This window comes from Ictidomys tridecemlineatus, chromosome 2, assembly GCF_052094955.1.
Source record: "Ictidomys tridecemlineatus isolate mIctTri1 chromosome 2, mIctTri1.hap1, whole genome shotgun sequence".
Classification (NCBI taxonomy): domain Eukaryota; kingdom Metazoa; phylum Chordata; class Mammalia; order Rodentia; family Sciuridae; genus Ictidomys; species Ictidomys tridecemlineatus.
The window spans coordinates 178,449,136-178,511,292 of NC_135478.1; the positions used below are offsets into that span (position 1 = coordinate 178,449,136).

Consider the following 62,157-nt stretch of genomic DNA (forward strand, 5'->3'; position numbering starts at 1 on the left):
TCCTCAGAGAGAGACCAGGACCAAAGGAGGGCACTGTGAGGGATATCTTTGGTCCAGGATTGGGGGGGGTGTCTGTGAGGATCTAGCACCCGTTGCAGGAGCCCAGGCTAGAGAGAAGTTGGGGAAGGTGAGGGTCTGGGCAATGCCAAAATACCAATTACAAGGGGAACAGAGGGGAGGCACAGGAGGGGAAGCAAGGGGCCTGAAATTAAGGGACAGAGATAGGTCCTTGAGAAGGGTGGCCGGGGACTCCAGCAAGTGCCAGGTCCAAGAATAGAGAGCCAAGTGCCAGGACCTGGTCCTGGGTTGCATGAAAATAGACAAGGCTGAGGAGGGGAGAAAGGGGAGCAGGTGGCGCTAGGAGAGGAGGGCTCAAGGCCCAGATTCACTGCTGAGTGTCAGGATTGAGGAGCAGGGCCCAGGCTGAGAGAGGCCAAAGTGCCCAGGCAAAGGGCACGGCTACCTTTTCCCAAGGGAGCCTGCAGGACCAAATGCCCAGGTCCAGTTCCCTAGCTCTGATGAGCATCCTGGGAAAGGGATCTGGAAAAGGGACCCAGCAGGAACAGGGACAACAAGAGGGCCAAAAGAGGGCACAGTGTGAAGGGCCAGAGGAAGGGTGTTGGTGGGGTGCAGACAGGACCCAGAAAGGAGCCCAGGCTAGGGACCTAGAGGAAGGCCAAGACCAGGGGAGAGCAGAGAAGGGCGCGACCAGGCCGTGGGGGGGGGGGCAGCACTAGAGTTCTGAGGTGCAGGGAAGCCAAGAGGAGTGGGGAAGCGGCCCCATCAAGGGGCCTGCAGTCCAAGCCCAGGGAAACATGGAGCAAGCAGAGCCCCCAGAGGATCAAGAGAGGAGCATGGCCAGGGAATGAAGAGCCAAGGGCCAGTGTTGGGGCAGAGGGCTCAGGGCAGTAGACAGGGCTGGGGAGGGAAGGCAGGGGATCCAGTAGAGGGAAGGCAGGATCGAGGCCCAGCGCCACTGCCGGTGTCAGGGTTCCGGATGAAGGACCAAGGGCCCAGGGAGAGCAAGGGCCCCAGGTGAGGACCAGGGCTCTGTTTCCCATAAGGTGCCCTGTCCCAGATGAGAAACAAGGGTCAGGGACCAGGCCAAGGGGGCCTGGCAAGGGACAAGGGCCAGGAGTAGTGCGATGGGAGGGCACTGCTGGGGGTCGCGGTGGTGCTGAGAGGGGCAAGAGCCAAGACCCACTCAAGGAGCCCAGGCAAGGGACCTACCCGACCAAAAGATATTAGGGACCCAATGAGCAGGAGGCCCAAGCTCCAGGATAAAGCTCTAGGGGAAGGAGGGAAGGCACTAGGATGTGGAGACAAAGAGCAGCGCAAGAGGCACCAAGAGGAGGGAGCCAGGAGGCCAAAGCAAGGGGCCCCCAGGTCAGACCTGACATGAAGAGACACCATGCAATGCCATGCAACACTAGGAACGTGGTCAAGGCTCAGGCCGGCAGCCAGGCCCAGGAACTACAAGGAGAAGGGTCAGGGATAGGGAGGGCTGGGATGGGTTAGGGGCAGCATGCAAGGAGAGAGGGCAGGGGATCGCCCAGGGCAAGGTCGGCGCATGTCCACTGCCAGGTGTCAAGGTTGGGCAGCAAAGGAAGCCCAGGCGAAGGGCAGGGAGCTTTCAAGGCGCAGAGGCCAGCTAATGGCACTCCGCTCCCCCAGGTGAGTAGAATCAGAGAGAGAGACTGGAACCAAAGGTGGGCAAAAGGAGGGCACTGTGAGGGGATAATTTTGGTCTGGGATTGAGGGGATGTCGGTGGGGAGCCAGGACCCATTGGAGGAGCCCAGGCTAGAGAGAATCACGGGGAGGAGAGGGTCCAGGCAGTGCCAGGATGCCACAGTACAAGGGGAACCAAGGAGAGGCACAGGAGGGGGCCCTAGCAAGGGGCCTGAAATCAAGGGACAGAGACAGGGTCCTTGAGAAGGCCGGCCTGGGGCTCCAATAAGGAGCCAGGCCCAAGAATAGAGAACCAAGTGCCAGGACCCAGTCGTGGGTCCCACGAAAACAGACAGGGCTGGGGAGGGGAAGGAGGGGAGGGCTCAAGGCCGAGGTTCACTGATGGGTATCAGGATTGAGGAGAAGGGACCAGGCTTAGGGAGGCCAAAGGACCCAGGCAAGGGATCAGGGCTAACTTTTCCCAAAGGGAGCCTGCAGAGCCAAACGCCCTGGGCCAGTCCCCTGGCTCTGGTGAGCATCCTGGGAAAGGGATCTGGAAAAGGGGTCCAGCATGGTCAGAGAAGACCAGAGGGCCGAAGGAGGGCACGGCATGAAGGGCCGGAGGAAGGGTGTTGGTGGGCCGGGACCCCAGAAAGAAGGCCAGGCTAAGGACCTAGAGGAGGGCCCAGGCCAGTGGAGAGCAGGGAAGGATGGGGCCTGGCAGGCAGGCAGCACTAGGGTTCTGAGGTGTAGGGAAGCCAAGGAGAGCCGGGAAGCCGCCCAAGCAAGGTGTCCGCAGTCCAAGCCCACGGAAGCAAAGAGCAAGAAGGGCCACCAGAGGCTCAAACGCAGAGCCAGGCCAGGGAATCGAGAGCCAAGGGCCAGCGTTGGGGCAGGGGCTCAGGACAGTGGACAGGGCTGGGGAGGGAAGGCAGAGGATCCAGTAGGGGGGAGGCAGGCTAGAGGCCCAGCACCACTGCCAGGTGTCAGGGTTCCAGGTGCAGAACCAAGGGCCCAGAGAGAGCAAGAGGATCAGGCGAGAGGCAGGGCTGTTTCTCACAGGGAGCCTTCAGGGCGCAGAGGCCAGCCAATTCCGCTCCTCTGCCCCAGTTATGTAGATATTCAGAGAGAGACCTGGACCAAAGGAGGGCCAAAGGAGGGCACTGTGAGGGATACCTTTGGTCCGGAATTGGAGTTGGGGGTCAGTGGGGAACCAGGACCCATTCGAGGAGCCCATGCTAGGGAGAAGCAGGGGGAGGGGATGGTCCAGGCAGTGCAGGATACCACAGTACAAGAAAAACAGAGGGGAAGCAGAGGAGGGGACCCAAGTTAGGGGCCTGAAATCAAGGGACAGGTACAGGGTCATCGAAAAGGGCAGCCGGGGGCTCCAGCAGGAAGCCAGGCCCAAGAATGGAGAGCCAAGTGCCAGAACTGGGTCCTCAGTCCCCTGAAAACAGACAGGGCTGGGGAGGGGAGAGAGGGGAGTAAGGGAAGCGGGTTGCACAGGGAGAGGAGGCCTCAGGGCCCAGGTTTACTGATGGGTGTCAGAACTGAGGAGATGGGACCCAGCTGACAGAGGCCAAAAGGTCCTGGCAAGGGGCAGGGCTATTTTTTCCCAAAGGGAGCCCACAGGGCCAACCGCCCAGGTTCAGTTTTCTCCCAGGTGAGCATCCTGGGAAAGGGATCCGGAAAGGGGCCTGGTAGGGACGACAGGAGGGCCAAAGAAGGGCACAGCCTGAAGGGCCAGAGGAAGGTTGTTGGTCAGGTGAGGGCCAGGACCTCAGCTAGGAGCCCAGGTTAGGGACCTAGAGCAGGGCTCATGCCAGGGGAGAGCAGGGAAGGGTGGGGCCGGGAAGGCGGGGCTGCACTAGGGTATTACAGGACAGGGATGCCAAGGGGAACAGGGAAGCAGCCCCAGCAAAGGGCTCGCTGTCAAAGCCTAGGGACTCATGGACCAAGAAGGGCCACCCAAGTCTCCAGCCAGGAGCCAGGCCAGGGAATGGAGAGCTAAGGGCCAGGGCTAGGGCAGGGAGCTCAGGAAAATGGACAAGGCTGGGGATGGAAAGCAGGGGATAGAACAGGGGCCCAGGGCCACTGTCAGGTGTCAGGGTTCCCGGTACAGGACCAATGCCGCAGTCCGGCTGCAGAAGAATAACCCGGGGGGGGGGGGGGGGGTGACGAATAACTTCTGTACTTTGATACAGCAGGAATAGGAGCCGTTTATTGTAGGACAACAGAGCTATTTATACATTTTGCACAGCTTATCTTAATTAGCATAAACTAGATACATCAGTCAACCAATAAGGAATCTCCACACTTAATGGCTCGCTTTTGTTACTTCTCAAACCACTCCCTCTGGCATTTTGCCAGGCACCATCCAGACTTGTTTACAAACTCTAACATTCCCCTGGCAAAATACCAGGTGTTATTTTGACTTGTTTACAGACCTTAACAGACCAAGGGCCCAGGGGAGAGCAAGGGGCCCAGGCTAGGGGCAGGAATCTGTTTCTCATAATGCAGCCTGGCACTGATGAGAATCCAGAACCAGGGAACAGGCAAAGGGGACCTTGTGAGAAAAGGGGGCCAAGAGGAGGGTGACAGGAGGACACGGCTGGGGGTCGCCGTGGATGCAGAGAGGGGCGAGAGCCAGGACCCAAGCCTAGAGCCCAGGCAAAGGACCCACCCGACCATCCAAGGATGAGGGACTCGAGGAGTAGGAGACTCTCAAGAGCCAAGGGAAAGTGCAAGGGGAAGGGGAGAAAGGGGCTGTACAAGGTCCAGGAGACAGAGGGAGACACAAGGGACATGGAGGGGAGCGCGCAAGGGGTCCCATGCAAGGGACCCCTAGGTCAAACCCAATACGAATTGATTCCATGCTCTGCCACTTGACAGGAGGAACACAGACAGGGGCTCAGGCAAGTGATCAGGCCCAGGGACTGGAGCGCGAAGGGCCTGGGTTAGGGAGGGCTGGGTTGGGGTAGGGGCAGTATGCAAGGCAAGAGGGCAGGGGAGGGAAGGGAGGAGATTGCTCAGGGCTAGATCAGCGCAAGTCCCATGTCCACTGCCAGGTATCAAGATTCAGGAGGCAAAGTGGAACCAGATAAGGGGCAGGTCTGTGTTTCCCATAGGGAGCATTCAGGGCACAGAGGCCAGCCAATTACACTCCTCTGACCCAGATGAGTAGATCCTCAGGGACCTAAACCAAAGGAGGGTCAAAAGAGGGCACTGTGAGGGGATACCTGGCATGCAGGATGGGGTCAGTGGGGAACCAGGACCCATTCAAGGAGACCAGGCTTGGGAGAAGCAGGGGCAGTGGAGGATCCAGTCAGTGTGAGGATACCACAGCACAAGGGGAACAGAGGGGAGGCACAGGAGGGGGCCAGAAAAAGAGGCCTGAGATCAAGAGACAGGGACAGGGTCCTCAAGAAGGGCGGCCAGGGGCTCAAGCAAGGAGCCAGGACAAGGAATGGAGAGCCAAGTGCAAGGGCCAGGCGCCATGCATGTAAAACAACAGGTCTCAGGAGGAGAGGGAGGGGAGAAAGGGGATCAGGTGGCACAGGGGGTGGAAGGCTCAAGGCCTAGGTCCACTGCCAGGTATCCGGCAGGGTTCAGGAGTGGGACTCAGGCTGAGGGCAGCCAAAGATCCCAGGCAAGGGGCAGGGCTATGTTTTCCCAAAGGGAGTACACAGGGCCAAGAGGCCAGGTTTAGTCTTCTGGTCCCAAGTGAGCATCCTGGGAAGGGGATCCAGAGAGAGGCCTGGCAGGGATGACAGGAGGGCCAAAGAAGGGCACAGCCTGAAGGGCCTAAGGACGGGTGTGGGTGGAGTGGGGGCCAGAACCTCAGCAAGAAGCCCAGGTTAGGGACCTAGAGGAGGGCCCATGCCAGGGGAGAGCAGGGAAGGGCAGGGCCGGGAAAGTGGGGCTACACTAGTGTATTGCAGGACAGGGAAGCCAAGGAGAACATGGAAGCGGCCCCAGCAAAGGACCCACGGAGCAAGAAGGGACTCACGGAGCAAGAAAGGCCACTCAAGCAAGGAGCCAGGCCAGAGAATGAAGAGCCAAGGGCCAGGGATGAAGCAGGGGGCTCGGGAAAGTGGACAAGGCTGGGAAGGGAAGGCAGGGGATCTGGCAGGGGAAAGCCTCCTCCAGGACCAGAGCCACTGCCAGGTGTCAGGGTTCCGGGAACAGGACCAAGGGACCAGGCAGAACAAGGGGCCCAGGCTAAGGGCAGGGATCTGTTTTCAATAAGGCGGCCTGGCACGGAGGAGAATCCAGAACCAGGGACTGTGCAAATGCAGCCTAGAGCGAGGGTGACAGGAGGGCATGGCTGGTTGTTGTGGTGTTTGTGGAGATGGGTGAGAGCCAAGACCCAAGCCAGCCCAGGCAAGCAACTGACACGACTGACCGAGGTTGAGGGACCCAAGGAGCAGGAGACCCCAGAGCTCTAGGAGAAAGCTCAAGGGAAAGGGGAGAAAGGGGCTGCATGAGGATCAGGAGACTGATGGAGGTGCAAGGGGCACCAAGGGGAGCATGCTAGGGGACCCAAGCAAGGGGCCCCCATGTCAGACCCAACACACAGTGATGCCACGCCATGCCATGTGACACAAGGATAGCAGTCAGGTGCTCAGATGAGCTGCCAGGCTCTGGGATTGCAGTGCAAAGGCTCAGGGTTAGGGAGGGCTAGGTTGGGATAGGGAAAAGGGGTCAGGAGGAGGCCAACAAGATGGCATGGCACGGGGTCGCAGTGGGCGCGGAGAGGGTCAAGATCCAGGATCTAAGCAAGGAGACCAGGCTAAGGACCTACCTGACCTGGGACAATGAGGGACCCAAGAAACAGGGAGACCATGTGAGGGGAAAGCAGGGAAGGGGAAGAAGAGGTGGTGCAAGGACCAAGAGACAGTAGAAATGCAGCGCAAGGGGCATGGAGGGGAGCCCTGTAGGGGGCCCAAGCAAGGGGCCTCAGGTTCGACCCAACACTGAGGGATGCCATGGGATGCCATGCAACACTATGAATGCCATCACGGGCCCAGGTGAGGAGCCAGGCCTGGGAACTGGAGCACAAAGGGAGGGCTGGGTTGGGGTAGGGGCAGCATGCAAGACGAGACGGCAGAAGAGGAAAGGAAGGGGATCAAGCAGGCCAAGGTCGGCCCAAGGCCCAGGTCCAGTGCCAGGTGTCAGGGTTCGGGCAGTGAAGGGGGCTCTGGAGAGGGGCAGGGCTGCGTTTCCCATAAGGAGTCTTCAGGGCGCAGAGGCCAGCCAATTCCACTCCTCTGCCTCAGGTGAGTAGATCCTTAGAAAGGGACCTGGACCAAAGGAGGGCCAAAGGAAGGCACTGTGTGGGGATACCTTGTGTCTGGAAGTGGGGGCGGGGGTAGCTAGGTGGGTGGGGAGCCAGGACCCATTGGAGCAGCCCAGGCTAGGGAGAAGCAGGGGGAGTGGAGGGTCTGGCAGTGCCAGGATACCACTGCACAAGGGAAACAGAGGGGAGGCACAAGAGGGGACTCGACCAAGGGACCTGAAATCAAGAAACAGAGACGGGGACAGGGTCCTCAAGAAGGGCAGTCAGGTGCTCTAGGAAGTAGCCAGACCCAGGAATAGAAAGCTACATGCCAGGGCCCTGGTAGGGCCTGGAGAGAAGAGGGAGGGGAGTGAGGGAAGTGGGTGGCACAGGGGGAGGAAGGCTCAAGGCCCAGAAACACTGTAGGGTGTCAGGTTTGGGGAGCAGGGCCCGGGCTGAGGGAGAACAAAGGGCCCAGGCAAGGGGCAGGGCTACGTTTTCCCCTAGGGAGCCCGCAGGGCCGGGGCCAGGTTCACTCCCCTGGCCCTAGTGGGCATCCTGGGAAAGGGATCAGGAAAGGGGGCCTGGTAGGGATAGTGATGAAAGGAGGGCCAAAGGAGGGCACAGCATGAGGGGCCAGAAGCCGGGTACTGGTTGGGTAGGGAAAAGGAACCCAGCAAGGAGCCCAGGCTAGGGACCTAGAGGAGGGCCCACACCAGGGGAGACCAGGGGCGGGCAAGGCCAGGTAGGAAGTCAGCAGTAGTGGGATGCAGTGCACACAAACTAAGGGGAGCAGGAATGCGGCCCAAGCAAGGGGCCCACAGCCAATGCCCAGGGAAGCGCTGGTCAACAAGGGCCACCAGAGGCTCAAGGAAGGATTCAGGCCAAGAAATGGAGAGCCAAGAGGTGGGGCTGGAGCAGAGGGCTCAGGACAGTGGACAGGGCCGAAGAGGGAAGACAGGGGATCCAGTAGGGAGCAGGCAGGCTCGAGGCCCAGGGCCACTGCCAGGTGTCAGGGATCTGAGTGCCCGACCAAAGGCCCGGGGAGAGCAGGGACCCAGGCGAGTGTCAGGGCTCTATTTCCCATGAGGCGCTCTGGCCCATATGAGAATCCTAGACCAGGGACCTGGCAAAGGTGGCTAGGCAAGTAACGGGGACAAGGGGGAGGGGACAGGAGGGCTCAGCGCAGGGTCGCTGTGGGTGCAGAGAGGGGCGAAAGCCAGGACCCAAGCAAGGAGTCCAGGCAAGGGACAGACCTGACTTAGGAAGATGAGGGACCCAAGTTGGAGGGAGACCACACAAGGGGAAAACTGGGAATGAGAGGAAGGGGCAGCACTAGGACAATGAGACTGTGGGTGGGCAGTGAAAGGGGCACATAGGGGAGCACAATAGGGGGCCCAAGCAAGGGACTCCCAGGTCCTACCAGACACAGAACAATGCCACACAATGCCACGCGACATCACGCAACAGGATGAATGCAGCGAAAGGCCCAGGTGAGGAGTCAGGCCCGGAGTTTGGAGCACAATAGGTCAGGGTACGGGAGGGCTGGGTGGGGTAGGAGCAGCATGCAAGGTGGGAGGGCAGTGGAGGAAATGGAGGGGGTTGCACAGCCCAAGGTAAGTGCAAGGCCAATGTACACTACCAGTCGTCAGATTTCGGGCAGCGAAGGGGGCCCAGACGAGCGGAGGGCTGTGTTTCCCATAGGGAGCCTTCAGGGCGAAGAGGCCAGCCAATTCCAGTCCTCTGCCCCATGTGAGTAGTTCCTCAGAGAGGGACTAGTACCAAAGAAGGGCCAAAAGAAGGCTCAGTGTAAGGATACCCTGTGGCCAGAAACAGGGGCATGGGTGGCTGGGTGAGTGGGGAGCCAGGACCCATTGGAGGATCCCAGGCTAGGGAGAAGCAAAGGGAGAGGAGGGTCGGGCAGTGCCAGGATACCACTGCACAAGGGAAACAGAGGGGAGGCACAGGAGGGTGCACAAGCAAGGGACCTGAAATCAAGGGACAGGGACAGAAACAGTGTTCCTGAGAAGGGTAGCCAGGGACTCAATCAAGGAGCCAGGCCCAGGAATGGAGAGCCAAATGCCTGGGCCCCAGCAGGGCTAGGGAGGAGAGGGAAGGAAGAGAGGGGATGGGGTGGCACAGGGGGAGGTAGGCTCAAGGCCCAGGTCTACAGCAGGATGTCAGGTTTGGGAAGCAGGGCCTGGACTGAGGGAGGCCAAAGGGCCCAGGCAAGGGGCAGGGCTACATTTCCCAAAGGGAGCCAGGAGGGCCAAGAAGCCAGGTCCACTCCATTGGCATGAGTGAGCATCCTGGCAAAGGGATCAGGAAAGGGGGTCTGTCAGGGAGAAGGAAGAAAGGAGCATCAAAGGAGGGCCCAGCGGGAAGTGCTGGAGGATGGGTACTGCTGGAGAGGGCCAGGACCCCAGCAAGCAGCCCAGGCTAGGGACCTAGAGAAGTGCCCAGGCCAGGTGAGAGCAGGGAAGTGCAGGATGGGGCAGGCGGGTAGCACTAGTGAACTGCATACAGAGAAACCAAGGGAAGTAGGGAAGTGACCCAAGCAAGGGACCCGTAATTAATGCACAGGGACACTCTGTGCACCAAGAGCCACCAGGGGCTCAAGCAAGGAGCCAGGCCAGGGATTCGAGAGCCAAGGGATAGGGCTGGGGCATGGGGCTCAGGCCAGTGAACAAGGATGGGGAGGGAAGGAAGGGGATCTGGCAGGGGTAAGGCGGCTTGAGGCCCAGGGCCAATGCCAGGTATCAGGGTTCTGGGTGCAGGACCAAAGGGCCAGGGAGAGCAAGGGGCCCAGGCAAGGGGCAGGGCTATTTCCCATTAGGCCCTCTAGCCCAGATAAGTATCCTGAGCCAGGGACCTGGCAAAGGAGGCCTGGCAAGGATTGGGGGCCGAGTAGAGAGGATAAGAGGGCTTGGAGCAGGGTCACTGAAGGTGCAGAAAGGAGCAACAACAGGGACTCAAGCAAGGAACCCAGCCAAGGGACTGACCTGACCTAGGAAGATGAGTTACCGAAGGAGCTAGGAGACCGTGAGAAGGGAAAGTGGGGAAGGGGAGGAAGGGGTGGTGCCAGGACTAAGAGACAGCGGGTGGGGGGCACAAAGGGCACTGAGGGGACCATGGTATGTGGCCCAACAAGGGGTTCCCCAGGTCGACCCGACAAGGAGCAATACAATGCTATGCCAGGTGACGCCACAGGAGACCTCACAATGTGACGAATGCGGTCAGGGGCCCAGGCAAGGATCCAGGCCTGGGACTGGAGCTCAAAGAGTCAGGGTTAGTGAGGGCTGGGTTGGGGTAGGGGCAGCATGCAGGACTAGACGGCAGGGGATGGAAGGTAGGGGATCGTGCAGGCACAGGGAAAGATCAGCCCTAGGCCCAAGTCCACTGACAGCCATCAAGTTCCGGCAGTGAAGCGGGCCCAGGCGTGGGGCAGAGTTGTGTTTCCCATAGGGAGCCTTCAGTTCGCAGAAGCCAGCTAATTCCACTCCTCTGCACCAGGTGAGTAGATCCTCAGAGAGAGACCAGACCAAAGGAGGGCCAAAGGAGGGGATCCCTTGCTTCCAGAATTGGAGGGTGGTTAGGGGGAGCCAGGATCCATTTGAGGAGCACAGGCTAGGGAGAAGCAGGGGGAGGGGAGGGTCCAGGCAGTGCCAGGATACCATAGTACAAGGGAACTGAGAGGAGGCACAGAACGGGGCTCAAAAATGGTGCCTGAAATCAAGGGACAGGGACAGGGTCCTCAAGAAGGATGGCCGGGGGTTCCAGCAAGGAACCAGGCCCTGGAATGGAGAGCCAAGTGCATTGGCCCTGGCCAGGGTTGCATGAAAAGGGATAGGGATGGGAAGGGGAGGAAGGGGAGAAAGGGGAGACAGTGGCACAGGGATTGGAGGGCTTAAGGCCCAGATCCACCGCTGGGTGTCAGGATTGGGGAGCAGTGCCCAGGCTGAGGGAGATCAAAGGGTCCAGACAAGCGGCAGGGCCACATTTTCCCAAAGGGAGCCAACAGGGCCAAAAGGCCAGGTTCAGTCCCCTAACCCTGGTGATAATCCAGGGAAAGGGATCAGGAAAATGGGCCCGGCAGGGACAGGGATGACAGGAGGGCTGAAGAAAAGCAGAGCACGAAGGGCCCAAGGAACCATGTTGGTGGTGTGGGGGCCAGGACCCCAGCAAGGAGCCCAGGCTAGGGACCTAGAGGAGGGCCCCGGCCAGGGGAGAGCTGGGAAGGGTGGGGCCAGGCAGCAGGGTGGCACTAGCGTTCTGCAGTGCAGAGAAGCCAAGGGGAGCAGGAAGCGGCCCAAGCGAGGTGCCCACAGTCCAAGCCCAGGAACGCACAGAGCAAGAAGGGCCACCAGAGGCTCAAGCGAGAAGCCAGGCCAGGGAATGGAGAGCCAAGGGCCAGGGCTGTTCTAGGCGGTTTAGGACAGTGGACAGGGCTGAGGAGGGAAGGCAGGGGATCCAGCTGGGGGGAGGCAGGCTCGAGTGCCAGCACCACTGCCAGGTGTCAAAGTTCTGGGTGCAGGACCAAGAACCTAGAGAGAGCAAGGGGCCCAGGTGAAAGACAGGACTCTGTTTCCCATAAGGCGCTCTGGCTCAGATGAGAAGCAAGGGCCAGGGGCAGGGCCAAGGTGACCTGGAAAGGGACAAGAGCCAAGAGGTTGGAGAAGGAAGGGCATGGCACGTGATTGTGGTGTGTGAGGAGAAGGGCAAGAGCCAGGACCCAAGCAAGGAGCCCAGGCCAGGGACCCACCTGACCAAAAGAGTATTAGGAAACCAAGGAGCAGGAATCCTGCCCTCCAGGGGAAGGAGAGGAAGGGGCGGGCGGTGCTAGGATGAGAAGACAGAGGGCGGTGTAAAGGGCAAGGAGGGGATCACGTTAGGGGGCCCAAGCAAGGGGCCCCCAGGTCAGACCCAACACAAAGAGACACCACTTGAAGACATGCAACACCAGGAACGTGGTCAGGGGCTAAGGTGAGCGGCCAGGCCCAGGGTCTGCAGCGCGAAGGGTCAGGGTTAGGAGTGCTAGCTGGTGTGGGGGCAGCATGCAAGGTTAGAGGGCAGGGGATAGAAGGGTGGGGATCGGGCAGGGCAAGGTTAGCGCTAGGCCCATGTCCACTGCCAGGTGTCAAGGTTCAGGTGGCAAAGGGGGCCCAGGCGAGGGGCAGAGCTGTGTTTCCCATAGGGAGCCCTCAGGGTGCAAAGGCCTGCCAATTCCACTCCTCTGCCCCAGGTGAGTAGATCCTCAGAGAAGGACCTGGACTAAAGGAGGGCCAAAGGAGGGAACTGTGAGGCGATACTTTGTGTCTGGAATTGGGAGGTGGGTCTGTGGGGAGCCAGGACCCATTCGAGGAACCCAGGCTAGGGAAAAGCATGGGGAGGGAGTGTTGGGGCAGTAACAGGATACCACAGTACTGTCGTAGGGTCAAAGGAGGCAAGGCACCGAACATAGCAGGAAACAGTTTTATTTGGCTGCAGCCAGGCTCAGAGTGCACAGCTTTTGCTGTAATTAGTCAATCCCCTGGACCCCGAGTTCAGGCAGTTTCAGGATTTTATACCCAGCATGTAAGGGGAGGGGCTCAGAAGTTCACAGTCTACAGAAGTTCACATAAAAGCAGCTTTTTCTTTCACTGTTTTGGGCAAGTTAACTCTTCAAGGACAACACCTGAGAAGGGGAGAGCTTTCCTCTCTCTCCCAGTTGTTACCATGGAGTCCAGTTGGTAACTTATCTTAAAAATGTAGACATCTCTGTGAAGCCCAATTCAAGGACAGGGGCCTGTTTGCACATTTCTACAAACTACTATACTGGCTATGTTTGTGAAAAACTAATAAGTGGGTGTCCAGAACCTAGAGAGCTGATATCTTCTTGGCCAGTGGCCAAGTAAAACAGGGCGACACAAAAATAGGAAGTTTATCTACATTGAACTCTTTTGCAGAGACTCTTTTGCTGACAGTCCTAAAATCAGCCATGGTGAAGATTTCTGGAGAAGCCCAGATAAGACTTTTCTGTGGTGAAAGGGGTGCTTCTTCAGTACAAAGGGAACAGAGGGGAGGCACAAGAGGGGGCCCAATAAAGGGGCTTGAAATCAAGGGAAAGAAACAGGGTCCTATAGAAGGGTGGTCTCAAGCAAGGAGCCAGACATAGGAATGGAGAGCCAAGTGCCAAGGCTTGGGCCGGGGTCCCATGAAAACGGACAGGGCTAGGAAGGGCAGGGAGGAGAGAAAGGGGAGTGGTGGCACAAGGAGAGGAGGGCTCAAGGCCCTGGTACACTGCTGGGTGTCAGGGTTGGGGAGCAGGTCCTAGGATGAGGGAGGCCAAAGAGCCCAGGCAAGGGGCAAGGCTTCATTTTCCCAAAGGGAGCCCACAGGGACAAAAGGCCAGGTCCAGTACCCTGGCCCTCATGAGCATCCTGAGAAAGGGATCATGGAAAGGGGGGCAGCAGGGACAAGTATGACAGGAGGTTTAAGGAAAGGGCCAGAGGACAGTGTTGGTGGGGTGGGGGCCAGGACCCCAGCAATGAACCCAGGCTAGTGACCTAGAGGAGGGCCCAAGCCAGGGGAGAGCAGGAAAGGCCGAGACTGGGCAGGCGGGCAGCAGTAATGTTCTGTGGTGCAGGGAAGCCAAGGGGAGCAGGGAAGCAGCCCAAGTGAAGGCCCAAAGTCCAAGTCCAGGGATGCACGGAGGAAAAAGGACCACCAGAGGCTCAAGCAAGGAGCCAGGACAGGGAATGGAGAACCAAGGGCTAGGGCTAAGGGAGGGGCTCAGGACAGAGGACAAGACTTGAAAGGGAAGGCAAGGGATCCGGTAGGGGTGAGGCAGGCTCAAGGCCCAGGGCCACTGCTAGGTGTCAGGGTTCTGGGTGCAGGACCATAGGCCCAGGGAGAACAAAGGACTAAGACAATGGGCAGGGCTCTGTTTCACATAAGGAGACCTGACCAGATGAGAATCCATGGCCAGGGAACAGGCAAAAGGTGCCTGGCAAGGGACGGGGGCCAGGAGGATGGTGACAAGAGGGCACAGCGGGGGCTGCAGTGAATGCAGAGAGGGGCGAGAGCCAAAACCCAAGCCAGAAGCCCAGGAAAGGACCGACCCGACCAACTGAAGATGAGGGACCCAAGGAGCAGGAGACCCACAAGAGCCAGGGGACAGTGCTAGGGCAAGGAGAGGAAGGCCTGCACTAGGACCAAAAGACAGATGGAGGTGCAAGGTACACCGAGGGGAGCACACTAGGGGGCCCAAGCAGGGGCCCCCAGGTCAGATCCCACACAAAGAGATGCCATGCTAAGCCACGCAACACGAGTAATGCTGTCAGGGACTCAGGCAAGCAGCCAGGCCCGGGGATTGGAGCACAAAGGGTCAGGGTTAGGGAGGGCTGGCTTGGGGTAGGGCCAGCATTCAAGGTGAGAGGGCAGGGAGAGGGAAGGGAGGAGATTGCTCAGGGCTAGTTCCAAGCAAGTCTGATGTCCACTGCCAGGCATCAATGTTTGGGTGGCGAAGGGGATCCAAGTGAGGGGCAGGGCTGTTTCCCATAGGGAGCCTTCAGGGCACGGAGGCCAGCCAATTCCACTCCTCTGCCCCAGGTGAGTAGATCCTCACAGAGGGACTGGGACCAAAGGAGGGCACTGTGTAAGGAAATCCTGCATCAGGAAGTGGGGGCTGGGGTGGCTGGTGGTTGGGGAGCCAGGAACAATTGGAGGAGCCCAGGTTAGGGAGAAGCAGAAGTAGCAGAGGGTCCAGGCAGTGCCAGGGTACCACAGCAAAGGGGAAGAGGGGAAAGGCATTGGAGGAGGCAAGAACAAGGGGCCTGAAATCAGAGACAGGGTCCTCAAGAAGAGTGGCCAGGGGCTCAAGCAAGAAGCCAGGCCCAGGAATGGAGAGCCATGTGCCAGGGCCTAGGCAGACCTGGAAGAGGAGAAAGAGGAGAGAGGGGAGCAGGTGACCCAGAAGGAGGAAGGATCAAGGCCCAGGTCCACTGCACAGTGTCAGGATTGGGAAGCAGGGACCAGGCTGAGGGAGGCCAAAGGGCCAATGTATGGGGCAGGGCCACATGTTCCCATTGGAAGCCCACAGGGCCAAACCCCCAGGTCCAGTCCCCTGGCCCTGGTGAGCATCCTGGGAAAGGGATCTGGAAAAGGGGACCAGCAAGGACAGGGACAACAGGAGGTCTGAAGGAGGGCACAGCATGAAGGGCCAGAGGAAGGGAGTTGGTGGGGTGGGGGACAGGACCTCAGAAAGAAGCATAGGATAGGGACCTAAAGGGGGGCCCAGGCCAGGGGAGATAATGGAAAAGCGGGGCCATGTAAGCAGGCAACACTAGGGTTCTGAGGTACAGAGAAGCCAAAAGGAGCAGAGAAGTGGCCTAAGGGAGGGGCTGGCAGTCCAAGCCCAGGGATGCACAGAGGAAGATGGCCACCTGAAGCTCAAGCGAGGAGCCAGGCCAGGAAATGGAGAGCCAAGGGCCAGCACTGAGGCAGGGGGCTTAGGACACTGGACAGGACTGAGGAGGGAAGGCAGAGGTCCAGCAGGGGGGCAGCAGGCTTGAGGCCCGGCGCCACTGCCAGGTGTCAGGATTCCAGGTGCAGGACCAAGGGCTCAGGGAGAGCAAGGGGCCCAGGTGAAGGGCAGAGCTCTGTTTCCCATAAGGCACCCTGGTCAAGATGAGAATCAAAGGCCAGGGACAAACACAAAAGGGCCTGGCAAAGGACGGGGGCAAGGAGGATGGTGACGGGAGGGCATGGCGCAGGGTCATAGTGGATGCAGAGAGAGGCAAGATCCAGGACCCAAGCAAGAAGCCAGCCAAGGGATGGCCCTGACCAAAAGAGGATTAGGGACCCAATAAGCAGGAGGCCTGGGCTCCAGAGTAAAGCTCTAGGGGAAGGGGAGGAAGGAGAGGCACTAGGATGAGGAAATAGAGGATGGTGCAAAAGGCACAGAGGAAATTGCGATAGGGAGCCAAAGCAAGGGGCCCCCAGGTCAGACCCAACACTAAGAGACACCACACGACACAAAGAATGCGGTCAGGGGCTCAGGCGATAGCCAGGCCCAGGGACTGGAGTGCAAAGGGTCAGGGTTAGGGAGGGCTGGGTTGGAGTGGGGGCATCATGCAAGGTCAAAGAACAGTGGAGGGATGGAAGGTGATAACTCTAGGGCAAGTTGGCAATAGGCCCACTTCCACTGCCAGGAGTCAATGTTCAGGTACAAAGAGGGCCCAGGCTAGGGCTAGGGCTGTGTTTTTCATAGGGAGCATTCAGGGCACAGAGGCCAGCCAATTTCACTCCTCTGCCCCAGCTGAGTAGTTCCTCAGAGAGAGACCAGGACCAAAGGAGGACACTGTGAGGGAATACTTTTGGCCCAGGGGAGCCAGGACTCATTTGAGGAGCCCAGGCAAGGGAGAAGCAGGAAGAGTCAAGGGTCCAGGCAGTGCCAGGATATCACAGTTTAAGGGGAACAGAGGGGAGGACAGGAAAGCTTCCAAAGAAGGTGCTTGGAAACAAGGGACAGGGACAAGGTCCTCGAGAAGGGCAGCTGGGGGCTCCAGAAAGGAGCCAGGCCTAGGAATGGAGAGCCTAGTGCCAGGGCCCGGGCCTGGGTGCCATTAAAACAACCAGGGTTGGGGTGGTAATGAATGAGAGAAAGGGGAATGGGTAGCACAGGGAGAGGAGGGCTCAAGGCCCAGGTTCATTGCTTGGGTGTCAGAGTTGGAGAGTAGGGCCTGGGCTGAGAAATGCCAAAGGGCCCAGGTATGGGGCAGGGCTACATTTTCCCAAAGGAAGCCCAAAGTGCCAAACCCCCAGGTCCAGTTCCCCTGGCCCTGGTGAGCATCCTGGAAAAGGGATCTGGAAATGGGACCAGCAGGGACAGGGACGACAGGAGGGCACAGCGTGAAGGGCCAGAGGAAGGGTGTTGGTGGGGTGGGGGTCAAGAACCCAGAAAGGAGCCCAGGATAGGGAACTAAAGGAGGGACCAGGCCAGAGGAGAGCAGGGAAGAACAGGGATGTGCAGACGGGTAGCACTAATGTTCTGAGGTGCTGGAAAGCCTAGGGGAGTGGGAAGAGGCTCAAGGGAAGGGCCCACAGTCCAAGCCCAGGGACGCATGGAGCAAGAAGGGCCACCAGAGGCTCAAGTGAGGATCCAGGCCAGGGAATGGAGAGCCAAGGGCCAATGTCAGAGCAGGGGACTCAGGACACTGGACAGGGCTGAGGAGAGAAGGCAAGGATCCAGCAGGGGAGAGGCAGGCTCGAGGCCCAGCACCACTGCCAGGTGTCAGGATTCCAGGTGCAGGACCAAGGGTTCAGGGAGAGAAAGGGGCCCATAAGGCGCCTTGGTCCAGATGAGAATTAAGGGCCAGGGACCAGGATAAGGGGGTCTGGCCACTACCAGGCAAGCAACGGGGGCTAAGAGGATGGCTATGGGAGGGCATGGCGCAGGGTCGCATTAGGTGCAGAGAGAGGCAAAAGTCAAGACCCAAGCAAAGAGCCAGATAATGAATGGACCAGACCAAAATAGGATTAGGGACCCAATGAGCAGAGGTTCACAGTCCAGGGGAAAGCACTAGGGCAAGGAGAGGAAGGGGCAGTGGTAGGATGAGGAGACAGAGGGTAGTGTAAAAGGCAACGAGCAAAGTGCGCTAGGGGACCAAAGCAAGGGGTCCCCACATCAGACCCAACACAAAAGACACCACTGAAGCCTCGCAGCACAAGAAACGCAGACAGGGGCTCAGGTGGCAACCAGGCCGGGGGACTGGAGCTCGAAGGGTCAGGGTTAAGGAGGGCTGGATTTGGGTAGAGGTAGCATGCAAGGCCCGAGAACAGGGGAGGAAAGGGAGGGGATGGCCCTAGGGCAAGGTCAGCACTAGACCCATGTCCACTGCCAGGTATAAAGGTTTGGGCCCAAAGAGAACCTAGGCGAGGGCTAGGGCTGTGTTTTTCATAGGGAATCTTCAGGGCACAGAGCAAGCCAATTCCAGTGCTCTGCCCCAGGTGAGTAGTTCCTCAGAGAGGGACCTCGACCAAATAAGGGCACTGTGAAGGGATATCTTTGGTCCAGGAGTGGGGCAGGGGGGGGGGTCCCTGTGGAGCCAGGACCCATTTGAGGAGCCCAGGCAGGAAAGAAGCAGGAGGAGCAGAGGGTCCGGGCAGTGCCAGGATACCACAGCACAAGGGGAACAGAGGGGAGGCACAGGAGGGGGCCGGAAAAAGGGGCCTGAAATCAAGAGACAGAGATAGGGTCCTCCAGAAATGTGGCCAGGGGCCCACGCAAGAAGCTAGGCCCAGGAATGGAGAACCAAGTGCTGGTGTTTGGGCCATGGTACATAAAAACAGACAGGGCTGGGGACGGGGGCAGGGAGGTGAGAAGGGGGAGTGGGTGGCGCAAAAGGAGGAAGTCTCGAGAACCAGGTCCACTGCCGGGTGTCAGGGTCCAGGAGCAGGGCCAGGGCTGAGGGAGGCCAAAGGGCCCAGGCAAGGGTCATGGCTACATTTTCTTCAAGGGAGCCGGCAGGGCCAAGAGGCCAGGTCCAGTCTGCTGGCCCGGGTGAGAATCCTGAGAAGGGTATCAGGAAAAGGGTCCTGGCAGGGAAAGGGATGATAGGAGGGCCTAAGAAGGGAATAGCCTGAAGGGCAGGAAAAAACAGGTGTGGGTGGGGTGGGGGCCAGGACTAGCAAGGAGCCCAGGTTAGGGACCTAAAGGAGGGCCCATGCCAGGGGAGAGCAGGGAAGGGCAGGACCAGTAAGACAGGGCTGCACTAGGGTACCGCAGTACAGGGAAACCAAGGGGAGCAGGTAAGAAACCTCAATGAGGGGCCCACTGTCAAAGCCCAGGGACTCACATGGAGCAAGTAGGGCCACCAGAGGCCCAAGTGAGGAGCCAGGCCAGGGAATGGAGAGCCAAGGCCAGGGCCGGGGCAGGGGGCTCAGGAAAAGTGGACAAGGCTAGGGAGGGAAGGCAAGGGATGCAGCAAGGGGAAGCTAGGCCCCAGGCTCAGGGCTACTACCAGGTGTCAGGGTTCTGGGTGCAGGACCAAGGGCCCAGGGAAAGCAAGGGTCCCAGGAGAGGGGCAAGGCTCTGTTTCCCCTAAAGGGCCCTAGCCCAGATGATAATCCAGAACCAGGGACTGAGCAAATGGGGCCTGGAAAGAGAAGAGACCAGGAGGAGGGTGACGGGAGGGCACGGCTGGGGGTCACAGAGAGGGGCGAGAGCCAGGACCGAAGCCAGGAGCCCAGGCAAGGGACAGACCCAAATGACCAAGGATGAGGGACCCACAGAGCAAGAGACCTGCAAGCGCCAGGGGAAAGTTCAAGGAGAAAGAGAGGAAGGGGCTGGGGTCATAGCTCAGAGGTAGAGCACTCACCTCGTACGAGCGGGACCCTGGGTTCAATCCTCAGCACCACATAAATATAAATAAGTGAAATAAAGGCAATGGGCACCTCAGGAACTCACTTGGGTACTCACTCATACATACCTGGGCGACTACAGGCCACCCTTAACCAATGTGGCATTGATGTCGTTGGATAAGCGTTTGCATGTTCTGCCGTGCTATCATATGGTTCTGCCGTTCTGTCATATGGTTTAGATGGTCCTTCAGGATAAGATGCTCAGATACCCATAGCAGTGTCCAGCTCCATGATGAAATCTTGTGTAGCTTTCCATCCTGCCCTGTTTCAGTTTTTCCATCCCTGGGTTGTGCTCCCTGGTATCACACTCTAAAATCAACCTGCATATAGGTCTTTGTCTCATGCTCTGCCTTCGGGAAATCTAGACTAAGACAATCTTTGCAACTATGATACAAGTACTCTTATTATCCCAATTTCACAGGGAAGGAACTTGAGACTGAGAAAAGTTCAAAAACTTGCCATACAGTGGGAAATAGCTAAACCACTGAAATGTAGGAAATGCTCTAGGAGTGACAGAATGAATTTTCCAGGGATCTGGCATTGAATCGGGCTCTGTGGTTTATTTGCAGAGTGACTTTGAGTTGTTCACCCAGTAACTCTCAGATGGATTGTGTGTAAAATGGAGACAAAGGCTCCTCATATCTTGCATGGTCAGGGAACAGATTAGAGAAAGAAAAGAAAGAAATTAATAAGTCTTCATATGTACAACAGGCACTATGCTAGATGCATTAATTTTTAAACCTTCATAAACATAAACAGAGTTGGTTGTTGTTAGAGCTCAGTGTGGCAGCTAAGAGAAATTAGCTGCTGAAAATCAATTGACTTGTTGGAGGTCACACAGCAGTGAGAAACAGATCTACAATGTAGATCCCCTAGCAGTCCCATGGGGGTCTATGATCTTGGCTCCCCCTACCCACTCCCAGACTCCCCAAGGACTTGCTTTATAAAAGGCAGCCAACCAGTGAAGGTAAACTACTTTCCTTAAGTCTGGTAGGAAGACAGCTGTCATTTCCTTGTTCCTTTTCCGGCTGGCTGGCCCTGGCTTTTCTTTCTTCTATGACCCCAGTTCCAGGTCGTGGAGGGCAGATTGAGTCATAGCCTCCCTTTCCCTGGCTGCAAACTGCTCAGGGGAAGAGCCACTGACCTCTCTTTACTGAAGCTTTCCAGAGGAGAGGACTGGGGAGACCTCAGTCCCTGCCTGGCTGGGGAGGGGGTGGGTGGCCTCTGATTCCTGGTCTTCAAGACACAGAGGGAGACTGTTTTGGCAAGATCCAGAGCTCCGCCTCTAATGTCCTTCTTTGCCTGTGAGCTTGGGGCCCCACTCCCTGACCCTCTGCTTCCCAGCTGCTTGAGGAGTTTTCCAGCCTTGGGCCCACGTGGACAGCTTTCCTCACTTCCTCCCTTTGGCCTCCTCCCTCCCGCTACCCAGGCTCACTCCACAGGCCAGGCCTGAGCTCAGCAGCAGTGAAGGGAGGCTGGGACCCAGTAAGGGGAGGCCTCAACATTTGGGGCCAAGACTGGGAGTGATGGGGGGATAGAGGTGATGAGTGCATTCCAGGAAAGAAATTCATGAGTGGAGAGTGGAGTCGTTTGGGTGCCCTTGATTTCTGAGACTGGGTATAGCACCTATTATTATTTGTTACTTATTGACTACTTACCATGTGCCAACCATTACTTAAATATTCATATTCTCTCCCTCCCTCTCCCTCTCTCACACACACATACACACACTCTGTGGGATGAAACAGCAGGACCTCAAACAGGCTAGACAAGTAATCTACCGCAGAGCTACATATCCAGCCCTTTTTAACTCTCATTATTTTTATTTTGAGAAAGGATCTGCCTAAGTTGCTCAGACTGGCCTCAAAATTTCGATCATCCTGCCTCAGCCTCCCTAGTAGATGGAACTACAGGCTTGCATCACCTCTCCTGGCCCTCCTTAGTTCTCTATCTACATAATCTCCCTTTATCCTCCCTGCAAGTCTCGAAAGCAGATATTGTGACCTGCAGCTTACAAACAGGGAAACTGAGGCCCTGAGAGAAATTAGGGATCTGTGGAAAGCCACATGGAGTACAGGGACTTTGAACCCAGGTCTCAAGCTGCTTTTCCCATAAACTCCTGAGATGTGGCAAAGCTAAACTGAGAAACCCTGAAGGTTTCCACTGGCAGGGAGACAGGCAGCCCCAGCCCCAGCAGCAGTGACTTTGTGTTTATGTTCAGGGTCTCCTTCTGGATCACATACAGGAGACATTCCCCACCCCCACACCCGCCCCACTGGGGACTTCGTCTGCTCTCTGGGTCAGGACCCTGTTGGGGCCCCTGGGCGAGGTGCCCATCGGGGAAGCAGGCGCCACGGGGCTGAATGATGGAAGCCAGGGGCCCTCCCTGAACAAAGACTGGGTGGGAGGCGGTCTGTCTCCCCACCCCGCCTTCCCCAGCGCCTGCTGAGCCGAGACGGTAGACAGCAAGGCAAGCCGAGCTGGGCGGGAGGAGCGAGCATGGCCATGGCAGGGGCCGCGCTCCTGCCCCTGGTCCTGCAGCTCGGGAGCCTGGCGCTGACTGGAGGCAGCGTCGCCACGGGAGGTGAGTTGGGAGCCAAGGACCTGGGGACCACAGTGTGCCCCCGCCTCTTGCTCCGTCCAGCCTCCAGGACGCTCTGGGGCCCGGGCTGCTCCTCCCTGCTCAGCTGGGCTGCGCGCCCCTCGGGCCAGCCTGGGTCCTTTCTGTCCTCCCTGTCTGTGGGGCGATCGGGGCTGGGGAGACCGCGACTAAGGCAGAAGTCCGGGAATGGGAAAGGGCCTCCGGCTATCTGGGCAGAGGGGTTCTTGCAGGCAGCGGTGGGGTGGGAGAGAGGCAGCCCTGAATCTGCCTGAGTCTGAAGTTAATTATTTGTCATGAGGAAGCAGAGTGGGGGGGTGGGGGAAGGAGTTCGGCCATGGGAGTTGACTCTGAGTCTGGCCCTCTGCCAGGGGTCAGGCAGGAATGGAGGGCTTTCTGCAGGGACTGAACAGGGGGAGGCTTAGAGGGGAGCAACCAGGTTTGTGTCACTCTTGGGAGCCCTTTCAGCAGGTGTCTCCAGGTGAGGGATTGGCCCTGTCTTCACCTGGGGTCGCCAGAGGAGCCCTTGGGCCTTCCTGACCCCCTTTTTGTGCCTGCTTAAGCAGGACTGGAGGAGTGACCTGGGATGCAGAGCCATAGCGGTAGGGTGATAAGCCGGGTAAACTCAGGCTTGGGTGGAAGGTTTCATATGCTAAGACCACATAGTGGGCAGCCTAGTGTGAATGGGAAGGAAGTTGGGTCTTGGGGTCATGCCAAGACAAAGTGCCATTCCCAGTGACAAGATGACCTGCACAAGAGATGGAAATGAGAACATGAGAGTGCTGGTGAAGTAAATCTGGGGGCTTAGAATCTCTGATAGGGGTAGGTAGCAGGGCAGGCTGGAAAGATGGGTGGAGCTGGTGAGAGGTCACATTTGAGCTTTTGGCTGGGAGACTTCAGCTTGTAATTCAGAAGGTCACCTGAGAGAGAGGAGCAGCTAGCTGGAAGCTAGGGAGACTTTTTAGCCTCTCAGTAGAGACAGAGGGAAAAGGAGAGGAGGGGCAAGCTTTAGGGGGATTTGGGTGGGGTACAAAAGAGAGATGCTGAGCTCCATATTTCTGACTTAGGTATCTGGATTGGTGGGATGGCATTAACCAAGCCAAGAGGCAAGTTTAGTCTGGAACTAGAATCCCCTTCTGGCTTGGTAGTGGCTGTAGGGGGACATTATTTCCTTGCCTCATAGGCCCAGTGAGAAACCCTTTCAGCCACCAGAAACTAGCCTCACTAGCGAGCTGAGCTGTGAAAGTTCACTCCCCTCCCTCAGGCTCTTCCTCTCTCACCTCCTCCTGGGACCCTCCACTGCCCACCCCCTTCCCCCCTAGATGTCTATGGGAAGCAACCCCTGGAGTCAGCATGTTGCCCCCTGCCTCCTTCTTACTTCCCTGACTCAAGAGAGAGATCAAGGTGAGATTGTGCCAGCAGCCTTCCCACCCCAGGCCTGAATTTAGAGACGCACCCCACTGCTCTGGCATAGCATCATCTAAACCCAGGGAGGTCTGTCTTCACTGGGCCTGGAATATTAGAGGCTAGTGGAGACCCTGCTGGCACTTCCCCAAAATTCTTCAGGAAATGCAGCCAGGCCCTGCTTTCTGGCCTTGCTTCCTGTGGGATCACCAGACCCTCTGCCACAGGCCTGTGAAACAGTAGTCAGGCAGGGGTGGGGGGACAACTGCCCCTCCCTAAGCACCTTTCCTGCAGTGGTGCCTTTTTTTTTTTTTTTTGACAGGTGTAGACAGGGGAGGGTGGGACTGCTCTCATGAAAAGACTCCTACTAGATCATGGCTACTTACAGAAGCCCCCTTGCAGGAGTCTAGCATCCCCAATTCTGCACTTGAGTCTGCATTGGCCCTGGACTTTCCAGCAAGACATGTCAGGTCCCTGGATCTTCTTTGACCCAAGAAATGATAGATGATCCTGACATTCCCACCCCATGACAAAGTCATCAGAGATTCAGGGCAGGCTGCAGGGAGGCCCAGGTCTGGATTGCTCTGTGTCCCTAGTAGATCAGTATCCCTGGGTGTCACACCTAATTAGGAGGCAGAGTTGGTCTGGACCACTTTTGTTCCTCCACCTTCTCCCATGTCCCCACCCCAGTTTTCACTACCACACCCCCATAGTCTCCGTCCCCTTCCTTAGATGATGGATAGAGTGTAGTTCAGGAGGTGACCCTCCTCCCCTGCATGACTCAGAGGACAGAACTCAGGAAACCTTGCCAGCCCTTGCCTGTAGGCCCACAGTTCATTCTTGTGTCCTTCAGGTGAGGTTGTCCCCAGGGAACCCTTTGGGCTTGCTGACATCCATGATTACAGGCAGCAGGCACACACCCATTCCCTGGCTCTTGCTGGACAGCCCTTGGAGGAGCGGTTGGGGCAGCTAGAGGCTGAGGTGCTGGAGCTCAGAGAGCAGGTATGATGGGCAGGGCCCTGCGAATTGGGTAGTATGGCTTTTACATAGTCAGGGGAGGAGGGTGGGCTTGGGTGTGAGTGGCCTGGGGTCCCTAAAACAGAGTTTAAGTTTAAATGCCCATGGAGTGGTTCTTATCGGAATAGTTCTTAACATCTGTTTTTTTCATGAAGAACCTGCAGGTTCTTTATTTTGTTCATCCAGATTTTCAGTCTCTCATGTGTTTGGCAAATATGAAAGAATCCCTCCTACATATAATGCATCACCAGGGAAGCTTCTGGATGGGTAAAGAAGTCTTTAACTATTGGGTGGAGGACAGATCCCCATTTTGTCCAAGGAGGGACTTGGGAGCTCTGTGTTTCCTGAGAACTATTTGAGCTAAATGCTGATTGAGGGGGACCTCTGCTCTGGAATTGTCAATTTTCCTTCTCATCCTGCCTCAGTTTCTGTACCCACAAATCCATGAGAAATGGGGGAAGTTGAGCCAATGCCTACTACCCCTTCCCTTCTCTTCTCCCAGAACAGGGACCTGCAGGAAAGGGTGAAGCGGCTAGAATCCTGTGAGTGCCACCTGGCCTCTTCCCAGTGCTGGGGACTGGGACGCATCTGGCCTGAAGGGGCTCGTTGGGAGCCTGATGCCTGTACGGCCTGCATCTGCCAGGATGGGGCTGCACGCTGTGGTCCCCAGCCCAACCTGCCCCATTGTCATGGTTAGTGCCACCCCATCCACCTACTGGTGCTGCCTCAGGACCTGGAGATGGTGTTGAGTACCTAAGTGGTGGCACTGTCCCCTCCTCAGGCTGCAAGCACAATGGTCAGACCTACAGCCATGGGGAGACCTTCTCCCCAGACACCTGCTCCATCTGCCACTGCCAGGTGAGTTCCTGTGACATAACTAGTTGTCCCAAACCTGACCCTCTCACTTGTCTATCTCACTTCAGCTACCTGTTGACAAAGTGGTAGCTGAATGTTGGGTGACAGGTTCTGCCTGCCCCTCCCCCAGACTTTGCTGAGTGGTTCTGCTTTCTGGAATTCAATTCTCACACACTATTTTTTTTTGTACCAGGGATTGAACCCAGTGAGGCTTAGCCACTGAGCCACATCCCCAGCCCTTTTTGTATTTTATTTAGAGACAGGGTCTCACTGAGCTGCTTAGGGCCTCACAAATTGCTCATGCTGGCTTTGAACTTGAGATACTCTTGCCTCTTAGCCTCCCAAGCCACTAAGATTATAGGCATGTGTCACATGCCAATCCTTATGCTCTTGATGGTGCCCCGAAATCCTTTGATTTGGGCCTGTCCAACAGTGGCATGGGGGATAGCGGATAGTGGTGGGCTGAGGCTGTCTTCCTTCCTCACTCTATCCTCTGTGTGACCCTCATCGTCCCCACCCTTCCACTTGCCTGGTCTTCTATCTCAGACCTTCCCTGCCTGCCTGTTCTTTCTCTCCCAGCTTCAGAAGCCATCGTCTTTCGGCCTTTTCTTCCTCACTCCTCCACTGTGAAAGCACTTAGCAGGCACATTGGTACACACCTTTTAATCCCAGCCACTCAGGAGGCCAAGATGGGTGGATTGCATTCAGGGTCAGCCTGAGCAACTTAGTGAGACCCTGACTTAAAATAAAAAATAAAGGGCTAGGGATGTATCTCAGAGGTAGAGTGCCCCTAGGTCAAATTCCCAGTATTGTAAAGAGAGGAAGGGAGGGGGAGAAAGGTCCAGGGGGGAGGTTGGGCAAAGGTTCTTTATACCCTTCCTAGGATATTCACTCCTGGGAAGTTGCAGGCACTTGTAAGAGAGGGATCTCAGGGGTCAAGGATGATGGTGGTGGGCTGAAGCATGTCTTTTCTGCCTTTGAGCTGAGTAAAACCTGTATTGTCCAAGCCAACTCGTCCTCTTGCTCCCTGACAAGCCTAGCCTGGGGAGAGTTTGGGGTTCTGGAGGCCCCGCAGCCACTCTAGTCTGCTTCCCACAGGAAGGAACCATAACCTGTACCCAGAGACCATGCCCAAGAGGACCTTGCCCTGAGCCAGGAGCATGCTGTGCACACTGTGAACCAGGTCAGCCTGCTGCCAGGCTCAGTTGTCCCTCCTGCACATGTTCTAGGGACCCAGAGCTGTAGTCTGCCATCTCGGCGTGAGTAAGCTAGCTCCCTCTCTCAGTGCTAGAGAAGTAAATGATCAGTGCTCAAGTCATCAGACACTGACCCTGGCCCGGGACAGAGCCAGAAACCATAAGGGAGACAGGCACTGGACCTTTTTCCAGCTCCTTAGGGAGCTTCTAATCTAGTTGAGAAGATAAAAATGTATATTTAATTTTACACAAGATCTAAGATCCAATGAATAGATGAGAGGTAGTGTAGAAGGTAGAATATGGTTTGCCAGAGGAAGGGACACAGACCAGCCAGTCAGGGTGGCTTTATAGACAAAAGGTTGCCTGAGCTGATCTTCAAGAGAAAGTGGGATTTCACCAGAAGGAGGAGTAATTGAGGGCCCTTTGTGCACAAGAACTGGGTGGGGAGAGGTCTAAGGCACACATCAGTCAGTGAAGGCTCATGGGAACAGGCTGCTAAAAGCCTTAGAGTCTGGACATTGGTGAGTGTGGGAGTGGGCAATGGGGAGCCATTGAAGCCCCAAAAGTCAGAGTGTGGCATGTTCAAAGAGGTGTCTGGGGAATATTCATTTGGTATGGGCTGGATGAAGAGAGATGGGGCAGGGGCAGATCTGTTAGGGCTGTTGTGTAGGCATGGAATCAGGTATGGCAGAAGGCTATGGAGAGGGTCATGTTTATAAAGGATGGGCAGGAACTGATGACTGGTTGGCTTCTAGGGATTAACAGAGATTGAACTTGGGAAACTAGGAGAGCAGTGGTCTAGTGACAATAGGAGAGATGGAAGGAAGAGGAGGCAGTAGCTCTACAGGGGTTGACACCGGTTCCTAGTAGAGAGTGGGGACAGGTTGTCAGACTCAGCAAATAAAAAATATAGGATGCCTTGTTAAATCTGATCCACTTTGTGTGTGTGTGTGTGTGTGTGTGTGTTCACTGCTCAATTTGAATTTAAAATAGCATCTAATTTTTTAGTATAAGTATATCCCATGCAATATTTAAGACATTCTTATACTAAAAATTTATGTGTTATTTATCTGAAACTCAAATGTTACTGAGTGTCCTCTATTTTATCTAGCAACCTTATCTGGAGACAAGTCTCAGCTGGCATTGAGAAAGGAAGGGCAAGGCTCAGACCAGTGAGGGCTGGAAATGCAGCCTGAGAATTTTGTCCAGAGCCAAGGACTAAAGCCTTGGGAGTTGATGGATCTCAAAGAAAAGGGACACTGGTGTAGCTCAGTAGCATAGCACTTGCCTGGCACGCACAAGGCCCTGGGTTCCATCCCCAGCACCTTAAGAATAAAATTGTACAACTCAAAGAAAAGGATACATACACACATCTTTCAGGGCATGTGATGCCTCAGGGCCACTGTTAACCTACATGATGCTTTTGATGAAAGAAAAAAAAAAGGCACTGCTTTCAAGACACACTTCCCATCTGCTGTGAAATAGAAGAAATATACTGATTATGTTAGAGGCAGACCCTTGACTCCTATCTGCTGAAAAGGTGCAATGAATATCAAAGTCTCTGAAGTCTGGGCCTTGAATGGTGCTCCCTTGGTATGGTGCTCAGTCCTCTGGATCTCTTACTTGTGGGCCTGGGCCTGGTTTTTCAGGCTGCCCTGAGGGCCGCAGGGCTGGGGAAACATGGCAACCAGAGCCCTGTGTCACCTGCACCTGCCAGGTAAGAGAATCAGCACCTGGCCCCAGCCACCACCCACATACCTGCTGCTTAGCACAAGCCAGGCCTGGCCATGTCATGCCAATCTGGGGCCAGATAGGGCTGCTACCTCTACCCAGGCAATGGGTCCTGAAGCCTGCTAGACCTGCAAGGTCAGCAGAGTAACCCAGCTTGGGCAGTGGAGAGGGAGGAGGGAGGGAGGGCTTAGTGTTTGCCCACAGGCAGGGACCGTGCGGTGCCAGGGGTCTTCATGCTCTGAGCTCAACTGCCTGGAGAGCTACACTCCACCTGGAGAGTGCTGCCCTGTCTGCCGGCCAGGTGACTTCCTGCCCTGCCTGCTCCACCCCCTCAGCCCCAGCGGTCCAGTACCTTCCTGGGGTCATGCCTTCCCTTGGGGGGATGTCTACCCTCCCTGCTCTCTAGTGACCCATCTATCATCCTGGCAACCCTCCTTAGGCTGTGAGTATGAGGGACAGCTGTATGAGGAGGGGGCCAGCTTCCTGCCCAGCTCCAATCCCTGTCTCCAGTGTTCCTGCCAGGTGAGTCCCCTGCCACCTCTGCAAGGTCTGCTCTTTTTTGGACAACCCTGCCCCACCTTGGACCATGTCAAACACTCTGTCAGTCCCTCACATGCCTTTTGAGAGCTGGTGCCAGCAAAGTTTTCCCTCCATCCCTGCCCAACACTTGCCTACCACACCTGCTCTGGAGTTACAGCCATTGGTGTGTTTCAGAGGAGCCTGGTTCGTTGTGTGCCCCTGAAGTGCCCACCCAGCCCCTGCCCTGAGCCAGTCTTGAGGCCTGGACACTGCTGCCCAGCCTGCCAAGGTGAGAACCCCTGACCCTTTCCTCACGGAGTCCCCAGTGGGGCTATTACACCATTTCTTCTGTGGTTTGACCAGTGAGGGAGCATCGCCAGTCTAAGCCTGCTCTGGAGCAACAATGCCTGAGCTCAAATCCTGATATTGTCACACAGTGGTTGTGGGACTCTAAGTCCCTCTGTGCCTCAGTTTCCCCATTTGTAAGATGTACGTGATGATATTCTATATCTCATAGTGTTGCGTAATAAATGATCATGATTTTCTACTTTGGGAACCCCAACACAGAAGTCAAGGGGTCAGTCCCCTGGGATGACCACTAGAGGGTAAACCTGAGTTATATGGCAATATTGTAAAATAATGTCATAAAAGCAGAAATAAAAGCTGGGGCCAGTACCCAGGAAACTCAGGGGAAGGAGAACTAATCCAGCTGGACACAGGAAGGAAAGGCCACTTAAGGCAACACTTAAGGATAAAGAGCAGTTAGCTGGGTGATAGGCTGAGAAGGCAGAGGACATTCCAGGAAGAGGGGACAGTGTGAGTGAAGACTTGGCCCTGACACTCGGGGTTGGGGGGATGTTAGTGGGACTGTGCACGTAGGCACAAATGACCAAGGTTAAAGAGAGGGGTGAGCTGAGTAGGTAGGTGTGGCTGTGTTGCCCAAGGGAGGCAGGGGAATGGTAGGCTAGAGAGGAGGCCTCACCCTGCCTGGGGTCTAGGCCGAGGCATGGCCTGGTCTGGCCAAGGCATGTGAGCAGAGGAGGGAGAGAAGGCTGACGCCAGGTACTAGGCCAGCTCCCACCAGGCCTCTCTGTCCCCAGCCCCAGGCTGCACAGAAGGTGGCTCTCAGAGGGACCATGGCCAAGAATGGACTGCACCTGGGGACCCCTGCCGGATCTGCCAATGCCTGGTGAGTCCCAAGACTATACCTGAGCTGTCCCTCACTCCACCCTGCCCTCACAACTACAGTCCACTGAACAGATCCTCTGGGCAGTGGGAGGGGACAGTGATGGAGAAGACTGAATCCTGGGTGCTGTGAGCCCAGGGCCTAGCATGCACACATATGTGCCCAGCTGTAAGCACAGGTGTCTGGCAGGGTTTGTGATCTGTCCTAACTCAAGGAGCTCAGGGGTAGAAGGAGGGGAGAGAGGTGACAGGATATGACAGGCAGAAACTCCCTGAGGGAGAAGCACAGTTTGACTTTGGCACCCAGTTCCATAGCCACTGCTGCATGTGTCCCCTGAGCCCTTGAAATGTGACTGGTCAGAATTGAGATGAGGTAAGTGTGCAAGGCACATCAATTCCAAAGATGTATTAGGATAAAACAAAATGTAAAATAGCTTGTGAACATGTTTTGTGTTGAAATAATATTTTGAATATATTGGATAAATTGAATATATTATTAAAATTTATTTTCTCTATTTATTTTTTTTTATTTTTTTAAAAGTTGGCTCTGAGAGAATTTAACATGACCTACATGACTTGCATTACATTGCTCTAGGGCAGCACAGATCTAGAACAACTTCATGGAAGGGATGGTATTTGCCTAGACATTACAGGATGAGTCGGATTTGAGGAGGGGAAAGTGGAATAGGGAAGCTAGGGACCCGTAGGCACTAATGTCAGGCAGGTACACAGAGGAGGGTTGTCTCATGGGGGCTGGAGCCAGGGCCAGAGTTTCCTATGGCCTGCTAAAGAGTAGGACTCCATTGTGAAGGCCACTGGAAACATGTCCTCCCCCTCCCTGTTCACATGGGCCCTTGCCATCTGTAAGAAGAGTCACTGACTGCCCATACCCTGGTGGGGTTGAAAGTAAAGAGCCCAGGGATGAAGAGTGAATTGAAGGGATAGTGTCTGTTGCAAATAGACCCCAAGAATGTAGCAGCAGCTTCCAGCCATGGACACCACACCAACCCTTCTCTCATTTCATCCCACCATAAGTATGTCTATTTTTTCCAGGTAGGTATAATAAGTCACAGAGTGCTTAAGTAATACGCTAGGTTATACTATATTAATTTCCTGGGGCTGCCATAACAAAGAACCCCAACTGAGTGGCCCAAGCAATAGAAATTTATTCTCCCACGGTTCTGGAGGCCAGAAATCCAAGATCAAGGTGTAAGCAGGGTTGGTCCTTTCAGTGGGCTATGAAGGAGGATCTGCTCCATGCCCGTCTCCTAGCTTCTGGTGGTAGCTGGCAGTCCTTGGCTGTAGAATCTCCACCCTCATCTTCTCATGGCATTCTCCCGTGTGTGTCTGGGTCTAAACTACCTGCCCCCTCCCTTTTTTTAAACATTTGGAGATTTCTTTTTTTTTTTACTTTTTATTTTAGTTATTGATGGGCCTTTATTATTTATTTACTTATTTACATGTGGTGCTGAGAATCGAACCCAGTGCCTCACACATGCTAAGCAAGCACGCTACCCTCTCCCTTTTTATAAGGACACCACTCATAGTGGATGAGGGTCCCACTTACCACTATTCTCTCATCTTTGTTGTTTTTTTCTTTTGGGGGCTGGGGGAACTGGGGATTGAATTCCAGGGCATTCTACCATTGAATTTGCAATCCTCTTGCCTCAGCCTCCTTCCTGGGATTACAGATGTGTGCAGCTATACTGGCTAACCTCTTCTTAACTAATTATATCTATAACCCTATTTCCAAATAAGATCACATTCTGAGGTACTTGCATTTGGGGGACAGTTCAACCCATAACAACCTCCAATGGGCAAATGGCTGGAACTCCAATGCTGTTTCTGCCATGTGGCTGAGCCCTGACAGCTCTCCCCTGCTCATCCTGTCCTCTACCAGGAGGGCCACATCCAGTGCCGCCAGCGAGAATGTGCCAGCCTGTGCCCATACCCTGCCCGGCCCCTCCCAGGCACCTGCTGCCCAGTGTGTGATGGTGAGTTGGTGGGTGGATCAGGGTGCTGATCCCAGAGGGGCTCAGAAAGCTGATGGCTGGCCCAGCTCCAGTCTCCCGTGAAGGCCAGGAGTGAGGCTGGGAGGGGACCCTGAGCAGTCTGGGCACCTCTTCTCTGCAGGCTGTTTCCTAAATGGGCGGGAGCACCGCAGCGGGGAGCCAGTGGGCTCCGGGGACCCCTGCTTGCAGTGCCGCTGTGCTGTGAGTGTGGCTTCCTAGCAGGGAGGGCCTGGCTTCCTGGCCTGCCTGCTGCCTGCTGACCAGACCCTATTGGCAGAATGGGAGTGTCCAGTGTGAGCCTCTGCCCTGCCCGCCCGTGCCCTGCAGACACCCAGGCAGGATCCCTGGGCAGTGCTGTCCAGTCTGTGACAGTGAGTAGGGCCTGGGGTGACCATGGGAGGGGAAGGCACTGGCTGCAGAGAAGTTCCTAGGTGGGTGGACTTCACTTCCCTTGTACCCACTCAGGAGAGTCCCCACCTCACCTTCTCATGGCAAAGTGATGCTGTGGTATGAAGAGGGTGCTGGCAGGGTCTCCAGGAAGACATGGCTGTGTGTTCTTTGTCAGAGGGGAGAATGGATGTTTTGGGGTAGCATGAGGTTTCTCTGTCAGCTGCCAGCCCTGTCCTCTTAGCCTCCTGTCCTCCTGTCCAGGCTGTGAGTACCAGGGACACCAGTATCAGAGTCAGGAGACTTTCAGTCTCCAAGAGAGTGGCCGCTGCATTCGCTGCTCTTGCCAGGTGGGCAATCCTATCTCCTGCCCAGGTCTGTCTCACTCCTTGAGGGCCTCTTACCTGGCCTTCCTTCTAGGCTGGTGAGGTCTCCTGTGAGGAGCAGGAGTGCCCAGTCGCTCCCTGTGGCCCGCCTACCTCTGGCCCCCAGCTCTGCCCAGGTGTGTGTCGGGGCCGCAGGGGAGGGGGTTGGCAACTGCCAAAGGTGCTGCTTCCAGGGGAATGGAGAGGGACCTTGCTTCTTTGCAGTAAAGGGAGAGGGTCCACTAATCATTCCAGAGTGTGCAGAGCCTAATTGGGGGGGGGGGCGGTGATGAGCCAGAGTCTCTGAGGGTTGGTGAGGACAGGATAGGTGGGAGGTCTTCCAGTTGCCATGGTGACAGCCCCCCTTGCTGTAGCCTGTGTGCTTGATGGAGAAGAGTTTGCTGAGGGGGTCCAGTGGGAGCCCGATGGTCAGCCCTGCACTTCCTGCTCCTGCCAAGATGGGATGCCTGTGTGCAGGGCTGTGCTCTGCCCCCCAACCCCTTGCCAGCACCCCACCCAGCCTCCTGGTGAGTATTCTTGCCCAGATCTTGGCTTTCTTCCCTTGCTTTGCCCAACCCACCCTGACCAGCCTGCCCTGCCAGGTGCCTGCTGCCCCAGCTGTGAGAGCTGCACCTACCATGGCCAAGTGTATGCCAATGGGCTGAACTTCACGGATGCCGACAGCCCTTGCCACACCTGCCGCTGTGAGGTACCTGCTGAGGCTTGTGCTGCCCTGCTGAGCCCCTCCTGGGGCCTGCCCCCATGGCCCTCTCCCCTGCTCCCAGGATGGGACTGTGAGGTGCTCTTTGGTCTACTGTCCTCCCATGACCTGTGCCAGGCCTCAGAGTGGACCCAGCCAGTGCTGCCCCAAGTGTCCAGGTATGTGCTTTTTGCTCATGGTCCCATAAGCCTGATGGATGTCTTTCTAAACTATTTTTGGTTCCTCACAGCTAAGAATTCTCTGGAACTTATAGGGTGTGGGTGGGTGGAGAGTAGGGATTTATTAACCCTTTGTACACTTCCTCTTCCAATGCCCACCTTTCAGATACTCACATATGCACCTGAATAACAGGGTCCTGCAACAAGTGTTTGCATCTGCCATGTAGGAAACCGGGTGCTGGGGTGCAGTGGGACATTATCTCTACATGCATGGAGAATTCTGTGCTAGGGTGCGTGTCACAAACCAGGCACATGTGTGTAAGCTCTTCACCCCTTCACCCTCAGAGACAAAACTGCCTGCAGGTACAAGCTCAAATGCACACACACACACACACACACACACACACACACACACTAGCATACGCTTGGAGCAATATACTTGCATGCACAGGTGCACACGGCCCTCCTTGGGGGCAACTCCCAAGCTGGTACTTTCCCAGTGGCTCTGGACTCCATGGGCAGAGGGGCTTTCTTCTGTACCTAGTGCTGTCAGCCTTTGCTCTGTTCCTGTCCCCACTGTATACTTCCCAGACTGCATCCTGGAGAAACAGGTGTTTGTGGATGGTGAGAGCTTCTCCCACCCTGGAGACCCCTGCCAGGAGTGTCAGTGTCAGGAAGGCCATGCCCTCTGTCAGCCTCGGGCCTGCCCCAAGGCCCTCTGTGCCCACCCGCTGCCTGGTACCTGCTGCCAGAACAACTGCAGTGGTGAGGTCAATGGGATTCGGAGGGGGTGCTTCTGGTACAGCTCTGCCCCACCCTACAGGCATTTAGGCCTGGGCACAGCAGAGCCTCCCCCAGACCTATAGCTGCCCCTTCCCTAGGCTGTGCCTATGGTGGGAAAGAGTACCCCAACGGAGCAGATTTCCCTCACCCATCTGACCCCTGCCGTTTGTGTCACTGCCTGGTGAGTGCGACAGAAAAGAGGAGCTCAACAGAGTGGAGGTGGGACTTGGGGAAGTCAGGAGGGGTCCAAGAGATGGGGTGGAAAGGGGTGGGGGTCTCCCTGGCCTCCTCCCACTCACCGGGCTGGCATCTATCCATCCGCAGGGGGGCAACGTGCAGTGCCTGGCCCGCCGCTGCCCGCCGCTGCCCTGTCCAGAGCCGGTCCTGCCACAGGGAGACTGCTGCCCGCAGTGCCCGGGTAGGAACCGCACTCTTTGGCCGCTGCTCCCCAGGAGCCCTTGGCGCCCCCTCCCTGGACGCTCTTCTTGCAATTTCTCTCCCCGCAGCTTCTCCCGCGGGCTGCATGTGGCCTGGGTTCACTGTCCCCGCCCGCCACCAGGAACACTTCTCCCCGCCCGGCGACCCCTGCCGTCGCTGCCTCTGCCTCGATGGCTCGGTGTCCTGCCAGCGTCTGCCCTGCCTGCCCGCACTCTGCGCCCATCCACGCCAGGGACCCTGCTGCCCCTCTTGCGATGGTACCGCCTGGGCGTCTCCTCCGGACTGGTCAGCGGCCTCATCTCCTGGCCACTGCCTGCACCGGCCACGCCAGCGCCCTTTGCTTGGCGCCCCCTGCTCAGCCCCGGATGCTCTGCCACCTGGATCTCTCTCCACCACCCGGCCTCCCACACTGGGGTTCTCAGTAATGTAGGACTGGGGGTGTAGCTCAGCGGCAGAGCACTTGGCTATGATGCAGGAGGCCCAGTGTTCCATCCCCATCACACACACACACACACACACACACTCTCTCTCTCTCTCTCTCTCTCTCTCTCTCTCTCTCACACACCCCGCACACAGTAAGGACCATTGTCCTTCATCAGGGACTGGGAGCTAGCCGCCCACCGCCCCTCAGCCCAGCCCTCGCCCTTCTCCCTAGGCTGCCTGTACCAGGGGAAGGAGTTCGCCAGCGGGGAGCGCTTCCCATCACCCAGCGTTGCTTGCCACACGTGCCTCTGCTGGGAGGGCAGCGTCAGTTGTGAGCCCAGGGTTTGTGCCCCAGCACAGTGCCCCTTCCCGGCCAGGGACGGCTGCTGTCCTGCCTGTGATGGTGAGAGGCAGGGGATAGGGACTGAGGGGAGCCAGGGGAGGACTGGAGAGCTGGGTCAGCGTTCTTGGGAAGACCTAGAATACTTTTTACAGAAAGAAAAAGGCTCTGAGCCAGGTGCGGTGGTGCAGGACTGTAGCCCAGCTACTCTAGGCAGGAGGATCGCTTGAACCCCTGAGTTGAGACCATCCTAGGCAATAGAGTGAGACCTTGTATAGGGAGATGGGGGAGAAGAGGGAGCCTCAGAGACTGAACGTCCTAGACTAAAGTCTGTATTTGCTCTTGTCTTTGATACCGCGTGTCTGTGTGATCTTGGACAAGTTAAATAATTGTCCTGGGCCTAATTTTTTTTCTTTCCCTTTTTTTTTGGGGGGGGGTGAGATTGAACTCAGGGGCACTCAACCACTGAGCCACATCCCCAGACCTTTTTTTGTATTTTATTTAGAGACAGGGTCTCACTGAGTTGCATAGTACCTCACCATTGCTGAGGCTTTGAACTTGAGATCCTCCTGCCTCAGCCTCTCAAGTTGCTGGGATTATAGGCCTAAGCCACCATGCCCAGCCTCTTTCTTTCTTTTTAAAAAATATTTTTAGTTGTAGATGGACACAATACCTTTACTTTATTTATTTATTTTTATGTACTGCTCAGGATTGAACCCAATGCCTCACAAGTGCTGTACCACTGAGCCACAATTCCACCCCCCAAGCCTAATTTTTAACTCCTATAAAAAAGAGTCGAACCAGACCCAGTTCCCAAGTCTTTGTACTAGCTTAGAATTTTTTGCTATACACCTCCTACCAACTGTAGTTTATTTAATACTTTTCTTCAAATGAACTCACTTATTATTTTAAATTTATTTAGAAAGGAGTTATATCATACAGTACATGAATACAATTAAAATATAATATTGTTAGCTTCTAGTTAGATACTTTTTCCTGTCAAGACTAGAGCCTGAGATTCAGGCTCACTCAGGGATTAAACCCAGTGGTGCTTAACCACTGAGCCACATCACCAGCCGTTTTATTTTGAGACAGGGTCTTGCTAAGTTACTTAGGGCCTCACTAAGTTGCTGAGGCTGGCTTTGAACTTGTGATACTCCTGCTTCAGGTTCCAATGCTGCTGGAATTGTAAGCATGAGCCACCATGCCTAGCTTACCCTCTCCTTTTAAAAAGGGCTGTGAGTCAGCATCAGAGAGGAGCCCAGCACAGGCTGACCGCACCATGGGGCCCCATTACCATCCTTGAGTAACAAGAGGGCTTGAAACAGCATTGGAAAGGGGATACCCTGGGCCTCCACCACCTAACCCACTTGGGCTACTCCCAGCTCTATGCCGGTGGCCTGCTGAGTGTTTATCTCAGGAACAGATCCTCCTGGGCTTCCTTCTATAGATGGACAGGGGACTTTCTTACAGGCTGTCTAGTCCAAACCCACTTGTCCCCTTGTGGTTCCTTTGCCTCCTGGCCTGGACTGGTCCCCTGCCTTCCTCCTAGGGACCAGGTCTTTGAGGACTTGGCCCCTGCTAGACCCAAGATCAAAACCAAGTAACTGGCTTTCCTCTCATCCCTTTCTTCCCATACCCACCCCTCTCTCTCTCCTCTCTGGAAGGCTGTGAGTACCTGGGGGAGTCCTACCTGAGTCTCCAGGAATTCTCAGATCCCCGAGAGCCCTGCAACCTGTGCACCTGCCTGGGAGGATTTGTGACCTGCAGCCGCCAGCCCTGTGAGCCTCTGGGTTGCAGCCACCCACTCACCCCACCTGGGCGCTGCTGCCCAACATGTCAGGGTAGGTCTGCACCTGCCCTTCCATACCTCCTGCTAGGGCTCCCCAGGGCCCTGGTTGCCAGAAGTCTAGAGCTTTGCCACCCAGCTGAGCCCCATCAGCCTTCCCTCACACACACACACACACACACACACACACACACACACACACACACACACACACAGGAGCATGCAAATCTTGCCATCTGCAGCCTAGCTGATGGCTGTCCTCCACATCCCTTACTTTCTTCCTCTCCTAACCTCACTGATCTCTCCCTAAGCTTTGAGGGAGGCCCCCAGGCGTGGCTGTGTGTGTGTGTGTGTGTGTGTGTGTGTGTGTGTGTGTGTGTGTGTGCATGTGACAGCAGAGGACTCCGTTGATGGCGGCCTTCCCATTGCGTTCCCCACTCTGCCAGGATGCTTCTACCATGGGGTCACTGCTGCCCTTGGAGAAACCCTTCCTGATCCACTTGATCCCACCTGCTCCCTCTGCACCTGCCAGGTGAGGCAGTGCCTCTGGGGACTTGGTAACCTTTATCTCTTATCCTCTTTGGAAGGGGTTATCTCCACCCAGGCCACAAGTAGTTCCCTCTGCCTGCAGTGTCTTGGGGACACAGTTGGGCTTAGGTTTCCTGGGCCAGGGAGGGGGTTGGGGCCTGGCAGGTTTAGTAGGAGCACCTGCCAAAGGGCAGCACAGCCTAGTCTGAAGATGCGATGGAGTGACTTGGGGGTCAGAAGTGGTAACATGGCCTCTCTTTCCCAGGAAGGTTCCATGCATTGCAAGAAGAAGCCATGTTCCTCGGTTCTCTGCACGCACCCCTCTCCAGGACCCTGCTTCTGCCCTGTTTGCCATAGTGAGTCCATTTCCATGTGTTGGGGCCCCCTCTTCCTTCCCTCCATGTCTGCAGGCCTGGGGTTGGGCAGGGCAGGGTGGCACAGGCCCCACCCAGGAAGTGTGTCCCCCACAGGCTGCCTCTCTCAAGGCCGAGAGTACCAGGATGGTGAGGAGTTTGAGGGGCCCTTAGGCAGCTGTGAACAGTGTCGCTGTCAGGTACAGCAGGGATTTGGGAAGGTGCTGGGCGAGGCTGGGCCACCGCGCCTCCAGGTCTTGCGGCAAATCTCTGATTCTGCATCTCCTGTAGGCTGGCCAGGTCAGCTGTGTGCGGCTGCGGTGCCCACCCCTGCCCTGCCTGTTACAGGTCACAGAGCCAGGGAGCTGCTGCCCTCGCTGCAGAGGTATGCCTGGCCCTCAGGACTGCCCCATGTTTCAGCCCCTCACCCTGTATCCCTCCATCTGCCCCCCACTCTTCCCTCAGCTCTTCTGCTGCCTTCCCACCTCCCTGTCCACCCTCTGTCCCTTTCTTGCCTCTGCCCTTGACTATCATCTAGTCCACCTTAGCTCTTCCTCCCTCTCCCTGACCAGACCACTCTTCCAGGTGCTCATTAGATTTCCCTGAAGCTGCCCCTCTTCCTAACCACACCCCATTCATAATAATAATCATGATAATTGACATTTTTCTGAACTAAGGCTCTGAACTAAGTACTTTACTTAGTGCCAGGCTCTGAGCGAAGCACTTTACTACTATTATCTCATTTAATCAGAATCTTCCCAGATAAGTGCTGCCATTACATCTATTTTACAGACAAGAAAACAGAGGTACAGGGCTGGGGATATAGCTCAGTTGGTAGAGTGCTTGCCTCACATGCACAAGGCCCTGGGTTCAATCCCCAGAAAGAAAGAAAATAGAAGTATACAGAGCTAACACAACTTGCCTGTGGTCACTGGGGTGAGTAGGTAGCAGAGTTGAAATGTGCATCCTAGCTAGGAACATGAGCCTTTCTTAGCTTGCCTGCTGCCACTCACCCAGACACCACTCAGCATGGTGTAGTTCACACAAAGCCAGCACAGCAGCCCCACTTTCCCCCAGAGGACAGGATGGCAGGACAGGTGCAATCCCATTTAACACAGGGGAGACCGAGGCCTGGAGATACCTGAGGCACATGATCATTGACAGAGCTGTTCATTCATTCCTCGTGCATACATTATCCACCTGCTGTATGCCAGTGCTGCCCATGCTAGACAGTGCCTGCTGCTTGCAGCTTGTTCTAGCAAGCAGACACAGAGCAGGATTAGAACCTAGGTGCTCTGACCCCTCCACACAGATCGGAATTCTGCCCCAGCACATCTCCCTGCCACATCCCTGTAGACCCCTTCCTAGTGCCCACATGTCCTGGGGACCACAGGGGTGGTGGACAAGGGCAGATGATCAGATCTCAGACTCAAAGCTTATTCCTGTCCACCTGGGACTGCAGGCTGCCTCGCTCACGGGGAGGAGCACCCTGAAGGCAGTAGCTGGGTGCCCCCTGACAGCCCCTGCTCCTCCTGCATGTGTCACGAGGGTATCGTCACTTGTGCCAGTGTCCAGTGTGTCAGCTCCTGTGCCCAGCCCCACCAGGGGCCCACTGACTGCTGCCCTCGTTGCTCTGGTACTGGGACCTGGAACAGGGAGGGATCACGGTGGTCATACCTCCCTGTGTGCTGGACTGGGCATCAGAGGGGGTGGCTCCAGGAGAAGTGTTCCCTACTTACATTCACCCCAGTTCCTGGTGAGGGGGACCTGGAGGGAGGATAACCCCATCCTGGCATGATGCCAGCCTGAAAACTCCCTGCTCTCTCTTACCCCACCCCCAAGACTGTGTGCATGACGGTCGGAAGTATGAGCCTGGGGAGAGCTTCCAGCCAGGGGCTGACCCCTGCGAATTGTGCATCTGTGAGGTAGGACGGGTGGAGCTGAGGGCTGGGGGCATCCTGGGGAGGCCCAGCCAAGCCGGACATTGCATGGAGCAGGCACCATGGGAGTCCAAGTCAAGAGTGTGACCCTGAGGCCAGGAGCTGAGGCAGGGTTTGGGCCAGTAGGACTAGAAGTTTGGATCAAGACACAGGGCACAGGGCCCGAGTGTGGAGTGAGCAGTGCACAAGCGCTCCTGGACAGACTGTGGGGTGGGGGGGTAGAGGGCGTGGCAGGGCCAACTGGTGTGCAAATGCATCCAAAGGTAATGGTGAGCCATGGAAGGTGAATGATGTCATAGATCAGGAGAGAGGGGGAGGATGGCATGAGAGGACAGAAGGTCAAAAGTCACATGAGGGTTCAGGCCCAAGTGACTGAAAGGGGAAGTGACATCACCTCTGGGAATTAGGACACTGGTGGGGGGCTAGTTTAGGGAGACACTCTCTTCAGAGTTGGGCCACCCACAGCCTGGAGAATGGCACAGCAAGCAGATGGGGTACCCGGAAACCAGGGAAGGGGATGGCTCTTGGCTTTCATGGCCTGGGACCCACTTCCGGCTCATTCATTCTTGTTGTAGTCACAGTCTGAGGGGCCTCCCAGCCTTCACTGTCGCCGGCGGCAGTGTCCCAGCCTGCTGGACTGCCCACCTAGCCAGCTTCTGCCCCCTGATGCCCAGCACTGCTGCCCCACCTGTGCCCGTGAGTCCCGGGAGACGGAAGTAGATGAGGGAAGTGCAGCCACCCCAGGTTGATGCTGGAACAGCTAGCCAGCCCTCCTCCCCTGCCCCTTCCCACCCTTTCCTGGCTCCAGGGGACTGTTCTGTAAGCCTTGCACTGGCGAATGTGGTCTGCACAGCCCCAAGGGGAGAGAGGGAAGCTGGCTGTGGCCCCTTGCAGCTCTCAAGTGGAGTGCAATTAGTACAGCTTCTTGCCCAGCAGGTGGCGCTGCAGGGTGGCAGTTGAACTAGTTGTTGACTCCTTGCAGGTTGTGAGGTGAGGACCAGCAGGGCATTGAATGGTCAGTCTCAGGGGTGGAGGGAGCTATTCTGTTTTCTGTTCTGTCTGTCCCTCCCACATTTTCTTTCTTTTTGGAATAATGACTTTAAAGATTGGGAAGAAGAATAAAGAAATGTTATTCATTCAAATACAAAAAGATAGTCAAATTAGTCTGGTGCAGTGGCACATACCTATAATCCCAGCAACTCAGGAGGCTGAGACAGGAGGATCACAAGTTTGAGGGCAACCTCAGAAAATTAGTGAGACCCTCAGCAATTTAGTTAGATCCTGTCTCAAAATAAAAAGTAAAAGGGGCTGGGGATGTAGTTTGGCAGAGAGCACTCCTGGATTTAATCCCCAGTACCACCCCCAAAAGAAAGACAGTCAAATTATTTTTTGGATTTATTTCCTGGATTTAATCCTTGCAGTTTACCTGACACAGCCATTACATATTTGTTATGAAAGTAATATTTTTTCAGCATCTGGTAGTATACCAGCTTTGAAATGATAACCTAGCTTTGCAAGGCAGGCTAATGTGATCCCACATATGTAAGATGTGCTTTATAGGATGAGGACCACATTCTCCTCCCTTTTTTATAATTTCTTATTGTGGCAAAATACATATAATGTATAATTTACTATCTTAACTATATTTAAGTGTATAGTTCAGTGATGTTAAAAATATTCATAATTATGCACCTATCACCACCATCCATCAGGGAGAACTATTCTTAAAATACTTGCTAGAGTGAGAAGTGGATAATACTTCCGGAGATTAGAAGAAGGATCATTTGTTAAGCACCTAATGCATGCCGCACACTGCACATAGGGCTTCTAATGAACACTATTTCATTTAATTTTCACAATTACCTTTTTACAGATGAAGAAACTGAGGTCTTGAGAGGTTGATTAATTTGCCTGAAAATGGCACCGGAATTGAGTGCTGGAGACAAGATTAGAACCTGGGAAGTCTGGCTCTTTATGGTTGTTATTCTGTTTGAGCCAAATTATATCAAAGGAAGTAACAGAGAGCAGGTCCAGAAGTCTGGCTGTTCCTAGTGGCCTCAGGCTGAAGGAGTCATACTATCAGTTTTCAGGGTTCCCATCTTGATACCTGGCAAAATTCCTTTAGAAAGACCAAACTTTTCTTTGCTGAGCTAAAGGGAAGCACATTTATCCTCCCTGGAGTCAAAAATGCTAGTAAATACACCTTGGGCCCAAGAACTCTGGAGACAGCTAGGGTGGCAGTCCCTGCCCCCGACCCTTTCATCCCCCACACTGGGTCTTGTCTTCACAGAGGCGCTGAGTAACTGCACAGAGGGCCTGCTGGGCTCTGAGCTGGCCCCACTAGACCCCTGCTACACCTGCCAGTGCCAGGTGAGTCCTCCTGCCCTAGGGGCTCTGAATCCCATCCTCCTCTGTGGTCTGTGGGCTCACCTGAACTTTGCTCATTTGTCCTGAATGTCACATCTCACCCACATCCTACTCGTAACTATGTCCTGCCAACACTGCTGTGCTCTACCCACTGTGTTCACATGACAATGAACAGGACCTGACATGGCTCTGCACTCACCGGGCCTGTCCTCAGCTCAGCTGTCCCCTGTTGGAGCACCATATTCCCCCAGGGAGCTGCTGCCCTGTGTGCCAGGGTAAGTGACCAACCTGGCAGCTGCTGTGAGAAAGGATCCCAGGAGAGACATGGGAGGTGGTGACATTCAGGAGGTGGCTTGGGGTCTGCACTCAGTTTTCATTCTGTTGTAGAAATGTAGAGCCTATATGTTGGGGTGGAGAAGAGACCCATGAGGCAGAGGGAGGTGGGGGATGAAGTCTGGATTCTCAAGTCCTGGCCTGAGGCTTTTCCAAGATCTCAGGAACCTCAGGCCACTAACAGGACACTGCACTGTGGATCTAGCAGCTGTGTCCAGGAAAAGGTTCCAGGCTCTGGCCCTTTGGGCCTCTGGCCCTAATGACATCCAGCTTTCTGTATATTGATTGAGGAAATCAGCACCACCAAGGTGTTGGTGGAATCGGGTGGGCACTTCGCTACCCAGATGCTCAGAGCGAGCTCCAGGGAGGGAGGGCACAGCTGGATGGCTCCCATTCATTTCTCCTTAGAATGTGTGGTAGAGGCCAGTGGCCGGAGAGTGGCCGATGGAGAGAGCTGGCGGGACCCCAGCAACGCCTGCATTGCTTGCACCTGCCAAGTAACCTGGGAGAAGATGTGGTGGGGGAGGGGTGGACCATATAGATAGACCCAGAGAAGAGCACAGGGCATCCATCAGCAAATATGGGGTCTTTGAGGGGCTGAGGCATCTCTGTGCTGGGGTAAGGAGTTGGGGGCTGGATTTTATTACCTGCTTGGATCACAGTATGGGTGTTCCTGTGGGGTAGGGGTAGGCAGCCAGAAGGGGCTGCTGCCTAGGAGGCCCCCAGAAATGTGAGGCCAGGGACTCCAGGTCTTGCAGAAAATGCCTACAGCAAGGATGTTGTCTGCAGCGGGGTCATGTGGAATGCCACCTTGAGGAGTGCCAGGCCCTTTCCTGTCCCCATGGCTGGCTGAAAGTGCCCAAGCCTGGCAGCTGCTGTGAGCAATGCCAAGGTGAGGGGCCAGAACGATGGGGAGGGGGAAGAGAGACCTGGCGCATATATGGGGGAGGTGCCAACCCATCGTGTCTCTTGTCCCTTCAGCTCCCACCCAGTCGTGTGTCCACCAGGGCCGTCAGGTGGCTGTCGGGGAGCACTGGGCAGTGGACACCTGCACCAGCTGCTCTTGCGTGGCTGGCACTGTGCGCTGCCAGAGCCAGCGCTGTCCACCGCTTTCTTGTGGCCAGGTGAGTGCTGAGGTTGAAGCAGTGGAGGCAAGGTTGCACCTGGCACTGCCATCCCAGGGCGACAGGGGTGGAGACTAGGAGGCTGAGTTTCCGCCGAGTCTGGGAGCCGACGGGTAGGAGGGAAGGTGCTGTTCCTAAAGTAGCCACCAGGTGGTGCCCTGAGTCTGCTCGCAGTGAGCCCGGGAGCAGGCATGAGAGGCTGGGAGATGGGGTGGCTCCCAGAGCGTGGGCTGGAGCTCCCCGGGTCTGAAGGTGTCTGGGGCTGAGGCCAGGACGAGGCCCCTGCCCTGAGTCCTGGCAGTTGCTGCCCTCGCTGCCTACCCCGGCCCGCTTCCTGCATGGCCTTCGGAGACCCCCACTACCGCACCTTCGACGGCCGCCTGCTGCACTTCCAGGGCAGCTGCAGCTATGTGCTGGCCAAAGACTGCCATGGCGGGGACTTCAGGTGCGCACCTCCTCTCCCTTCCCTTTACCCCTACACACGACCTAGCTGAATCTTGTCACACTGACCTTTTTTCCCCATAGTGTGCATGTGACCAACAATGACCGGGGCCGCAGAGGTGTGGCCTGGACCCAAGAGGTGGCAGTGCTGTTGGGAGACATGGTTGTGCAGCTGCTGCACGGCAAGACAGTCATGGTGAGCAGAAGACCCAGGGAAAGCTGGTCCTGTGCGGTGCACCTCTCTATTCCACTTTGGCCTTTTCTACAGGTGGATGGCAGCCCAGTGGCCCTGCCCTTCCTGCAGGAGCCTCTGCTGTATGTGGAGCTGTGGGGACGCTCTGTGATCCTGCACACCCAGCCTGGGCTCAAGGTGTGGCAAAAGGGAGAAAGCTGGTTGGGGCTGTGCTTCCAAACCCAGGGCTGGGGAGTCTTGGGCCTGTTAAAGTTTCTGTATCTGTAGAGGGAGTGGGAGTGCCCTTACATCCTGGACCTAATGAGATAGTGGAGGTGGGAGAGTTCTGCTGGATTCCCAGGAAAGAAATCCGGCACAGAGACCTCTGGGGCAGCCAGAGGAGTTCAGCGCCTAGTTTTAATCTTGGCTCAGCCACTCCTACACTGGAGCTCTTGAGCTACTACCAACCTTCTCTGGACCTCAGTTTTCTCAAGTGTGAGAATGGGGTTCCTAGGGGTCGGGAGGATGTCAACCAAAGTCTCCTAGGAGATATCTGAGGTTCCTCCTGATTCCTATGTGGAAGAGAAACTTGTTCCCTGCCCCTGGCCAGAAGCACAGCTTATAAATTCTTAAAATCAAGCTGTGTGCACTTCTGATCCAGACTCAATTGTGCTCTGTCTTGTGTAAGGCCCGAGTGCCCAGGAGACTGCGAATCTCTGGAAGTGGGCTGCATTCCACTTTGGGCCCAGTTTAGGGATACAGATGGAAGCCATGGCAGCACTTCCTGTCGTGTTTGCCCTGGGATGCACCACATGTGCCAACTTGGCCCAGGCCAAGGCGACATCCTCTCCATGGGGAGTCTGTACTTGTTTATCTTCCTCTGCTATTGCACAGGGTGTGCCACCTCAGTGCATGGGACCATGATGAACCTGGGCTTTTGGGGGTCCTTCTCCTTCCCCATTTCCCAGTCCCGGGCCTCTCTGCACAGGTACTGTGGGATGGGCAGTCCCAGGTGGAGGTGAGCGTGCCAGGCTCCTACCGGGGCCAGACTTGTGGACTTTGTGGGAACTTCAATGGCTTTGCCCAGGATGATCTACAGGGCCCTGACGGGCTGCTCCTGCCTACAGAAGCTGCATTTGGGAACAGCTGGCAGGTGAGTGGCACAGGAGCCAGAACCTGTGAAAGGCTGACCTTAAAAAAGTTGCTCACTTACCGTGGGCCTTGGTTTTTCATCTGTAATATGAGGTCAAGGAGAAGGTAAACAGTGCTTCCTTTGCTTTTATTGGAGTTTTTGAGGTTAAAACAAATGACTGTCTGGGAAGAGCTTCAAAGGCCCCACATGCAAAGATCAAGGCTCACCTCAAGGTTGCTCTCCCCACCTAGGTTCCAGAGGGGCCAAGTCCTGGCCGGCCTTGTTCTGCAGGCCAGGAAGTGGATCCATGCCGGGCAGCAGGTTATCGTGCCAGGCGTGAGGCCAATGCCCGGTGTGGGCTGCTGAGATCCTCCCCATTCCATCGCTGCCATGCTGTGGTGCCACCGGAGCCCTTCTTTGCTGCCTGTGTGTATGACCTATGTGCTTGTGGCCCTGGCTCCTCAGCTGACACCTGCCTCTGTGATGTCTTGGAAGCCTATGCCAGCCACTGTCGCCAGGCAGGGGTGACACCTGCCTGGCGGGGCCCTACACTCTGTGGTGAGGGGGTGATGCCCAGCATTGGGGGAGGGGACAGTGCAAAGAAGGGTAGCCCAAAGCTCAGCCCAGATGGGGTCGATATTTAGAGGCCAGCAAGGAGGGGGTATACAACTGAAGCAGTGTTGGGGATCCCTGTGACCCCGCTTTCCACTCTGCCTGCAGTGATGGGCTGCCCCCTGGACCGTGGATTTGTGTTTGATGAGTGTGGCCCACCCTGTCCCCGCACCTGCTTCAACCAGCATGTTCCCCTTGGAGACCTGGAAGCCCACTGTGTGAGGCCCTGTGTTCCTGGCTGCCAGTGTCCTGCAGGCCTGGTGGAGCATGAAGCCCACTGTATCCCTCCTGAGGCCTGCCCTCCAGTCCTGCTCACCGGGGACCAGCCACCCAGCACTCTGCCCAGCCCCAGTTGCGAGCAGCTCCTTGCTTCGCCCTGAGACAGGAAGATAATAGACCAGGACTCATCAGGCCTAAGGTCTCCCCTTGGTGAGCAGCAGCCTCCCTGGCCAGAGCTGTGGAAACAACGCCCTGGTTGGACCTGGGGAGCCTGGACCTGTGTCCTGCAAAGCCCCTGTTGGTATTGAAAAACAATAAATTCTGGGCCTTCCCAAGACTTCCTTGTTGTGTTTCCTCCTGGTGCTGGGGAGGCAGCTGGGCTGCTTGGAACATGGGGCTCAGTGGTCAGTGTCCTTCAAGTCAGAGGGTTTTGCACAGTCCTCACATTAGTATCCCTGGGCTGCTTCAACTGGCCATGGCTTGGTGCTGTCTGGGGAACCTAAAAGTGTGCAGGAGGACCCAGGTGCCCTGGTCCTTGCCTTATGCTTAGTCTATGGCAGTACCAAATGCTCAGGTACCTTCTGGGTCACTTTAAGAACTCCATTCCTGGGGAGAAGAGATGATAGGCTGTGATGAAATACAGGTACATGTGCATGCATACACACAAACACTCTTTAGAAACACGTGTAAAGTGTGCATGCACACTTGGGAAGACTCATCATAAGGGGAGAACATCATAGGTGCTTTTGAAATGAACAAGGTCACCAGGCATGTTAGTGCACCTCTGTGGGGGACCAACCTCGCGTGTGACTGAGTTAACTCTCCTGCTGGGCAATATGTTGTCAGGCACCCATGCTGCTAGACTGCCCCGCTCTTCTAGGGTTGGAGTGACTGTGTCTTCATGCCTGGGTGTGCTTCCTACAGCCCCATGGGTGAAGCTATGCTCACCTGTTCCTTTGTAATATAACCCCTTGCCCTGTTTAGGATAGAATATTCCATGGAAGTGCTTTGTGTGTGTCCCCTTCTCCTACTGTGCCCTTGGGTGTGGCCTACCCAGATGTCAGTCAACCTGCTCACAGTGGACATCATGAAGATAGACTCAGCCCCCTGAAACCTGACCCCTTGCCTCATTTGAATAGCTTCTCCTCAATAAAAGGGGTCAACGCATGCTCTCTCTCTCTTCCTGCGGACCCCTAAGGTTAGAGGAGCCGTCACAGCGACCCCAAAGAAAAAGGTATTTGTGTCTCTTGTGTGGTTATTTTGCACAGCACAGTTAGCCCAGTTTACCTGGAGTGACCCCTGAGCCTTTTAATCGTGAACAGAAACCTAGCACACCTCCCTAATTCCAGCTATTGGTGAGGCTGAGGCAGGAAAATGCAAGTGCAAGACTGACCTGGGCAACTTAGCAAGATCCTGCCTCAAAATAAAAAATGAAAAGGGCTAGGGATGTAGCCCAGCAGCAGAGCATCCCTAGGATCAATCCCCAGTTATCAGGAAACAAACAACTGACAAAGTCAGAATTTGAGCTCTCTTTGCCATGTACTGCTGGGGACCTTGGAGTTTTAGGGTCCCTGGATGTAAGATCAAGGGAACTCCATTGTCATTTTAGGTCTCTAACGTTCTAATGGGAAGTGAGGGCTCAGTGATCTAGAAAAGGACACAGCCCAGTCCCTTATTGTTTACTTAAGTAAAAGAGCACTGAGTTGAAATTGGGGGTCACCTTCTCTGCCAGCTCAGCCTTCTCCAGGGGAAGCTGTTCTGAGACCCAGAGAGGAGAGTTTGCTCCATTCACTCCTGGAGCAGTGACAAGGATTCAGTCAGGTGAAGTTACTTATGATGGCAAGGATGTAAAGGATTCCAGACTGTATTAGTCACCTTTCTATTACTATAATGAATACATGAGCAATTAAAAAGAGAAAAGGTTACCAGACACAATGTTTCATACCTGCAATTCCAGCTACTTAGGAGGCTGAGTCAGGAGGATCACAAGTTCAAGGCCAGAATCAGCAACTTAGTGAAGTCCTGTCTCAAAATAAAACATAAAAAGTGCTGGGGATGTAGCTTGATGGTAGAACCCAGGGTTCAATGCCCAGTACTGGAAAAAAAAAATTATTTTGGCACATTGTTCTGGGGGTTCACATCTGAAATCGGTGACCCCATGTTTTGAGCTTCTGGTAAGAGCACTGGATCTAAATGGTGGGGAATGTGTGTCAGAGCCAACTGCACGCTGGGCCTGGTCCCTCCCAACGTGAGCTGGGAAACAGGAGGAAGCAGAATTCCCCCAACCCCATCAAAGGTACACCTAAGGCCCTCCCAGGAGGTCCTATAGGTCCACAGCACCTCCCACTAGTGATCCTGGCGACTAAGCCTTGTACACATAGGCCTTTGAGGAACATTCAACATCCCAGCTTTAGCCCAGATAGCCTCCTGCATTCAGTCCCTCTCATTATAACTTATACAAATGGTTTCCTCATCTGTAACATGACAGCAATGTGTATGTGTGTGTGTGTGTGTGAGTGTGTGTGTGTGTGTGTGTGTGTGTGTGTGTGAGTGTCTGTGTGTCTGTGTGCATGTTGGGAGGAGTCCATGGGGTGGCCTGTGGACAGCACTTAGCAGGTGATGATGGGCCATTTTTGTGCCTCTTACTGTCACACCTCTTAGTGATGGATGCCTTGCCTCCTGGGAGCCATGTGCCCCCAGAGTGTTTGTCACTGTGGTTGTCTGTCTTCATAGGCAGGGGAAACACTACCACGTGTTAAAGCAAGTTACTCTCCAGAGCCAGTTTCCCTTTCACCCCAGTACTGGGGATCACTGTACCCAGGGGCACTCTTCTCCTGAACCACATATCCCAGCTCTTTGTTTTATTTTGAGACAAGATCTCACTAAGTTGTTGATGATGGCCTCCATCTTACTATCCTCCTGTTTCAGCCTCCCAAGTAGCTGGGAATATAAGCATGTGCCACTGTGCAGCCCTGGATTCAGAGCTTCTTATCTGTAAATTGGGACAATAGCACCTATTCATGGAGCTGCTGAGGAGGTATCCACATGTGCTGCCACCGCTGCCCATCCTAAACACATTTGTACCACACATCACAGTTTGAACGTTCACGTGGATGTTAACCTGTATATATGTGAACCTGATACTCACTGGGGGTTGCAAATGAGCACATGCACACACCTCTTTCTGTCAGGGTCACTCTCTGCACTGTACTCTGCTACCTCCAAGTGGTCTTGGAGTCAGGCCAGAGTCTCTGTAAGGCTCCTATGCCCCAGGCCCTGCTCAGGTATCAGTCGGCCCTGAATTATTGAGATCAGAGTCTTTGTTTCTCCTTGCTCCTGGTCCTCAGTGCCCAATCCTCCATCTCTCTCCAGGCTCTGATGGCAGAGGCAGAGGAAGGAGGGGGCATCTGCCCTAACCCCTGTCCCATGGCGCAGGCAACTATACCTGGGAGCCCAGGGCTCCCTTGTAGTCCCAAGCAGGCCTTGGCCCTGTACTACCTCATCTTCAGGCACCCTGCAGACCTAGGCCAGCTCCGGACTGCACTTTGGCAGGTGAGGAGGCCAGATATTGCCAAGGGGTGCAGGCAGGAGCCTGATTCTACCTCCCCTCCCATCCCCACCAGGTGCAAGAGGGCCAGGGCTGTCCCCCAGGGATGGAGCTAACCACAGTACTGCTGGAGATGGAGCGGAGCCGGTGGGCCCAGGAGCAGGTAGGGGCTGACCATGGGGGTGGGGAGGGCTGGCTAGGTGCCCCTCACACTCTGGCTGTCCACCTTCCTGCAGCTCCTCTGGGAATTGAATCTTCTGACTGGAGCAGGGCTGGGCCTCTTCAGGGCCCCTTGGACCCAGTTTGGTGGTTGGAGGGACCAGGCCCAGCGTGCATGGAGCCAGCACAGCCAGGTGAGTAGCAGGATTGGCAGGGACTTGGAGCAGCTGGTGAGTGGAGAGAGACATTGTGTGACATTGGGGTGGTTGTGGTGTGACCCCCTCAAGGTCACGAAGATGCTTGAGCTTTAGAGACTAACAGCCCTGGATTCAGAGCTCTGCTCTGATGCTCCCTGTGAACTGTGAGCCTCCATTGGCTGTAAAATGTGGACAATGGCAGATCTTTCTCTGAGGACCAGTGAACTCATCTAAACAAGGGGTTTGAACCTCTTGATACTTATGGGGACTAGTGTTATTCCATAGCTAACTACTGGCTTGTCAAATCAACTGTGCAGTGACACTGGGAAGCCTGTCCATGTGACTGTGTGAGGGAGAACTGTGCCTGGAAGGGTCCCTGAGGGCAGAGGCACTGGTGTCTAGGGTAGCACTAAGACAAACACACTGAGCAGCCCCTGCTGAGTGGGGGGCTCCCTCCAGGGCTAGAGCTGTGCTGACCCTCCAGGAGGGGGATGTTGTGGTGAGGACCCCAGAACAGAGCTAAGAACTGAGGATGTACTTCCCAGTCCCAGCTCAGCCACCAGCTGCCAGAGTAGCTTTGGGCCTGTTGGTAGCCTCTCTACAGTGGATGGGAAGGGAAAGGGGACACATAAGGCCACTTATGTGTCCACTTCATGAACACCAGGAGACAAGGATTATGGGGGGCAGGGAGCATCTTAGAGGCTGACTACCACACTAAAGGATGATGCCCTGTGTCCTGAGCTCCCCAAAATTTTCCAGAGTTCCAGGCTGTCGCCTTCATCCCAAACTAGGGATTCCCTGAGCCAGAACCATCAGTTCCCAGAGGGGTAAGTCTTTCTCCCAGGGACTCTGGCACTCCCTTGTTGACATACAAAGTGACCAAGAACCTGGCCTTTTCCCCCTGTCTCCTCCCACAGTCCTGCTCCACAGCCCCTGGAAGGGTAACCTCAGAATTCCAGTTCCAAAATCCAATGGGTTTAGGGATTAGAGGAGGCCAGCCTGGACTCAGAGTTTGGGTGTTGGGGTGTTGGGGACTAGGAAGACTGAAGCAAGCTCCCTCCTTTCTCCAGCAACTATGGGGCTGCTGGAGGTGCCTCTGAGGTAGCCCCTAAATCCTGCAGGATGCAGACAGCAGACCCATCATCTGCCGTGGATCTGGGTGAAGCTGGGAGAGATGCAGACCCAAGATGGGAGGGCCCTGGCATACCTACAGAGGCCACACCTGGTATGTTGACAGGACGTGATGGGCAGCCAAGATAGCAGGGAGCCCCTGAAGTTGGAGAAACCAGATTAGATTGGGAGCAGAGAAGTTCTCATTCCAAGTCCAAAGACTTCCATCATTTTTCACTTATTCTGCATCTTGCACCTTTCATTGGGTGCCCAGGGATGGCAAGTCAATTTTATGTGCCAATTCCCTGACTGGCACCAGTTGTCTCAGATGCTGTGCCCGTTAGGGTTTTTAACTGGGGCTCTGTTGAGTGGGCAGGAAATGACCATCATTGACTGCCCAGGGAGAAGGAAGAGGAATAGCAATTCTAGGCCACCTGTTTGCCACCCTTATACCAGGCACTGGGGACATATGGAGAACAATAGATACCTTGAGTCTTTGAGACCAAAGCCCAGTGATAGAGCATGACTCTAAACAGGCAATTAGAATTCAATGGGATGGACACTGTGGGCATGAGCCTGTTAATTTAAAGGAAACAGACTTAAATTATTTGTTAAACAATAATAGCAAAGTCATAAACTTTTAGTTGTCCCATCACACACATGAAAGAAGAGGACTGCCAATGATTCTCTCCTGATTGACAGATAAATTTTTACAAGTATTTTATCTCTTGGGAAGACAGAGATGTCAATTACACTATTACCTGGGAAATAAACTCTAGGAATACAATAGGTGAGCATCTCAGAGACAGGTGTAGGAGGCTGCTTTCACAGTTCTGCAGCAATCATTTCTGAAGTCTCTCCTGAGACTTCTTTGTTCACAAAACCCTTTGAAATTCAGATCTAGTTCCATAGAAACCACACCCCTTTGGTTACTGTTATGAATATTCACAGGTTTCTGCATTGCTTACCAGAGAAAAATGCAATATTCTTGTGAAAGGTTTTTAATACTTATGAAAGCAGGTTCCTTCAATTAGTTTTATGGATGCAGAACATCTCTCCTTCCTCCACAGCTGCAGGAGCAGTGACAGCACATCCCTTTTTTAGATTTCTTTGTTCATTATGAAGACTTGCAGTTTTTTAGGCCACGCTCTGGCTTAAAATTTTACTTAAGTTTCATTTTATTTTGTTGCCAGAAAGAAAAAAAAAAGGAGGGGGGTTAAGGAGGATTTTAACAACAGGAAAAATCATGGCACACACAGTGGGTTTCTTCTGTGAACCTGAACACACACACCAGGACAAAATGGGGATATCCTTATGCAGAGGGAGCACCGGCAAACAGGCCTTTCTCACTCCCAGGCATTGCATAGTGGCCAGCCTTGGCTGGGAGGATGAGGGAGATGGAGTTGGCTGTTAGCAGGCACACCTGACAAGCAGATGCATGGCAGGTAATGGGAATAAACATGGAATAATAAACTGTGACAGCCATGAAGTTCAAGCAGCACTCTCAGGGCTCCATGGTCCTTCATGCACTAGGAGCCCCTTAGGCTTCCAGGTTACAGTTCAGGGGGGAATGTGTGTGAGAAGCTGGGACATGAGAAGGGAGTGCTCTCAACATTGATCCTTCTCTCTTAGGTCACTTAAAAGAGCTGAACCCTACCACCACTAGCTCTGTGGACTCTGGACCAGGACTCTCTCAGGTTGGGACAGCAGAAATGGAGCTTTCCAGGGAGGAGGCTGCGGGATGAAGTGGGGCTGCCTCCTGCAGCCAAATGGGAAAAGGGATCATTGCTGAAGCACCTCTTACACCACATAAAAGAGGTTTAGTAAATTCAGCAATCAGGCAAGGACTAGTCACTGGGGTCTCCAGGTTCTTCTAGGGGAAGGGCCCTGGCTTGGGGATTCCCTCTCAAGCCTGGACCCAAAGTGCTTTTCATTCCCAGGATCTGGAGAGGGAAGACAGGAGCCAAGAGGAGCCAGCACCAGGGATGCAGAGGCCCCACCTACAGAGCTGGCCAGGGAGAAAACTGACACAGAAAGCTTCAGAGCCCTCTGTCCTGGCCTTGCAGTGCCTGCCAGCACCCCAAAATACCCCACAGGGGCTGGGCTCTGGCCTAGGTCAGGAGAGAGAAACTCAGAAACTGCTGAGTTTGGACCCTCTTCAGAGTCAGAGACAGGAGGACCCTATGGGCCAGACAGAAAAGACACCTCAGGGTCAGCGAGGGGACACCTCCCAGTGGGGGAACAGAGAAGTATCTCAGAGTCAGAGAGAGAAGACATTCCAGGGTCAGAGTGGGGAGGCACCCCAGGATGAGAACAAAGAAATCCCTCAAAGAGGAAATAGCCCTAAGTGCCAGAGAAAGGAGATTGGGCAGGGTCAGGAAATGAAAACCCTTCAATCTTGGGAAGCCCCTCTCTCACAAGCATGGGAGGTGACTCAGGGAGAAGCGCCTGTAAGGGCTCGGGAAAGGGAGAGTCCAGGCCGCTGGGGGAAAACCACCCAGCGAATGCAGGCCAAGCCGGAAGGCCGGAGTCACAAAGCGGCCGAGGCCGTGATAAAGCCAGGGGCCGCCCGGGATGGGGCGTGGGCTCCTCTCCTGGACCCCAGGTCCCTGGCCCGACAACTCACAGGCCCAGGAGGTGGGATGCTGGCGGCACTAAGCACCGAGGGCTGTGGGCAGCAGGCTACCCAGGGAGGAGGCCACCGTCCCGCGGAGCAGGAGGTGGGTGAGGTGAAGCTCCCGGGCGCGCTCCGGGAGCTTAGGGGCGTTCCTGGGGGACCCAAAGCTTCGAAGGCTGCGTGGCCTGGGCCCCTGGGCGGGGAGAAGGCGCCGGCGAGCGTGAGCGCGGCGCAGCAGGAGATGGCTCTGCAGCGGCTGCTGGAGCTGCATGGCGCGGCCAGGCGGCGACGGCGGCAGGAACGCGAGCAGCAGCGGCTCCGGGTGCGTACCCGCGCGGGGCCGACCTAGTCTCCTGCGGCGGGCAGGCGGGCAGGGCTCCGAGCTGACTGCCGCCTCTCCAGGTCTTGGAACGGCTCCGCATCGCCAGCCACCGCCACTGCCGAGTTCACCCTCTGGGGCTCCCTTCCAGCCTGGCTCAGCTCCCGCCACAGGCAAGAAGAGCCCGGGGTGAAGGCGGCGGGTCCCTCGGGACCTGGCCCGGGGAGGGGCGGAGCGCCGGAGGGGCGGGTGTGTGATGCAGTTGCTACCCTGGCCAGTGACATCGGCTCAGCCATCTGCCTACCTAGGAGGACGTGACCGGGCGGTGGAGCGCACTGCGGAAGCAGCTAGAACAAGTGCACCTGGAAAGGACCCGGTGGCTGCGGGCGCTCAGGACCAGGTGTGTGTGTGGGGGGGGGGGTGGCAGGGAACTTTGGGGGGAGTGATAGAGTCCCTTTTCCCTGGCATCTGGATGACAGACCATTGTCTCCCCAGGAATACCCGGAATTTCCAGGAGCTACTGTGGCCCCCTGGCGTTGAGAAGCCTGCACCTGAAGAATAGCGCCCACACTTTCCGATGGCTCTGGGCATTGCTGGGTCTCTGAAGGGATAATTAAGGAGATAGGAGTTAAGGAAAAGGCAAAGACGTCTACCGCCAGGTCAGAAAGGCCTAGAACGCAGCTTCAGGGCCAGGGAGAGCAGACCAGAAACACAAAGCAGCTTCGCCCTACCAGGAGGCCTGTTATTTTTTCCCGTGCCTCCCACGGGCTAAAGGTCAGAGGGCCAGATCCCGGGGATCCAGCATTGAAAAGGCCCCATTCTTCCGGAAGAACGACTCTATGTGGCACATCTTGCAGGAGGCCAGTTCTTGCTTTGCTGGGGTACCTTGGGAAAAAATGTCAGAGGCCAGGAATGAGTTCCTGGGGAAGGAACTCAGCACAGAAGCTATCTTGTCTGCATAGCACTAAGACTCTGTCTGTGTTGGATCTACTTTTTGTGAATAAATAAAAAGCTTCTGAGGAGTAGCACTTCAGGAAAATACAGGCTGGATCCTGGACATTGCACCAGTGGCAACATGACCTGACAGCTGTCAGCCATCATCATCCCCTGCTTCAGGATCCCTTGCCAGCCCTGCTTGTCCCAGGATAGACTGCAGAGAAGGGGCCTTCTACCTCTGCTCCCCTTACTTCTCTCTTAGGGTCCTAGGGGAAATGTGGGAGCTTTTTGGGTAAACTTTCAACTGTACTGACCCCCCACCACCCACCTTTCCTGCACAGGCTCTCAAACAGCTGGGAAAAGATCCAGGACTAAGTGATCTCTCTTGAGATTAGTGGCTCTCAACACCACCCAGCAAACCAGCAGCACTTTTGGAAAACCAAAACTGAGCCGGGGTTAGGGAGCAGACAGCCTTTCTGCCACACCATTTCCACCTATGCCTGACTCCACCCTCAAGTCAGATTTCAGCAACTCCAGTTCTCCAGGTGACCTCACCCCATCTCTGGGCTTTAAGTTACACTTATATTCCAGTAAGCCCTGAATTTACTTCTCCAACTCTGACCTCAATCCTGATGTCCAGACTTTCTCCATCCTGAATGGTACTGCAAGTAACCCATACTTGCGGTACCATTCACAGCGCAACATCTTCTCCCTTAGATATTTCTCCTTCCAGATATTCCTCCATCCTGATGTCCAGCCTCATTGGCACTTCAAGCCTACCATGGCCAAGCCCATTCTGTCTTCAAGACCCTCCAGCCCTACCCTTTTTCAATCTGGGTGTTGCCACTGGTCTCTCTTCCTTTCCCTCCCAGTCAACCCATCCATGTCTCCCTCCCAAACATTCCAAATTGGCTTCAGCTCTACTGCTAATAATCCCTCTATCTGAAGCCACCATCATGTCTTGCCTAGATAACTCAAAACAGATGCCTAATTCACCTGCCAGATCCTATAAATTCCCCTGAAAAGCTATTAACTACAAAAAAAAATTATTTTAAAAAGCACTGATCTTCTTAAAACCCTCCTCCAATTAGAATAAAATCCAAACCCCTTTCTTGCCACTTGCTCAGCATTGAGGGCTTCAGAAAGGCCTTTCTGGATAATTCAGTCTAAAGAAACACATGTCCCCCACCACACCCAAGAACTTGTCCTCCCTGGACATTTCCTTGTTGTTTGTAGTCTGACCTTCCATTACAATGTCTGCTCCCTGGCCCATGGCAAGTGCTCTGTTTGTAATTAATTTCCACAAGGTTGGGGCTCACCCAGCTGCCAGCCATATGTGAAGTTGGTGGTGACGGGGAAGAGGTAGCGCTTCTCTGGCACGTCCAGTTTTCGAGTGTTGAGGTAGTGATAGCGCCCCTGGGAGTCATGGGAGATGCCTTCATACAGCAGAGCCCGAGTTGCAGGCAGTACTGGGTACATTTCTGTCTGAAAAGGAGCCTCAGAGACAGGGCTAGGGGGCTTGGCAGGGACTGCTTTGGGGACAGGTGGCGGTGAGACTCGGGCCTTGGGTGTCAGGGTGGGCAGTTTGAGGGGCAGACGGGCTGCAACCTTAGCCTTCTGCTTGGCCCTCACCAATAACCCATACTTGCGGTACCATTCACAGCGCAACATCTTCTCCCTTAGATATTCCTCCTTCCAGAAGTTTTGCCACACTGTGTCCAAGTTGAGCTGCCGTGCCATGGCGCAAAGGAATGAGCAGCTAAGGGGTGAACACAGCAAGCAGAGTTCTTCTGACAGCAGATGGCTCCCTGGGACAGTCACTTGGCAACCAAGCCTCACCTCACACAGGGTAGGGTTCTACTTGCCCTGCCCTCAGTGGACCTCACATGCCTCCCTTCCAACAACCTGGAAGGTTAAAAACCTTCACCCCAAAACTCCTGTAGGATCAAAACCCAGTCTAGAATTACAGGCTTCCAGGTTTCCTGTGCTTTCTGCTTCTGTCCCTTGGATCAGGCTCCCTCCTCACCCCATGCAGCCTGAGGCAGGGGGAACCAGGGACTAGGCTCAGCCATGCCCAGACCCCCTTCCCTCGTCCTCTTTGATCCAGAAAGTTAGTCCTCGTTATAGCCTCCATCCTGGTCCAACTCCTCTGCCTGGCTCTTTGGCAGAACTTTTTCCATCCTTGCCAATCTAATCTCCCCCAGAAGCCTCACCCTACATGTGTTCTTTCCAGCACCCAACCCCATATGAAGAGAAGCGAGAATATTGTTTTAATTTAACATCAATAACGACACCATGTATCAGCACAGGGAAGAAGTAATGGAGAGAGAAGATGGTTGGGCTTCCTGTTCCCTAACCAGCCTGGATTTTAATGGCAGAGCCTACAAACACCTCACCCAGCCTCTCAGTGGAGTGGGGAAGGAGTGGGAATTGAAAACCAGAGGCTTGAAACAAAGGATGGCAAGCCTGGGAGAGGCCTGGCAACAAGCAAGGGGCTACAGGGCCGGGGGGAGTCCCCTAGCGCAGGTCTTCTGCAGTAAACATGCCCTTGGCCCTGCGCAGGATCGAGTCCTTGGCAGCATCATAGGGGTGCTCCTTGGATGGGATCTCCAGGACAGCTGGAATGGAGCGCTGATGGGCGTCAAGGGCGTGCCGCACCATCTCTGCGATGTACTGGTTGATGAGGATGATGCCAATGTCATCCCGGTTTAGAAACTGCCTGTGGAGAGAGATGAGATGGGAGTCCAGGGCAGCCCAGGGGGCTGCTGTCTCCCCTACCCAACAGCCTACTCAGGGTTGTGGGGAAATGAAAGTGACCTAGAGGCACAGAGGACAAGAGGGAAAGACTGCTACCCTAAACCCATTCTCAATCCTATCCTTCCTTGAATGAGGCAATTTCATTTAAGAGCTCAGGACCATGTTGGTCAGGGTTGGTTTCTACCTCCCTTGCTCAGAGAGAGAACTGGTAATGAAGATTAGGGTGATGCCAGTGTATTCCATATGCCGCCTTTGTATAGGAAGGGGAGAGGATAAGAATATATGTATCTGCATAGAGATTCCAGAAAGATAAAGAAGAAACTAAGTGGTTATCTATAGGGGTGGAGGAGGGAGAAAAAGAGATACAAGGATTGTGGTGTGATACTCCTTAATTTAGACATTTTAAATATTATTTTTTTTAAATAGGGCTGATGAGGGCTGGGGATGTAGCTCAGTCGGTAAAGTGCTTGCCTCACATGCACAAGGTCCTGGGTTCAAACCCCAGCACCACAAAAAAAATAGGGCTGACGAGACCACTGAAGGCCTAAAGTTCCCCACTGATGAGGGTGGGGGATGAGTCAGAGGGAACATTGGCATGAGCCAAGGACACAGATAGGAAACTCAGCAATGAAGGAATCACACTTTCCAAAAATAAAACTTGCCACTGCAGCCGTCCTTTATTGTGATCATCCTTCTATTCTTTCCCTTTTTATTCATTAAAAACTACTGAGCACCTACACTGGGCTAGGCACTGGGGTAGATTAGACTCCATCTCTGAGATCTCTTATGCCGGAAACATGGGAAATTCTTTTTTGGGGGGTGGTACCAGGGATTGAATGTAGGAGTGCTTAACCACTAACCTACATCCCCAGCCCTTTCAATTTTGAGACAGGATTTCACTAAATTGCTGAAGGCCTTGCTAAGTTGCTAAGGCTGACCTAAACTTGAGATCCTCCTGCCTCAGCCTCCCCAGTTGCTGGGATTACAGGTGTAAGCCCCCATAACCAGCTGTAAAACTCTTGAAGTGAAATTTGTCCTCCAATGACAACTTGGGTTACTTTACCAAACTGCTTAGAGATCAGCAGACAGCAGCCACCCAGGTCAGGGCCTATTACACACCAGCCAGCAGGAACCAGTCTCAGCCAGCAGTTCTGGGTTGGGCTGTTTAGGGGAAACAGGTGAGTGGTTTCTTCCTGATTCTGGCACAGAAGCCCTGGAGAAGGGTTGACCAAAAGACTAGGAGGCCAGCTTTCTCAATCCTAACCACCAAGACACCTCTTGGATTAAAGGGCATGCCTGCATCCACACTTTAAAGTTGTCATCCTTGACCCAGGGCACAAGTGAGGACTGAAGTATATGGCTAGCAGAATCCAGATGTTCAGCCCACTGTGCTTAGAACAAAGGGAAATTCTAAGGTAGACTGAGAATTGCACAGAGTGTGTACTGGTTTAAGAGAAGCAGAAAGGGCACTGGGTTCCTATTCCAGCTCTGCGGTTCCCTTGGGCATGTGCTTAACTTCTCTAAGCTGCAATTTTCTCACTTACCATTATGAATAACCCCTTCCTTACAGGACGATTATGAGCCTCAAAGGGAGATGACTGTACAAGAAAGCGCAAACCCACTCCCTAGGCTCTCAGCGAGCGTACGGTTGGAGCATTGCAAGGCCCTAAGTGAAAGTCTGAGACCCCGGAAGAGGCGCTGAGGCTGGCGGTCGCCACCGGCTGGGCTTCCAGACGTCCAGCTATGGCAGGGGCAGGTCATAAACTGTTCCTCCTCTTTCCTGACACACGGTCATGTGAGGGGGAACTCGGTGACCTGAGAGCCCCGCTCATACCGAGTTCCCAAAGAGGACTTGGGGCGCAGAGGCTTCTGCTCCGGGAGGAGTGACCCACATTCCCAACAGGGTCTGACAGCTCGGTCCCCGGCCGCCTCCGCCCTCTCCCCAGACCCCGCACCAGCAGCAGACGGGCCAGCTCGGCCTCGCAGGGTACCGTACCGGAAAGTATCTTCAATCTCATTGATGGTTGTATCCTTCTCCACCACCAGGAAATTAGGATGGCGGTTCTTGTTAAGCTCCCCTATGCCGCCCAGTAGGAAGCCAGTCACCGTGTCCTCGTCACCAATCACCGCGATTAATTTCCCTCTCCCCGCCATCCCCACAGGTAGGTAGAGCTGTCCTGGAGCGCCAGAAGTCAAGGCAGCCCCGCCCCCGCAGCGCGACGTCGAGCCGGCATCGGCCCCTCCCTTCAGACATGCGCAGTTCACCCACACCGCCTCCCGGACATGCGCGTTAGCAGCAATAAGCCTCACCCTGAGTACGCCGCCTGCGCTCTACAGAGAGACCCGTACCAGGGGACTACGGTTCCCAGAAGGCTGCACGGCACACTGTTCCCGGGTTCCTTCGTTCCTTCCTTTGCTGGTTCAAACCTAAACCTGTTAGACCCGAGACCCCAGAGAAGAAAAAGCACTGCTTGGTGTCAAGGGCAAGGTCTGAGTCTGGACCGTGTATGCATGTACGTAACAACGACATGGTTAACAATTACTCAATACATACTTGTTCAGTTAGTAAAGAAATAAACAAGTGGATGATGGTACTGTCCGGTAAGATAGAGAATCAAGAAACAGACAATTACAAAACGTTGTGTTAATTCCTAAAATGTGAGAAGTACATATAAAGCACAGATCCGTGGTAACTAGCCCCAGAGGAGAGATAGCCCTCAAAGGACACTTCCCTAAAAAGCTGAGACCTGAAGGACCAGTAGGGTGAAGGGGGATAGAGGACAAGAGGGTGTTCTAGGCACAAGTACAGCATATGCAAAGGTTTGGTCGCTCTAGAGCAAGAAGGGCATTCAAGAAAAATTAAAGAATCTAGAAGTTTTCTGAAGATAGTTTCCTGAAGCCACTGAAGAATTTTATGGAAAAGGAGGATATCATGAGACTTATATGTTAGAGCTGTGGCTGGAACTGTACTGTTGTAGAGGCAAGACTACATCAGGAGAAACCAAACTGGGAGAAGGGGTGAGGGAAAGACTAGAAGGCCAGCATTCTCAATTCTAGCCACCAGAATACTTTCTGGATTAAAGGGCATGCCTGTACCCACACTTTGAAGATGTCATCCTAGACCCAGGGAAGGAAGTGAGAACTTGAAGTAGAATCCAGATGTTCTGCCCACTGTGCTCAAGACAAAGGGCAATTCTTTGGCTGGAACTCTGGTACTGCAAATGGAGAATGTGGAGAAGTAGGTGGAGTAGAGAGAGATTTAAAGCCACAATGGACAAAGTTGGTTTTTGGATTGGATGTTTGGGGAGCAAGGTAGAGAGACCCAGGTGACTTCCAGGGTTCTTGCCTGTGCAACTAGGTAGATAGAAGCAATATTACTGAGGGAATGAACCTTTGTGAGATTAAGAGTGGAAACAGAGGGCTACCTTTTTTTTTTTTTGAGGTGGTCTACCACTGATTTACATCCCCAGACATTTGTTTATTATTTACCTATTTATTTATTGAGATGGGATCTTACTAAGTTGCCCAGGCTGTCCTTGAACTTGAGTTTCTCCTGCCTTAGCATTCAGAGTGGCTAGAATTACAGGTGTGTGCTATCTCTGGGATTACAGGTGTAAAGCACTGCACCTGATTAGGCCACATTTTTTCTCTTTCAACAACCCCCCCTAGTGTTGGGCATGTGGTTTTGTGAGTGTGGGGTACTTGATATGAATGCACATGAATTCAACTTTCTGCTCTGTTACTTTGAGGTTTGATTTTGGACTCCACTGAAATTCATGGCCTTGGTTTATCCAAATAATAGTAGATCCACTTAGCAGAGCTGTTTGAGGATTAAGTGAGAAGAGGACCACAAATGCTCAGCACCCAATGCCCCACTGTGGTTCTATAAGAGCAGCTGGGCTGGGGATCTATAAATGCATCAACCCCAGGAGGAAGGCAGCAAACTAGCTGGGAAGACCCTCAATTTGGGGTTGTGGGGAAATGGGGAGCAGAGAATGAGGAGGATGTGAAAAAGGTTGTTTG

At 54.9% G+C, this 62,157-nt stretch overlaps 4 protein-coding genes and 1 non-coding gene across 22 annotated transcripts; 3 read left to right on the forward strand and 2 right to left on the reverse strand.

The window, feature by feature from the left end:
• Positions 1 to 21,666: 21,666 nt before the first annotated feature.
• On the forward strand, positions 21,667 to 46,829 carry Kcp (kielin cysteine rich BMP regulator). Of its 18 annotated transcripts, XM_078040250.1 has the most exons (43): positions 21,709 to 21,933; positions 23,271 to 23,352; positions 24,206 to 24,354; positions 24,872 to 25,061; positions 25,151 to 25,227; positions 26,323 to 26,407; positions 28,070 to 28,137; positions 28,356 to 28,452; positions 28,591 to 28,673; positions 28,866 to 28,959; positions 29,771 to 29,859; positions 31,756 to 31,849; positions 31,989 to 32,068; positions 32,145 to 32,238; positions 32,519 to 32,604; positions 32,675 to 32,756; positions 32,994 to 33,146; positions 33,222 to 33,328; positions 33,405 to 33,498; positions 34,090 to 34,263; positions 34,380 to 34,462; positions 34,606 to 34,699; positions 34,788 to 34,976; positions 35,375 to 35,545; positions 37,150 to 37,326; positions 37,718 to 37,803; positions 38,065 to 38,155; positions 38,270 to 38,352; positions 38,444 to 38,537; positions 39,615 to 39,788; positions 39,995 to 40,077; positions 40,668 to 40,788; positions 42,383 to 42,462; positions 42,635 to 42,734; positions 43,201 to 43,289; positions 43,582 to 43,684; positions 43,774 to 43,916; positions 44,189 to 44,361; positions 44,442 to 44,553; positions 44,626 to 44,727; positions 45,518 to 45,682; positions 45,913 to 46,219; positions 46,382 to 46,829. In XM_078040250.1, exons 2-43 carry the CDS (start codon positions 23,271 to 23,273, stop codon positions 46,651 to 46,653), a joined length of 5,070 nt encoding a protein of 1,689 aa, XP_077896376.1. In that variant the 5' UTR covers positions 21,709 to 21,933; the 3' UTR covers positions 46,654 to 46,829. The 18 variants fall into 18 exon arrangements, 11 of the variants coding, with proteins under 11 accessions (XP_077896383.1, XP_077896382.1, XP_077896381.1 ...); XM_040291643.2 differs by lacking the exon at positions 23,271 to 23,352 and having other exon boundaries at positions 21,702 to 21,933; positions 38,501 to 38,537; XM_040291642.2 differs by lacking the exon at positions 23,271 to 23,352 and having other exon boundaries at positions 21,703 to 21,933.
• A 5,661-nt stretch (positions 46,830 to 52,490) lies between these two features.
• On the reverse strand, positions 52,491 to 57,117 carry Spmip1 (sperm microtubule inner protein 1). The gene is made up of 2 exons (XM_013356031.4): positions 56,697 to 57,117; positions 52,491 to 55,326 (listed from the first exon to the last, which is right to left on the reverse strand). Exons 1-2 carry the CDS (start codon positions 57,115 to 57,117, stop codon positions 55,217 to 55,219), a joined length of 531 nt encoding a protein of 176 aa, XP_013211485.1. The 3' UTR covers positions 52,491 to 55,216.
• On the forward strand, positions 53,491 to 58,809 carry LOC110597580 (uncharacterized). Its single transcript, XM_078040258.1, has 4 exons — positions 53,491 to 54,444; positions 54,525 to 54,614; positions 54,750 to 54,841; positions 54,937 to 58,809. Exons 1-4 carry the CDS (start codon positions 53,491 to 53,493, stop codon positions 55,001 to 55,003), a joined length of 1,203 nt encoding a protein of 400 aa, XP_077896384.1. The 3' UTR covers positions 55,004 to 58,809.
• Positions 57,714 to 60,371, reverse strand: Atp6v1f (ATPase H+ transporting V1 subunit F). The gene is made up of 2 exons (XM_005319437.5): positions 60,131 to 60,371; positions 57,714 to 58,096 (listed from the first exon to the last, which is right to left on the reverse strand). Exons 1-2 carry the CDS (start codon positions 60,286 to 60,288, stop codon positions 57,895 to 57,897), a joined length of 360 nt encoding a protein of 119 aa, XP_005319494.1. The 5' UTR covers positions 60,289 to 60,371; the 3' UTR covers positions 57,714 to 57,894.
• Trnav-cac (transfer RNA valine (anticodon CAC)) lies at positions 58,574 to 58,647 on the forward strand. Its single transcript has one exon. It is a non-coding gene; the product is annotated as a tRNA-Val (tRNA).
• Positions 60,372 to 62,157: the final 1,786 nt, after the last annotated feature.

Excerpts from the sequence above, each read along its gene's own strand:
- Kcp (XM_040291642.2), top strand. The coding sequence starts at position 21,849 with ATGGCCATGGCAGGGGCCGCGCTCCTGCCCCTGGTCCTGCAGCTCGGG. Across the intron at positions 38,538-39,614 it reads CTGCTGCCCTCGCTGCAGAG|GCTGCCTCGCTCACGGGGAG; the intron begins GTATGCCTGGCC and ends CTGGGACTGCAG. Across the intron at positions 40,078-40,667 it reads GCGAATTGTGCATCTGTGAG|TCACAGTCTGAGGGGCCTCC; the intron begins GTAGGACGGGTG and ends TTCTTGTTGTAG.
- LOC110597580 (XM_078040258.1), top strand. The coding sequence starts at position 53,491 with ATGCAGAGGCCCCACCTACAGAGCTGGCCAGGGAGAAAACTGACACAG. Across the intron at positions 54,615-54,749 it reads TGGCTCAGCTCCCGCCACAG|GAGGACGTGACCGGGCGGTG; the intron begins GCAAGAAGAGCC and ends CTGCCTACCTAG. Across the intron at positions 54,842-54,936 it reads CTGCGGGCGCTCAGGACCAG|GAATACCCGGAATTTCCAGG; the intron begins GTGTGTGTGTGG and ends TTGTCTCCCCAG.
- Spmip1 (XM_013356031.4), bottom strand. The coding sequence starts at position 57,117 with ATGGCACGGCAGCTCAACTTGGACACAGTGTGGCAAAACTTCTGGAAG. Across the intron at positions 55,327-56,696 it reads CACATATGGCTGGCAGCTGG|GTACCCCAGCAAAGCAAGAA; the intron begins GTGAGCCCCAAC and ends TTTTTTCCCAAG.
- Atp6v1f (XM_005319437.5), bottom strand. The coding sequence starts at position 60,288 with ATGGCGGGGAGAGGGAAATTAATCGCGGTGATTGGTGACGAGGACACG. Across the intron at positions 58,097-60,130 it reads GAGATTGAAGATACTTTCCG|GCAGTTTCTAAACCGGGATG; the intron begins GTACGGTACCCT and ends CTCTCTCCACAG.